Below are 72,089 nucleotides of genomic sequence, written 5' to 3' on the forward strand. Positions count from 1 at the left end.
TGAGCATGTTTTTTTTTTCTTGATTATTTTATTTTAGTCCTCAGCTTATTATTTTTTTCTAGCAATTAAGGAAGTCACTAAATATTTTTATATGAATTTATTAGACCCATAGTGCTTATCCTTGGACCTGAAAACTGGGATTTCTATGTGCTGAGCAAATATAGTAGCAGCCACAAGTATAAAGCATTGTATTTGTATGCAGTTTGTAACTACTGGGAACTGATTCTTTTGGATCCAGGCTGCTGCATGGGAACACAGACTGCAAATGACGGCCCACGACCTCTTCACAGTGGCGAGAGCAATGGAAACACTAAAAAAAGGACAATGGCTCCAGTCCTGTAATAAGGCTCCAAAGCACCCTGTGCTGGCACCACCCTGTTCCAGGCACCCTGCTAGTTAAAAGCAATGTTCATGGGGCAGCGGCAGTACTTGCCCACAGAACCCTGCACTCTGTGTGTTCGCACCGCTCACACACCGCTAGAAACAGCTTTGAATGGTTCATATAAATGTCCTGCTTTGCAACTGTGTAGCACATCAGCACGTGCAAACTTGGGATGCAGTCAGGAAGCAGACGGTCGAAATGCCGACCGCCGGCTTCCCGACTGTGCAATCCCGGCAGGGGTCTAATGATAGGGGCTGCCAGGGGGGACTTCGTGTTAGACACACCCCCTGGAGGGTTAGGCTAGGGTAAGAGGGATTAGGGTCAGGCACCCCCGGGGGGAGGTTAGGGTTAGGCACCCCCGGGGGGAGGTTAGGGTTAGGCACCCCCTTCCCTCCCGGTTTAGGCACTTATGGGAAGGGTTAGGCTCCCCTAAGGGAGGGTTAGAAGAGGGAGAGGGTTAGTTATACTTACCTTTTTTACCTGTCGGGATCTTCACTGCTGCCGGTCTTCCGGCATCGGGATTGATCCCGTAAACTTAGTGGACTGGCGGATGACAATAGACTAATGTAGTAGTATAAAGTTAACAATAACATACTTCTAGTATTTCAAAGTTCACGTTTGGGTTGTACACGTTAGCAATTTGCCCTCGCTTTTCTCAGGTCTGGGTTACACATTTACAGGTCACCACAGAACAGCAATTTTTTTTCTTTATATAAAAATTCAACACTGATAGAAATAAATTACAATGCAGTAGGGCCCAATGTACAAATTTCTATGCTGCTTTTTGTGTTTTTTTTTTTTTTGTAGAAGCAGTACACAATATATTATTCTTATTTAATAACAACATGCAAACAGCAATGGCGTTATCAGATATTCATTTTCATTAGTGGGACTACAATAAACTGCTACAAATTGTTATCTGATTGGCTGCTAACCCACCAACGTTATTGCTAAAGCATACAGAGAATAGTATATTTTCACTGGCCATATTAGAATACATACACACTAAAGAATATGGTACATTGTTTTAATCTTTAACACTATGGAAAAAGGTTACATGTCATTTTTCACTATAGACCAACATTTAATCATCCTTTGCAGCTTTTTTTATTTACAGATATATTTATCTAAATTAAATATCTATTTGTTAATAATTTCTGCGAGACAAATTTGAAACCACAGTGTTCAGTCCAAAAAGTTTCTAAACAGGTTATGGTGGTCTTAGTCTCCTCCAGGAACTGCACACACATTATATATATATATATATATGTATGTATATATATATATATATATATATATATATATAAAACAGAAGCTTACATTAACAGGCGGATGCCCCTATCTTCTCACTTCAACACTCAAAACAGTGCAAGACACGGGACCGTGCTGTATGGGTACGTGTGGTACAAGGAATGTACTCCATAACATCATTCAGTGTCCAGTGAACAGAATAAGCCTGGTTGAGAATCCGAAGGACATCACTCAGTTTGGTCTCATAAACTCCACTCAGATTCCATTTTGCCCGAATGTAGCGACTCCTTGCTCACAGACAGTATTTCCCGAAGCTCTTTGTTTTCTAACTGATGACATTCAAGAAAGCAAAGTGTTACAAAATATAAATATGAGATATGACATATAATATACTATATTTAGAGTACACCATCACAATTAAAAGGTTATTTCTGTTGCTAATGTTACATAAGCGCTCTTTTTTTTTTTTTGTCACTATTGATAGAGACAATGAAATCTAAATATATATCACCTTACTATTAAAGCAAATAATAATCTAAAAATGGTTGAGGACAATCATGGTTGCCAGCAGCTTTCTTAAGAAAAAATAACCAAAAAATATTAAAAACACCAGGCGCTAAATATATATATATATATATAAATAATATGTAGAGTAGATGACTCCAGTAGTATATTAACTACAGCTCACAACAATGGAGATAATTGCTTAACCCCAGTAGTAAAAACCATGACCAGAAAAAAAACAGTAAGTGTTGACAATACAATTGAATTTATATTTAATCGTCTGTATTCAGACAAATATGGCGTTTGGATCTCCAACACGGCATCTTATTGGCTCTCACCTGTTTTGCATAGCGAATAAGATAAATCCAAACTTGTGCTAATTTGGCAAACAGAACAGAGTCAAAACTGAATCGCTCATCTCTAATCATAAGCCAACTTTCCTGCTGTGCTATCAAATAGAAGTAAATGCGGATGACTGCTGCATTACCCAAATGATAGGGGGGGGTCACACTTTATGGGAGATGTATGCAACAAAATAAACATTTACATCAGCTTCTATTTGATACATAAGTATTCTGTTTAGCTATGATTCCAACAATGAGCTGATTACATTCCTTACCTCTAACTGGGCAAGCCTCTCTTGTATACTATAGGCCTGATCTTCATCTACTTGGATGGCTTTTTTCATCACGTCCCCCATGGAACATATTCTGTCAATATGACTCTCGATCTCCTTTAACAGAAAGAAAAGTTAGCACATTATCGAATACTCTAAACAATTTATAGTGTTCTTTAACTAACATAAAATCTTCTTTATCTGAATATTTGCATTTATTAAAACAAATAGGTGCTGATATACTGTGTGTTTGGCTAAAGTATCAAACATTGACTCAAATATAACACTGCCCCTAAAGCTGGGTACAGACATGGCGATATACTGACCGATCAATTGATCGGCCAATATATCTGCTGCCCGTCGGCCAGTGTGTACCAGCGATATGTCTGTGAACGACGTCGTTCAGACATATCGCATTGGCTGTGCTGCACAGCCGATGTACAGATATGTCTGCAGACCGCCCGTACACATGCAGCCAAGGGGAGGGGGTGGACACGCCCCCGAACCACACCCATATCCCGCAGAAAACGCCGCCTCCTATACACTGAACACAGACAACCATCTGCAGATATATCGATATATCCTTTTAGTGTGTACCCAGCATTAGTGAGGAAAATGAGAGATATGGTAAGAACTTACCCTTGTTATCTCGCTTTCTTCGAAGTCTATAGTGTCCACAGGGTTGACCATGGGGTATAGGTTGGGAACCAAATCCGGGCACCATGCAGTTAAAGCTTTCAGCTCTCAGGATGCACTGGGTCCACTCTCCCTATAACCCCGCTACCAAGCCAGAGGCACCTCAGTTTGTTAGTAGCCAAAGGTGGGAGGTGGAAAGAAGGAGAGAGAAGACTGGAACACTCAAGAACCATAATCACAGAGAAGGAGACAGGAAACCAGTGACCAGTAACATAGCCCATACGAAGCCAGGTGCGTCAGGGTGGGTGCCCTGTGGACTTCGAAGAAAGAGAGATAACAAGAATAAGTTCTTACCATATCTCTCTCATTTTCTTCTTCAGGGTCCATATTGAGTCCACAGGGTTGACCTTGGGGATGTCCCAAAGCAGTCCAATTAAGGGTGGGGACACTCCTGCGCTGCGAGGAGAATCCGGCACCCAAAGGAAGCATCCTGAAAGGCAAAAGGTATCCAATGCACAGAACCATAGAAAGGTCTGGACAAAAGACCACGTGGCCACCTTGCAAGGCTGAACAGCCGAGGCGCCACAGCGAGCCGCCCACAGCCCGAGTAGAAGCAGCATCAATAGAAGAACAAATAGGCCCCTGAGATAGTCATATGAAGCCATCTAGCCAAGGATTGTTTATTGTCCGGCCAGCCTTTCCTGTGAAGTCCATAGAGCACATATAAGGAGACCGATTTCCGGAAGGAACTGGTACGGTCCATGTAAAACCTGAGAGACCGGACCACAGTCAATGAGACCCCACCAGCCGAGAGAACTGGTGACTGAAATGTCGGTACAAGGAGTTCCTGAATAATATGGAACTTAAAAAACACTTTAGGAAGAAACACAGGGTGTGTGCGACTCACAGCCCTGTCTTGGTGAAATATCCAGAAGAGGGAGCCACGTGAGAACGCTCCCAATTCCAACACTCTCCTGGCATATGCAAACGCCATAAGAAAGAGTCTAAGCGATAAACCATGTAAGGGCTATCAAAACCAGTGGTTCAAATGGAGGCCCCAGGAGGACACAAAGAACCACTGCCAAAACCCAAGGAGCCCCTAGGGGGGATAAAAGGGAGGTACAATCCCGAGACACCCTGAAGGAAGGTCTGGATACCCGGGAGCGGAGCAACTCTATGTGCGAACCATACTGACAATGCAGTGACCTGTACTTTCAGGGAGGCCAGGCGGAGGGTTAGACCCAATCCAGCTGGAAGGATTGCCAGAACTCTGGAAATCCAAACCATCTGGAGGATCGTAGCTACAGGTGCGATAACATAACAAAAATGTATGCCACACTGTTAGATCCCCGCAGAAGCTGGCTTACTCGCTCCAAACATCCAGATGATGACAGAGCCAGAGAATCCTTTGGACCACAGTAGGGACATAGTCAAAGACATACGATCCAGATCCAGGGAAAGGATCCTGAGACAACAGGTCCTGACATAGAGGCAGTAGGAACGGAGTGTTCTATGAAGAGACTCCGAAAAACTAGGTACCGGTGACGTCTGAGTCAATCTGGAGCCACCAGCAGGACAGTACCTCCGTCTCGATTGAACTTCCGAAGAACTCGAGGAAGAAGGGAGACCGGAGGAAACAGATAAGCAAATTGGAAGGTCCACCTCACTGACAATGTGTCACCGAAGGTTGCTCCGGTATCTCTAGTTCTGGACCCAAACACCGGCAGTGTTTGATAGAGCCAGGAGGCCATGAGAACCCCCTCTGGGAGGCCCCATCTGCTCACTAGGAGTTGAAGCCTCTCATGGTGAAGAGACCAGTCCCCGGAATGCGCGTCATAAAGGGCTGAGGAAGTCCGCTTCCCAATGGAGAACTCCTGGAATGAACACTGCAGAGCTGGCCGGGAGGTGACCCTTGGTCCATGTCAGAATGTGTGACACTTCTGTCATTGCTGCCCAACTTCGAGTGTCTCCTAGATGTTAGCCACTGTTGTGACATTGTCAGACTGAACCTTTACAGGTTTACCCTGAAGCATGTTAGAGGCCAGAGTGATCCCCAGATCTGTAATGGCGTCACGGCTCCAGTAGGGTGTAGGAGCGGCAGCTTGGACGTCCAATGGACAGTCCGACGCTGACGCTCTGATGAGTTCTAAAAATAAAATAAAATTAAAACTCAAAAATAAAATAAAGCTTAGGGGCTGCTAATCAGCTCTCCTGCGCAAACGGTGAGACGACTCTGGCTGGGCACCAATTTAAACTGACGTGCCTCTGGCTTGGGGGCGGGGTAATAGGGAGAGTGGACCCAGTGCATCCTGGGAGCGGAAAGCTTTGACTGCGTGGTGCCCAGATTTGGTTCCCAAACTATACCCCAAGGTCAACCCTGTTGACCCCTTATGGACCCTGAAGTGTGATGTAGGTTGTCCATAGCTCTACAATAGGTGCTATATGGAAAAGCCTCCATAGGCCTCTTGTTAACTGTCAATGGACTTTGGGCCTGATTCAGAGATGGACGGAATTGCAAAGCAGCACACAAGGCGCTGTGCAATTCCATCAATCTCAAATGCAGCAGCAGGAGGTGTCTGTATTACCTTTTTGCTGCATCTGCGATCCCGCAGCCTGGGATCACCTTTGCGACCGATGGTTGCTCCTTTGGCCAGGCTGCGGTAGTTGGAGCTTACCGCAGCCTTGGCAGGTCCTGGTTTCGTCCCTCCTGGAAAACGTGGGCGTCACACGCGTTTTTGGAATCGATTGCCAACCATGCCCTGCTCTGCCCTCCAAATGCCACAGCATGTAAATTTTGCTGCGGCTTGGGGGGTCTGCAAGTGAGATCGCAAGACCTATCCTGCACATGTGCAGAACGGGTTCTGCGTATGCAAAGACCCTAAACCATCGGAGATGTACACTAACCATCGGGTTAGCGTACATCTCTGAATCAGGCTCTTTGTCTGCCGGCACCAAGTCACAGCATGAACCAGCTTTTAAAACAAGGCAACAGTGCAGAAGGGAAGCCACAAACTTTGATACACCCAGGTAAGCTTAAGAAGAGTTTCTCATTGTTCCGACCATGTAACACTGGACCTGTTTCAGCACAGATTGCAATTGCAACTACGTATGCAGATCGAGTGATTGTTAGCCATCACGCATGCTCCACACTCCAGGTGCGCGGTGATCACACTGCGATTACACACGAATATAGGAATCCATTGCAGAGTGAAGGCCGTGTGCGTTTGGAGGTGGTGACGGGGTAGTGGTTGCAGAAACGCAGGCGTGCCTATCTGTTGCATGAGCTTGCATAAAATTAGTCACTGCGATTGCATATGCAGCTTGAGAGCCTTCTGCGTGCCACGAGACTTGCAGTTTCTGCGACAAGGAAGAACTGCTGTAATTGTGTGTGACGGGCCGATGTGCTTTAATGTTACCGATGTATACGCAGGACTGAGCGGTATTATGGATGTGAGAAAGCAGTAGTGGGTGTCTCTATGCTGGCTGAGCGCTGGCAGGCATTAGCATATTTTCGCAGCTGCATTGTGTATCTGTGATTACAGAGCTACGATCACAATTGTGATCCGTGCTGAACCAGGCCCACTGTACTTTCTTTCAGTTGATTGCAACTGATAAGACTTTTTATAGAAAACTTACAGCAGAATAATTTTCATGAGTTTCCAGAACTGGCTCTGCGGGGGCAGGTTTTTTGGTGGCTATTACATTCAGCATTTGTCTCCTGTATTTGCTCATGATCAGCTCCAGTGCATATTGATGTTCTTCCAAAGACAGCCACAACTCTGGAGCAGATATGTTGGGGAGAAATAAAATTTGTATAATTTTTAAATATGGTACATTTAACAAACACAAATTAAAAATAAAATAACATTTTACTTTTTTTTTTTTAGTTTCACTATGTCCCAAGCCTGCAGTCATTACTTCTTTACATAATTGGTTGAAAACTATTTTTAACCAACTCGTTAAGAATGTAGCTAGATTGTGTCAGATCAAACTGAAATACAGCCAGATAAGAGTCAATCTGGTGGAAGAAGAAAACTAAAGGACATGAATCAGCTCAAATGAGGTTATTAACTAACCTGGAAGTAGACAACAAAGCAGGAAAATGAACATTGGCAGGTCTCTGCAATCACCCCTACCTGTACCCACATTACCCCCAAGTAATCAGATTTGTGAGCAAACAGTCAGATTGCCCTGCATATGTCAAGTTTTACTTTCTCTAGGTCTGTCAAAATCATTAGTTTACTCATTCTATACAGAAAATTAATGTATAGCGCTATTTGTGGTTTATAAATGAAAATGGAATAGTCAGAAATCAAATAAAGTAACAATTTATCATAACTAGAACAGTTATATGTAAGAATATACAATACTGTGCAAAAGTTTTAGGCAGGTGTTGAAAAAATGCTGCAAAGTAAGAATGCTTTCAAAAATAGAGGCACAAAGGGAGAAATCTAAATCAAAATTTGGCGTGACAGTACCGCGTGGGTCCGGCGGGAATGGAGCTGGCATGCGCTGAGGAGTCTATAAAAAGGGCCCTGCACCGGACCGTTAGTGAAGTCCTGAGGGATCCTTCTCAGAGAGGAGACCTGCGCTGGGAGCCTTACCAGTTCCTGTGAGCAGCGGTGGCTGTCAGCGTTGTGGTCCCAGCAGCAGGAGCGGAGCGGTGTCACTAGGGGATTCTCTGCACCCCAGAGTTTAATAGCCCCCATACACCAGCGACGGATTGGCGCAATGCTGTGAACACCAGATACCGGTTCGGAAGTTCGGAGAAATCAAACGAGTTGAATTTCACAGATTTGCAGATCACAATCAAAATATGATCGTGATTTGCAAATCTATGAAATTTAAACATGTATAGTTTCACCGATCCGCCAATCGATCGGAGAGCATTGATGGCCACCGGTCAGCATTTCCGATCCCATCGCATGATCTGCCAATCCGTCACTTAGTGTATGGGGGGCCTTAAGTCAAGGGATCCGGCAAAGGCGGGCATAGAGGCGGAGCCCTGCTTACTTCATAGCCTTCAGTGAAGGAGGCAGTCCTGAGGCGGAGGAGAGGTAGATCAAAGCAGGCTTCCCACCTCTAGAGGCTAGCAGTAAGGTGGACCTTAGCCCCTACAAGGCAGAGCGGGAGCGGCAATTTGTGTCATAGACCTTCCCCAGTGAGCGGGTCAGCAGGAGACAGGCTAGCAGAGGAAACTGCACTAAGGGAGAGAAGGGACACCCAGTGCAAGCGATGAGGAGAGGTCTGTAATACACCTGAGACACAGCTTCATACTCTATTCCTACACACAATGGCTGACAGCCTCGATAGGTTATAGCGACAGGTAATTCTCCTCAGTTACACTGCATATTACCAGTTATCACCCTTAAACATAGCTGCAGAGCTGCTTAAAAATAGTTACCTCCAGGAACTCGCCACTGAGAGACTCTACAGGTCTTACAAGTCCCACATCTACAAACTACTACTGACAACTCAGGAAAAACTATTATTGATCAGTTCAGGAAAGACTATTAACAGCTGAGAGCTTGATATTACAAAAATTGATGGCCATTTTGTGAATGATGCTTAGCCTGCAACGTAGGAGCTGCTAGTAACAGAGAGACAATACCCTCTTTAAGGAATTACTAAATATCCATTTTAAATAACCCAGGCAACTATCTGCAGCATATTTTCTACCAGCAGTTCAATAACCTTGACATCGAAGGTAATTTCTTTAAGTGCACCAACTCTACGGAAAGCGCTGGACCTTATTATTGACAATTTACATGCATGCAGTAAATATATTTAGGTAAATAGGGAAACTGAGTTAAGAAAAAATGTAAAGTGTAAATTGTACTGTGGACTTGTGATATATTGTTGCTTTATCCTTGCTTATTTTGAAAGTTGGATAGTTAAAACCAAACTTAATTGAACAGTTGCATATCATCTTTCTTAAATATGTATGTTTATAAACCAATTAGTATCCGCAGTTTCTCAAGTTAGCTGTTCGTTTGGATTCAAGCAGTCATTCCAGTGTAATAAAATATACATTTTGTTGGAAGCGTGGTTTACTTGTGAATGCAAAACTGGTAACATTATAGATTGTTGTGACATTGTCAATTCTTATTTATCTTTTGCAATAAATTTTAACTTTAATTTGCAACCTGAAGTGGTGACTTCAGATACCTATCTGATCCACCAAGAACCAAGTGACTCAATCAAATCTGGTAAAATTGGGAAACCCCACACGGCACCTTACAATACCTGTCGGGGTATCACAACTGAGTGGTCAAATTATTATGACCACTGGATTAGAATTTTGTTGGGCCACCTTTTCCCCACAATACAGCTTGATTTGTACTACAGTAAATTCTTTTGTTGGGAATATTAAGCCAAATATGATGAACTGCATCTCCATACCGTTGCCTCCGCCAGCCTGAAGAGTCAGGACAATGCAAGGATCCATTCTTTTGTGCTGTCGTCTCCATAGCCTTATCTTAGCCTTAAGCCCAGATGGCATTGTGTAATTAAAAACGTGATCAGACCACATTACACATTTCCAATAATTTACTATCCAATTCCTGTTTTTCTGAGCAAACTTGAGGCGTTTCACCCTGTTTGCAGCAGATAGCAATTGCATACGGACAGGCCTTCTGCTTCTGTAGCCCATATGAGGTAATGTGCAGCACACTGTTTGATGAGCGGCCATCTGAATTCAGGTTATCCATAATTTGATGCACAGTTGCCCATCTGTGGGACTGAAAAAGTCTCCCCACTCTTTGTTCCACTCGAGCATCCAATAGCTGGTTTCGACCACAGGCCTTGCCCTCAGACCGAGTTTTTTCTCTGCTGGTCCACTCTGTGTTCACTACAACAACTGCTGCCGTTGAACACCTCATCAGTGCAGCCGTTTTACTTTATTTGCCCATTATTTCATGAGTGATACACTTCATTAGTCTCTGCATACATTTGCCTTTCCTTTGATATACAGATTCTGGCATCCTAAGTCAGCATTATCTGCAGAAAAGCTACTTTGCATAAAATCTTGTGGTGACTATAATTTGGCCACTCAATGAGTGTGTTTATATTACAAAGGTGGTTCAATAAATAAGGAAACAAGACCTCTCAATGTGTACATTTATTTAATCTGTACATATACATATAATCAATAGTATGGCCTTGGTACAGATCATTTTACCACAAAGTCCCCAAACTACTCTAAGCATTTGCTCCAATGGTACACCAAGGCAATTACACCGGCATAGAAGAAATCAGTGTCAAGCGCTTGAAGCCAGGATATGACAGCTTGCAGAACTTCATTGTCAATTGCAAATAAACTATCACCCAGTGCTTCTTTAATGGTCCAAAGAGATGGAAATCACTCGGTACCAGGTCAGAGCTGTAGGGAGTATGGTCCAGTACCTCACAATGGCAGTGGCGTAACAACTCATACGTCCGTTTGGTTGAGTGTGGCCTGGTGTTATTGTACAGCAATATGATGCCCATTTGCAGCAACCCAGGTAATTTTCGATAAACTTCCCTTCTCAACTGGCTCAATGTGTCACAGCAATCACAGTATCTCCCTTGGTGAGGAAATCAACATGAAGTACACCTTTGCGGCCCCAAAACACAGTCGCCATGACCTTCTTTGGTGATGGAGTTGTTTTGAAAGTCTTTGAAGGTGGGGATGATGCGTGTTTCCATGTCATGGATGCTTGCTTCGTCTCTGGTGTTACATGATGCACCCATGTTTCATCAACTGTAACAAAATATATAAGCAACCAGCCCATCCATCCTTTAGTTTTGTATATTACATTGGATCTGCTGGCACTCTCACTAGATGTACTGAGAGTACCGTGGAAAACAAGGTGAATACTTCTTTATGGAACAGTGTAAGTCCCTCCGTTCCTTTAGGCTTATGTTAACCCAGTAAAATTCCCTGCATGAGTAGTGGTATCACCAATAATGCGACTATTGACACTAAAATCAACAGTCAATGACGGAGTGTTAGGTGTGAGGTAAAGAAGTTAATAAAGGCATACAGAATAAGGATGAGATGGTATGGGATGTAGTTAGATCATCGACGGCCGGGATGCTGGACGTCGACGGTGGAAGCCCGACTCGGGACTAAAGATAGGCATCAACATCCCGACGTCTATCTTTAGCCTCACGCCAAAATCCGACAGCCGATGTCCCGAACGAAGGTAAGCGAGGCTTCTTAGGTCTTGGGCAGGGGTGGGTGTTAGGTTTAGGTACTAAGGGGGGAGGTTAGGGTTAGGCACCACTAAGGGAGGGTTAGGGGGGGAGGTAGTGGTAGCATACTTACCACCCCTGTCGGGATCTTCAGACATCGGGATACCGCTGTCGGGATTTGATACAGATTCCACATGGCAGCTGTATTGTGACTGCACAGCATGGAATACAACGTTCATCAATGCAAATAAATATGGAGAGAGTTTGTAGTTTTGAGAAGGCAGTAAAACTTTGATGTGTTTCTCTGACATGGTGTCCGTTTTCTCAGAGAGTTAGAAGCAGTAAACATATTTTTACACATTTTTTTGAATGATCCTTCTAGTGATTTCTGCCTATTTAAATTTTATTTAAATGCCATAAGAAGCACTAGCCATTCGCTTTCTGTATACACTAATTTTTAGGGGTACAGATCTCCTTTTCTGGGTTAGCTGCAACTTGTGTGTCTACTTCAGGCCACCGTAAAATCAAGATACTAGGCCAGAGGTTCCCAAACTCGGCCCTCAAGGCACCCCAACAGTTCATGTTTTAGAGATATCCATGGTTGAGCACAGGTGGTTAACTCAAATTGAGGTACTAATTAAGTCACCTACGGTCAAGCAAGGATATCCTTAAAACCTGGACTGTTACTGTTAGGGACCGCATTTGGGAATCTCTGCAGTATGCCATTTTCCATTTCATACACATTTGTGACCAATGCTTGTGCAGGACATTTTTTCCACACTTATACTATTTACGTCAGTAATGTAATATTTTCTAGCATTATTTCTAAAGGTGCATACACACAACATTGTAATCGTACAATCGTTCACCTTCCTGTTCAGTGCAGGCATAGAAAAATAAATTAAAAAATGTGCAGCGGCTGTGCCATAGCGTACATCTCTGAATAACGCCAATGCTCCATAACAACATTAAAGTTATATTCATTAGGGACTTCTGAATATATAAAGATTTTTAATAGGGACTATAACTTTATTTGCTCCTCTTTTGTTTGCAACAGAAACTTCTAGGGGTAAATACAATAGCCTGTGAGTTGCAGGCACCCATTCACAATTAGATATAAAATGTCAATACTTTAATAGGGACAAATCAGGTTATTTTTAAGTTTAAATTAGTGCTGCTTTAAATCGAACAGCTAAATTGCAGAAAATGTGTAGGTGCCTGTAACATTTACCCCCTAAGGTGTTAATATTGTGTTGTGGATACCAAAATAAAACATAACATTGAAAAGAGGGGCATAAGTACACCCTGATAATGGTGACTTGTGTCCATCCAGGCTGGAGCGGCCTGGCCGCAGGGATGCACACAACCCAATAAACAGAATAAAGTATACTTTGTAACTGAATACACTGAGGCAGCCAAGAAAATCAGTAACTCAATACGGAAACATTGGCATATTTTACGAATGGATCAACAACTACAGGAAATTTTACCGGAGAAACCGGATGTAGTATTCAGAAAGGCTCCAGATATAAAGAAAAAATTAGTGACCAATCATTTCAAAGACAACATAACACTAACACAAAGAAGTATTTTAATAAATGAAAGTAGAAAAGGTTTTTTCTGGTGTGGAAAATGCATTAATTGCAGAAATACAGGTAAAAATACTACAAAACCAGCCATAAAGTTTCAGTCCAATCAAACAGGACAAACTTTTCATAGAAAACAAGAATTGACGTGTGACTCCAAAAATGTGATCTATCTTTTAGAATGTGGTTGTCACTTACTTTCAGTGGTTGCACAGTTCTGCCCACATATTGTAAGAGTAGGAGAACACATTAGAAACATCAAAAGAGGATTTGAACAACATAGTGTGTCCAATCATTACAAAGAGGTGCATAATAATGACCCTAGATGGAAATTTCTAGCAATAGAACAACTAGTACCGAATTGGAGAGGAGGGAATTTTAATGCATGGGTAGATAAAAATGAGAGCAAATGGATCTTTAATTTGAAAACTCTACAACCTAGGGGGTTGAACATAGATCCATAAGGCCTTACTTAAACATATTTACAGGCACATGGATGCGTGTACATGTGATTGCACGCATGTATGTTCAGACATGTGCATGTTATGTGCATGTATGGCTGTATACATGTAATTACAGGCGTACCTATGCGGTTTTCATAAATATGGTTACTGACCCTATATGATGGTATATGAATATTCTTCAGTTAATTTGTTTATTATGGGGTATATATATGATTTTATCTTTGGTACATACTAAAAGAGACAAGACATAGCAAATACAGATGTGACGATTTAATGCAATGCACTGGATCCTTAATGGGTTAACAAGTTATTACCTATGACTATAATGAATTCCAATGTAATTAAGTGATATAGATATAATTTGATAGCAATGTAAAGGATGTGATCATTAATGAGTCAATGAGTTTAGGATCTTGATATGTGTCACTTATACCCCTTTCCAGACGTACGGAGATTCCCGGGATTTTGACCTGCCTCGGCCAAAATTCCCGGGTCTCATGTATGTGTGAAAGGTACCTACCCGGGAACACGTTCCCGGGTAGCTGCCCCTGCAATCGACCAGGGTTTTTCCCGGGACTTAAGTCCCGGGAAATTACCCTGCTTCTGTTTGAATGGTGCTACCTGGGAATTTACTACTCCCGGGCAGCACCAAGCAGCTTTGACATGTAGCTGACAGCACAGAGCGTCCTATAGGACGCTCAGCGCTGCTGCTTTGAGCTGACAGCGCAGAGCGTCCTGTAGGACGCTCAGCGCTGCTGCTTTGTTTGAGCTGACAGCGCAGAGCGTCCTATAGGACGCTCAGCACTGCTGCTCACCACCCCCAGCACCGGCCGGCTGTGCCACAGCGGGCCGCCCGCACTCCCGCTGGACCATCAGGGAATTAAAATAAATGTTAAAAAATTATAATTAAAAAATAAAACTGCATTACGATTGGCCGGCTTTTGGCTGGGAGAAGCAGACGGCAAAGAAGAGGCAGGTAAGAAGAAAAACCCTGCTCTTGTCTGAAAGGGGTCTACCTGGGAATTTCCCGGTTAGACACTGTAGTGTGAAAGGGGGGTCTCGACCAAATACCCGGGAATTTGCACAGGAGAAATTCCCGGGTCTGAGCAGGAAATTTCCCGGGTTGTATGTCTGAAAGGGGTATTAGTGTTAAGATTATTTCCAATACAGCTATTCAACACAATGCTATAATGACCACAACAAAATGGCCGCCTACCTATGAGGGACAAATACTACATCATATGCAGGATTTAAGCAAGAAAAAAACGGAACTAGTAAACAAGGTTTGCAATGAATCTTATTGTCCTCAGAAGGGATTTCGACGCATGCGCACAGGTCCAGCTATGCAGCATAAGGTAGAGGACGCTTTGTAGCATCAACAGTACACGTGAGGCAAAAGTCCACGCAAGCGCATTATCCCCGGACAAAGGGAACAGTGAACTGACTCCGAGGCGCAGGCGCGAAAGACGGAACCCGGAATTAACAGCGAGCGGCGCTTACAGACTGAAGGAGCAATTAACAAGGTATTTAAAGGATACACGAACTACAGTCTGGTAACACCCTTGAAAAAGTCCCGTTAAGAGGATGAAACGCGTTGGGAACATTGGACATTCATACATAGCATTCTGTTTTTTTTGTTCTTGAATTGATGTATTTTTATTCATTTTGATATAATAAATTAATTTTATTTAGCCAGCATATTGTTATTTAGCACATAATACGCATGCATACACAGAGGTCCACATACCCCCATTCACTCAACAGCTGATTTGGACAGAGACCACCAGCAGAGAAGGAGACCGTGGGTAAGTTTATTCTTATCACCTCTCTGCACACATAGGGCCTGATTCAGAGCCGTTCGCTATTTGCGGTCGTTCGTTCCAAAACAAGGGGTGGCTATTCAAATGATCCGTTCGCAAATTGCAGTCTGTTCCCACCTCTAAGTCTGAACGAGCGCGCAAAACATACGCTCGTTTATTTGTTAAAAACGCCCCCTGGCCGCTCGCACCATACGTCATGTCCGCTATTTATTAGATTAATCGAGTACATCGTACAGCGTATGAACTGCTCGCTATTCTTGTGGTTGGTTTTTTCAACCGCTATTTTGCGAGCAGTTCTGAGTTAAAGAAAACCAAGTGACGTGGTCAATGACGCTGCTGTATTAAATATGCACTCCCTTAAAACGCCCATTTTGACCTTTAAGCACGCCTGCGTTCGAATTCCACTCCCCCGTTTTCAAGCACCTTCCCCTGTTACCACCCACATACGCCTCATTCTGTCACTCAAAATAGCAGGCACTCGCTATATAGCGCACAAACGATTTTCGGCTGCACTGACTGGTTCGCGCATGCGTACTAAAATCCGTACGCATGCGCAGATGTGCGAACATCGCTCGGAACGAGCGTACTGCCGCTAGCGAGCGGCTCTGAATGAGGGCCATAGTGTCTAAAAGAAAGTGATACTGTCCTCATCCTTGTTACTGAAGGTGCTGATTTTTGGAGTGGATCTGTGGAGGACTGAATAAGGTGGACCCTGTGAGCAATACTTTGAAAGAACAGTGTGGAATCACATTCTTGGGTTATTGTTAAGGATATTTATTAGCTACAGTGACTGCCGGTATTTTCATTTCACGAGACTTTATTGTGCATTGGATTGATGCGGTATTTAAAATAGAAAGAGAGTCAATGGATTCATTTGGTGTACGAGACTGAGTTTCATTGCAGGACATTTTTTTTTTTTTTTTTTAAATCATTTATTAGAATTGTTAAGAGATAAATAACAAAACAGATCGGTGTCATAATTGATACATTATCCAATAACAATATATAAAGTCATATATAGAAAATACACCGGTGACAACTTAATAGAAAAAATTCTTCCACTGATTTGTAATTGAAAAAATGTTATCTTTAGTATTCGTAGGAACATTGGTAAGATGTGGTAAGAAGTATAAGTTCAGTCAAGGAGTATTTGGGGTGAAGGAAAAGTATAGAAATTAATAAGGAAGAATGGGGAGTTTGTAAGCGAGCCGGGACTGCACGATGTAAAATGATAAATGAAAACATCGGGAGCAGAAACAGGGGATGCGATTCATGAAAGACCTGGAAGAGGAATGGCTTGAGAAGAGTACCAGGGAGACCATATTGAATGAAATTTATGCACTGAGTTATTCAATAGACTGATAGTATACTCCATTTTAGATACAAACCCAATTCTATTTAAAAGTTCTGATTCAGTTGGAGTACTATTTTTTTTCCAGTTACGTGCCAGTTGGTATTTGGCTGCACAGGAGATGTGGAGAATTAGTTTGTTAGCGTCTTTGGAAATCTGATCAACTGGGACACAGAGTAGAATGTTAGCGGAGGAAAGAGAGAAAGGTAGGGTAACAGCCGATGATATGAATGAGCAAACCATATTCCAGAATGGGATTATCTTTGGGAAAGACCACCAAATATGAAAAAATGTGCCAACATGACCACATTGCCTCCAACACAGGTTAGAGGTGTTGGGATACATATGGTGTAGGCGTTCTGGGACTAAATACCATCCGGTGAGAACTTTATATGAGTTTTTTTTGATTGCCACACTAATGGAGCATTTAGAAATGGTGAGATGTATTGTTTCCCAGGTGTCATCGCCCAGAGGGTATCCTAAATCTGCTTCCCATGCGAGTTTGTGTGTCGAGGGTAGAGGGGATTCCGGTGCCAATATAGAATGGTAAAGGAAAGATATAGTACCCTTGTCAGTAGAACGGTGAATGCAGTGTCTTTCTATAGAAGGATTTCGAGGTGAGGTAGTAGAAAATAAAGAGGTGATAAAGTGGCGAATTTGCAGGTATTGGTAGTATAACGAGTTGGGGATGCCGTGTTTTTCCTGAATATCATGAAACGATTGAGGGGCGAATTGACCTATAATGTGACGTAGGCGGGTAACACCCGCCCTGGACCAGGCAGATGCCATAGTAGGTGAGAGGCCTGGTGGGAAGGAAGAGTTGTTCCATATGGGGGTTTGAGGAGACGGGTAGGTGGAAAGAGAGAGTTTTTTATTTAGATTATCCTATATGAAGAGTGTCAGAGCTACCGTTGTTATGGAGAGGGCGGTACGCGATCTGTATTTGCAAGGTATCAAAGGCAAATGTGAGAGTGAATCAAAACCCACTAAATCATTCTCGAGGTCAACCCATCGTTTAGTAAGACTAGGAGCATGCCAGGCTACCATCTGACTCAACTGAGATGCTTTATAGTAGCGTAGTAGAAGAGGCAAACCTAGACCTCCATCTGAGGATCGTCTGGCTAAGATATCCTGGCGTATACGGGGTCTTTTATAGTTCCATATAAATTTACAATATGAAGATTGGAGTTGGTTGAGTGTTTGGGTTGGTATCGCCACAGGTAGAGTCTGAAACAAATAGAGCAAGTTTGGTAGAACATTCATCTTTATTGCATTAATACGCCCGATCCATGAAATAAAATAAGTTTTCCATTGTAGAATATCCTTTTCAATTGTTTTAAACAAGGGAGGGTAGTTCGCTTTATATAGGCGATCATATGTTTTAGTAATGTTAATCCCAAGATATTGCAAAGAGTCTGTTCTCCAATGGAAATTAAAATTCAATTGCAGTAATCGTTTCAGTTCACCCGGGAGATGAATAGGGAGAGCTTCAGATTTAGTTTGATTGACTTTGTAGCCCGACAGATCTCCATATAGGGACAGTTCACGAAATAAGTTAGGTAGAGAAGTAAGTGGTTTAGTCAAAGTAAGAAGAATATCATCAGCAAATAAAGAGAGAGTTTCCAATAGAGATTTTGAGTTTCCAATAGTTACACATGAAATGTCAGGGTTAGCTCGTATTCTCCTAGCCAGTGGTTCTATAATCAATGCAAAAATAAGGGGCGATAACGGGTAGCCTTGGCGGGTACCATTGGTTATAGAAAAAGGATCCGAAAGTATCCCCCAGTGAGAACAGATGCAGTTGGGTTAAAATAAAGGGATTTAATAGCTTGTAGAAATTTACCCCCGAGGCCAAAAATTGCAGGACTTTTTTTATTTATTTATTTTTTTCCATTATCAATTCCAATCTACATTTGTATCTATTTACTTATATTTATTCATTTATATCTTCATATATTCATATTTATTGGGCAAATAATTTATTTATTTATATATATGTATTTAACCATCAAAAAATATGAGATATGGTAAGAACTTACCCTTGTTATCTCTATTTCTACGAAGTCCATAGGGTTCCACAGTATACCTTGGGGGTATAGGTGATGACGTCAGGCACGGACACCACAGAGTTAAATTTTCAGCCTCCCAGGATGCACCAGGGTCCCTCTCCTATACCCCACCCCCAAGCCAAGGCAATTCAGTTTCGTAACAAGCCATAGGCCGGAGGAGGAGAACAAAGAGAGAGAAGAAAGTCTGGAACACACAAGAATCACATTCTCACCACAAGGAGACGGAGAAACCGTGATCAGATCATAGCCCATCTGCAGTACAGGTGCGACAGGGCGGGAGTCCTGTGGAACCCTATGGACTTCGTAGAAATAGAGATAACAAGGGTAAGTTCTTACCATATCTCATTTTCTACTTCAGGGTCCATAGGGTATCCACAGGATACCTTGGGGATGTCCCAAAGCAGTATCCTTTAAGGGTGGGGACGCTCCTGTGCTGTAAGGAGAATCCGACGCCCGAAGGAAGCATCCTGAGAGGCGAAGGTATCAAAAGCATAATACCTTACAAAAATATGGACAGATGACCACGTGGCTGCCAATCACCGCTGAACCGCTGAGGCGCCACGTCGAGCTGCCCACGAAGGACCCACAGACCTAGTGGAAGAGCTTTAATGGAGGATGGAACAGGAAGACCTGTGAATCCATCCTGCCAAAGTTAGCGTAGTGGCAAGGCCAACCCTTTTTATGGAAACCAGAAAGGACAAATCCGAGAGTCTGATTTCTTAAATGGACTGGTACGGTCAACTTAAATATGTAGAGCCCGTACCACATCCAAGGAGGCCACACCAGCAGACAGGACTGGGGAAGTAAAGGCCGGTACTATAATTTCCTCATTGATGATGAAACTAGATACCACTGTAGGTAAAAAACCAGGTCAAGTGCGAAGCACTGCCCTGTTCCTAGGAAAGATGAGAAAAAGGGAGGTCTACATGACAGAGCCCCCCATTCTGCGATCCTACTGGCCAAATCAATGGCCAGAAGGAATACAGTCCTAGCCGTAAGTCATTTGAAATCCACTGAGCCCAGTGGATCAAATGGCGGTCCTCGGAGAGCCCTAAGGACCACAGCCAAATCCGAAGGAGCCACCGGTGGAACAAAGGGATGCTGAATATAACGTACACCTTGCACAAAGGTGCGGACCTCAGGAAGAGTAGCAATCCTACGATGAAACCATACTAACAGGGCAGAGCCCACCTGTAGGAAAGCCAACACTCTGGATATCCGGAATACCCGAGGAGCATAGCCTCTAGGGCGACACAACTGAAAGTATGCCATACCTGATGGTACATTCTTGCAGATAAAAGCTTCCGAGCTCTTAGCATGAACAGAGCCCCTGTTAACTATAGAGCTGGAAAACCCCTAGACCTTAAGAGGGTAGTCTCAACCGCCACACCATCAAGGACAGACAACCCAGGTCTGGGTATCAGCCAGGATCCTGAGACAACAGGTCCGGGCATAGAGGCAACAGCTTCGGAGTGCTAACTGAGAGGCTCCAAAGATCTGAGTAATATGCCGTTTGGCCCACGCTGGAGCTATCAGCAGGAGCATGCCTTCTTCCTGCTATTACTGGAGGAAGAAGGGATAATGGAGGGACGAGGTACACAACTTGGAAGGTCCACTGGACCTACATACGTCTACCAGAAGAGTCTCATCTCTGAAAGGCTCCACTTGTTCACGAGAAGATTGAACACCTCCGGATGAAGCAGACATTTCCCTGAATGCACATCTTAACGGCTAAGAAAGACTGCTTTCCATCTGAGGATTCCTGAATGAACACTGCCAATGATGGCAGGGATATAGCCTTCCACCCAAGCCAGAATTCAAGACACCACTGTTAGTGTCGCCTGACTTCGGAAACCTCCTAGGTGGTTTACATAAGCCATCATGATGGCGTTGTCAGACTGTACCTGCACGGTATTTCCGTGGAGGGCCTGTCCTGCATGCTGGAGAACCTTGAATACCGCTCAGTTCTCAGATATTTATGGGAAGCGCATAATCTGCTGGTGTCCACCTGCCCTGGAACAAGTGTGGACCCGTCACTGCTTCCCAGCCACGGATACTGGCGTCCGTCGTCAGAAGGACCCTGTCCGCAATCCCAAAGGGGGTGCCCCTTGTTTAGGTGAGCTTTCCGCAGCCACCAGGCCAGAGAGAGACAAACCTCCGGGGAAAGCACTATTGACTTTATCCTATGGGGCAACCCATCCCATCCGAAGAGGATCAATTTTTTTTTTTTTCTTCTAGAGGTTCAGAGTGAAACTGGGTACTCTCCACCATGTCGAACAGTGACACCCTGGAACCCAGGAACCACATTGCCGAGTGAATAGACACTCGGCGACTCTGCAGGCAACTGCGTACCTTTGCCTGTAATGCAGAGATCTTTTCCTCAATCACAAAGATCCTCAGATGTTGGGATATGGAGCATCCTCTGTGAGGAATCAGAGAGGACCATTTCCAGTTTATTAGTCAGCCATAACGTAGCAACACAGATATTGTCCGTTGCAGATGGCACTGAAGTATCTCTGGAGACCCTGGTAACAACAGAAGGTCACCCGGATAGGGTAACAAGCGGACCCCCTGCATCCGCAGGTGGGTTGCCATAACTGCCATGACCCTGGTAAACCGTGAGGTGTGGAGGCCAGACCAAGGGGCAATGCCAGAAACTGGAAATACTCATCGACCACTGCAAACCTGAGGAAAACACTGGTGTGCTAAGAAAATAGGGATATTCAGGTAGTCACCCTAATATATCCAACGACACCACAAAAGTCCCAGACTCCGTTGAATGATGGCATACAGGGTCCCCCTCCTGAACAGAGAAACCCTTAAAAATTTGTTGAAGGATTCGAGGTTGAGGATGTCCTGGTAAGGACCCATTGGGTTTCTGTACCAGAAAGGGGATGGAGTAATATCCCGTTCCCCTTTGGGGCAACGGAATAGGTACTATAACTCCTGCCTGGAGCATAGAGTGTAACACCCTCAAAAATTACAGGGCCTTGTCTTGAATTGACAGAAGACCTGTAACGAAAAACCGGCTGGGAGGCCTTTACCGGGTGGAGAGGACATACCTTCAAGAAAATACTTCTCTTACCCCAGTGTCCGTGGTGGTCAGACACCAGCACTGGGGCGAACTGGAGAAGCCGGCCTCCAACTCTGGGGTCCCCCGAGAGGAGGCCCATGCCGTGAGGCTGAAGGCTTATAGTCCAACCTGGGAGTAGGACGTCTTGTACTCCAAGCCTGTTCTAATGGCTGAGCAGATTTCCTGGCTACTGACTGTCTTGGAAAGCTGTATTTTATATTTACCCTGGCCTCACAGGGCCGAAAAGACGAAGCCCCAGACCCTGATGGGGCTGTAGCCAATGGCAGACACGCAGACGTAGCTGCTGGGCCACAATTGTGTCCAGATGAGGGCCAAACAGGACCTGTCCCGTAAAAGGCAAAGCATTCAAAATGGAATCTGCGTCCGCTTTCCAAGAGCGCAACCACAGGGAGCGGCGAGCCGCTACTGCTGCCGAGCCGCTACTGCTGCCGAGGAGTTTCTGGAAAGGAGCAGGCTATATGTAAGACTGTCTCATTATGAACGTGGCTAAGTCTCTGAGAATTTGCCACTATTCACCTGCTCTGCTGGAGAGTCAGTGTGCAGAGATCCAGTTTCCTACCCAGCGCTCCATTGCTCTGGCCCCCCAGCAAACATCCATAGCCGGCCTGGACGCCCCTCCAGCAAGGGAATAATTGGATTTTAGATACATCTGCACCTTGCAATCTGTAACCTCCTTCAAGGAGGACCTGGAGGGCATGGGCAACGTAACACTCCTCACTAGGCGTGTAACATGAGAATCTACCCGTAAAGGTAACTCCCATTCGGAAAAGTAATTATCCGCAAAGGGGTATGCAAAAGGTCAACCATTTTTGAGGCTGGAACCGCTCACCCGGATTTTCCACGCCTCCTCTAAATGATCCACCTGACCAGATAGAGGAATTACAGTGGCAACACCCTTATCCTTAAAGAAGGCATATTTGGATTTAGCCACGGGGGATATGTAATAACCAAAGCTGCACGGACTGCCCGTATAAGGCCAGGTATATAAACTTTAGACCAAGACTACGCTTCCTCTGCACTAAGGGGCTCGTGTCTGAAAAAGTCAATAATGTCACAGTCATCAGAAATCATGATCCTTAGCCGTCTGAGACCCGAAAGGCCGTTTAGAAGGCCGAAATGGTGACTCCTCCTGTAAAACGTCCATCAGGTGCTATACCATTTGGACAATAAATTCACCCACACAGGCTCCTGCGAGACCTGGGGGGGCAAAAAACAGGATACACTGGGGTGCCATCAACTGCCTAGGGAACCCTGCATGTGAAGAGACCACCACTCGCTGCGATAACCCCTATGGGGAAACACAGGGAGCGTTGCCCACAAGGGCTGTAAGCATCTTAGCCAGCCAAGGGCGGTCCCTTTTTGTGCAGGTACAGTGACAGAAATGGGGCGTGATATATAATACAACATGCCCTCCATAAACCCTCAGCGTCTACATATCCCTCCGCTAATTGCACATTATATCAGTACATTATAGCTGGAAGAGGATATCCTCGTTCACTTTCCGATGAGGAGTGTGAACGGAGCGTATGTGACATCCCACACAGAAAAACCATGTTTACTGTGAGGTAATAAACACCCTGCAAAACCGCACCGCAAGGGCTGTAGCAGAAGAAGAACAGGGATAGGAAAATGGTTGACAGTCAGAAATGAAAGTACAGGCAAACAGCGCTAGCATTTAAGTCACATACAATGCAAAGATAACATCCTGCATTACAAGCACTGCGATCAACTACACAGACCAGAGCCTGGTAGGAAACAGTGCTGCATACACTGACCTTAATTGAAGGAGAGGTATGCGGGGGACCCGGACCGCAATGGCTCCTGTATCAGCTTCCAGCAGCGTTTGCCATCCCCAGCACATGCAGAGAGAAAATGGCCATCGAGGAGCAGAGAGGAGGCTGGCCCGGGGGAGGAGCGCTGGCAGAGCCCACTCAGGCCGCTGTTGAATGGCAATGTGCAGGGGGGGAGACGCCGGCTGTGACACAGGGAAGGCGTTCTCCTCTGGCCTGCTATTAACCCCTGGGACGCCGCGCTGTACCGCACATGCTGCGGGCTGCGGTCCGCTGTCCCTGGTGGTCTAGTGGAAGGCGCAGAATCAGTACCTGGCCCCACGCGCAGCCGCTTCCCAGGGAGCTCCCTGCCTCAGGACCAAAAAGGACTGTGCTACCGGCGGGTGCCCACCGCGGGACCCCGCCGCTTACCTTGTCCCCCGTACATCCAGCCACAGTCCAGGTAGCCAGGGTCACCGCTAGCTGTGACTCCAGCTACCTACCAGCATCCCCGGATCGGTACCGGCGTTCTGGTACCAGCGGGGTGTAGGAGCGACAGCATGGACGTCAGTACTGACTGTCCATGCTGTAAGGCTCATCTTGTGCAGCCACAGCTGCACTCTGAAGAAATCTTCTGTGGCTATTACAGCCCCCTGTGAATGTGATCCGACCTCTGGCCGGACACCCATGAAACTGAATTGCCTTGGCTTGGGGGTGGGGTATAGGAGAGGGACCCTGGTGCATCCTGGGAGGCTGAAAATTTAACTCTGTGGTGTCCGTGCCCGACGTCATCACCTATACCCCCAAGGTATCCTATGGATACCCTATGGACCCTGAAGTAGAAATTAACACACAAAGTCCGGAAGAGCGCCGCATGTATGTATATGTATTATGCACACAACTCTGCATACAAATACTGTATATGCAAATGGTTCCGTTAACTTCTACGGCCAACTTACATTGAACTCTGCAGAGTAGAAAAGACCTCCCTCAGCCTTTATGTGTGGGAACTTAGCAGAGGTACAACTGAAGGACTGTGTAATAACAATGAGCTGGGGTAAAGCACCATTACCTTTATTTTCTTGCTGAAGGTCTCTAATCTGAGTATTTTCTTGACATAACAGCACATGTGGTTTGTACTTTGATGTATCCTTCAACTCTGAGAAATCTTCTTGGTACTTAAAAAAAATAAAATAAATCATAGTAAATAAAACACAATATTTATAACAAGCAAATAACAATGCAACGTGAAACACACTACTTAAGGTGCGTACACACTGGGCGATATTACTGTGCGATTGCAAGTTTACGACATCGTAATCGTGCAATCGCTCAGTAATCGTGCACTATAATGTCCGATACGACCATCGATGCGCGCTCCCGCTGGTCATTTCCGACATTGTCCATCGCCTGAACATGCATGGCAAATCTGCCGATAACAGATTGCCATGTTCAGGAATGATGGAGGGTGCCTACACTGAACGACATATCGTTCAGTGTAGGCACTACAGGGGATCAAGAACGACTGTACGATTACGATGTCATAATCGTACTGTCTTTCCTAATCGCCCAGTGTGCACGCACCTTTACTCAAAAAGTTATGACAAAAAAGTAAAAAATTTAATTATGGCATATCCTCATTATGGAGTATGCAATCATTTAGGACAGGGATGGACAAATGCCAGTTACCGATGGGAAACTATAAAATGCACCATAAAAATCATTGCACGTCCTCTGCTTTATTCTCTTCCTGTTTCACATTTCTCAGCCACACACTTAGGGGTAAATTCACGAAAGGCTGATTTCAACCGATTTTAACAGATTTCAAATCTGCATTTCTGGGGCTAAATCACACATTTACTAAAAGATAATTTTTTAAAAAAAATGTAAGGGTTAGTAAATGTGTGATTTAGACCGATTAAAATTGCTGGAAATCAACCTTTAGTAAATGTAACCCTTAGAGAGCTGTCCAAGCCTGCCATAGTGTGTTATGCAAGTACCATTAGAACTGGTCCCTGGCATTATTACTGCCAAGGCTTTCTATAGTGCAGTAATATTACAGTTCACAGAGTCACACTACTATAGCTACTATACACTACTACACCCTAGTGTGTAAGTGTGTGTGCATGTGGTAGGGAACTTAGATTGCAAGCTCCACTGGGGCAGGGAATGATGTGAATGGACCAATATTATCTGTAAAGCGCTACGGAATATGTGTGTGCTATATAAATAACTGGTAATAATAATATAGCCGCTGGAAATTCCAGTGACATCACCAGGGGATTCTGTGTAGAAGTGTGTCTCCTGCAGCTGTATCATCACACAGTGTTATAGATCACTACGCAAGTCTCTTATATTCTCCTTGGTCAAAGAAAATCGAGATATAATTTTTTAAAACATTTCTAAAATGTGCCCAGCTGGTGCAATGGTGGCACAATATTTCAGTACACATACTTGGTGGTAAATGACTGTATATGGGGATACTGTTTGATTGAATCGTGCGGGAGTAGGCTATATATTAGGTGTTTGGTTACATAACTAGTACAAGGTGTATCAATACAACAGAGTAAAAAATGCAATATTGAATGCACAATAACAGTAAGGTGCAGCTGAGGTGCAAAAGAAAGTACACACCCAATTGGTACTCAATAAGGACAAAACAAAAAATGAAAAAACTATTGCACCTCTATAGCGCTCCCTAAAGGACAAATTCACATATGAATAGAGCACCCTGTGAAAATATCATACAAAATGAAAAAATATAATCACCTAAAGAGACATATGAAAGTCCCCAATGTTGGAGCTAATATAGTATCCTTTCACTCCTTTGAGACTTGATACATAGATCCAGTGGGGAACATGCATATACAGGAGAGGAAAAAATATATAGTGTAGTAGTCCTTTAAATGTTAAAAGGTTTAATAGTGGTAACACTTACAAACATAGAAGAAATAAAGGCATATCAATGTATCTCCCAAGGCATATAGCAGGTCTGTGAGTCTAAGAAGCCAGATGGTATACAGACTAGGTCTCCGGATCCCCCGTCTGGAAAGGCAAGAGACAACCACGGTCCTCCAGTTCTTTGGGACAACAGGAAAAACGATCTCCAAGTGAGCAGCTTAACGCGTTTCTGACCTAATGGTCCTTCATCAGAAGCATAGCTCTTGAATGTAAAACAGACCTAATATATACCTACACTAATACAACACACCTGCTAACTAAACAACCGCTAATCGGTAAGTTCCGCTCTCTGCGCATGCGCACAGCTGCCGCCGGTCACGTGATCCATCACGTTCCGCCTGCGTCACGCTGCCGCTGCGTTCCAAAGTCCGGAAGTTCATCTCACTTCATGACGCGGATCCAGAGGGTTAGTATATCCGCGTTCCACAGCGGGTTTCCATGGTAACAGACGGGGAAAGTCTATGTCCATGTTCCACAGCAAGTCTCTATGGAAACCAAACGCGAACATAATATTTGCTTCTCAGGCCAATAAACATTACGTTTTAGATGTTAAAGGTCCTCAAATCGAAATCCAAATAAGCGGCACATACAACAAAAAAATATATATATTAAAATATTAAAAGATAAAATCCATAAAACATATCCAAAAACATAGCGATCCATAAAAATACATAAATATATACACCACATCTACATATATGTGAAAGTGCTATCATGCAGGAAAGTGTCTAATGTGCATAAAGTGCAGAAAAAACTGATAACATTACCCCAGGAAACATTTAATCTCAAATTCTCCATTTAAGCCCTTGGGTACAAGGGTACCTAATTTATGTATCCACTTCATTTCACTTTGAGACAAACGTTTCTCTATATCTCTCGTTCTCCACCTAGGTAAAATCTGTTGAATGCCTATAAAATTTATTAGGCCACATTCCTTAGAATTATGGAATTTTTTTAAATGGGCAGAGACGAAGTGTGTTTGTAGGCCTTTGCGTATGTTATACACGTGTTCAGCCAATCTGGTTTTTAAACACCTACTTGTTTTTCCAAGATGTCCAAAAATATATACGTAAATTGACTATTAAACATTTTTTCCTCAGCAGAGAAAACGAAAAATAGGTCACTACTAATGATGAATCGCTTAATAGATCTAAATTTAAGCCTCCCTCAACATTTTATCCAGTTTCCTGTAAAGGAAGCTGTATTGATGGTTTTAATAAAGTGGTATGTGATGAAATTGATAAAGTGATACGTAATGATAATAAGAGAAGGAAATTAAATTTGAGTAAGAACGAATTTCAAGCGGTTAGATCCTTGAAAGAGGACAAGAATGTGATTATAAAACCAGCGGATAAGGGAGGTGGGGTTGTAATTTTGAAAAAAGAAAAATATATGGAAGAAATATATAGACAATTAAATGAAGGTATTACATACAAGAAACCTAAATCAGATCCTACGGATAAGATCTGTAAACAGTTGTTAGATCTGACAACAAAAGCTTTCGAGAAGAGTGCTATAACACAAGTTGAAGTTAATTTTTTAAATATTAAGAATCCTTCTATTCTGACTATTTATGTATTGCCGAAGGTTCATAAAAACCCTGTAGATCCCCCAGGACCCCCGATAATCTCAGGTTGTAATAACTTTACTAGCAATTTATCTGCACTAGATTTTTATCTTCAGCCACTGGTTCAGACTACAAAAGCATATCTTAAAGATACCAGTGATGTACTTAATAAAATTTCGGAATATATTTGGCAAGAAGGGGATTTTCTTTGTAGTGCTGATGTTAGTACGCTGTATACAATTATTGAGAAAGATAAAGGCATGGCAGCAGTTTCCTACTTTTTAGATTCCAGTAACTATAATGAGGTTTTAAAAAACTTCATTTTAGAAAGTATCGATTTTATTCCATCAAACCATTATTTTTATTTTGATGGTATTTTTTATCTACAAATGGTTGGCACAGCGATGGGCACCAGGTTCGCCCCAAGTTACGCGAATATGTTCATGGCCTATCGGGAAGATTTGACAATATGGCCCAATGGGACTATGGTGGCGAACCTGGTGCCCTGGAAGCGTTTTATTGATGATGTCTTTTTTTATTTGGAGAGGAGAGGAAGAGGCCCTTTTAAATTTAAATTTTTGTAATGTTTTAAATATTAACCCCTTTTCTATTAATCTGACATTTTCCTGTAGTCATGAGGAGATCTCGTTTTTAGATTTATCTATTTATATCAAATATGATCATGTGAATACCATGACATTTAGAAAACCAACAGATTCTAATGGATTTATCGATAGGTCTAGCCAACATCATTCCAATTGGCTTGACAATATTCAGTTTGGTCAGTATGCACGCATTAAAAAAAATTGTACTGAAAAGGAGGTCTGTGAACGACAAATGGAAGATCTATCACAGCGTTTTTTATCTAAGGGATACTCCAATGGAGTGATAAAGAAGGCTCAAGATAAAATAAATCTAATAGATAGACAGGACCTTCTCAAACCCAAAGTTGGAAAACCCAGTAGGGATGATAAGTTCCAATGGGCCTTTATCAGTCGTTTTAATGTGGCTTTTAAAGATATAGAAAAGATTTTTAATAATCACTGGAATCTTCTTAAACAGGATACAATTATTCGTGATGTATTACCGGCAAAACCAGTTTTTATCTACAGAAAAGCACCGGAACTTAGAGATAAACTTGTCAAAAGCAGTATTGATGAGGATAAAAGGAACAGTGTGAGAACTAAAGGGTTCCACCGTTGTGGGAGTTGCTTAATGTGTAGGAGTGTGAGATCAGAAAACCGTAAAATTAAAGAATTAAAAACAAAAAATTTTATTTTTCCTATTGGGGATTTTATCACATGCCACTCGAGAAATGTTATTTATGTACTTGTGTGCATGTGGTCTCCTGTATGTGGGAAAAACAAGTAGGTGTTTAAAAACTAGATTGGCTGAACACGTGTATTTCATACGCAAAGGCCTACAAACACACTCCGTCTCTGCCCATTTTAAAAAATTCCATAATTCTAAGGAATGTGGCCTAATAAATTTTATAGGTATTCAACAGATTTTACCTAGGTGGAGAACGAGAGATAGAGAAACGTTTGTCTCAAAGTGAAATTAAGTGGATACATAAATTAGGTACCCTTGTACCCAAGGGCTTAAATGGAGAATTTGAGATTAAATGTTTCCTGGGGTAATGTTCTCAGTTTTTTCTGCACATTAGACACTTTCCTGCATGATAAGCACTTTCACATATATGTAGATGTGGTGTATATATTTATATATTTTTATGGATCGCTATGTTTTGGATATGTTTTATGGATTTTATCTTTTAATATATATTGTTGTTGTATGTGCCGCTTATTTGGATTTTGATTTGAGGACCTTTAACATCTAAAACGTAATGTTTATTGGCCTGAGAAGCAAATATCATGTTCGCGTTTGGTTTCCATGGAGACCTGCTGTGGAACATGGACATAGACTTTCCCCGTCTGTTACCATGGAAACCCACTGTGGAACGCGGATATACTAACCCTCTGGATCCGCGTCATGGAGTGAGATGAACTTCCGGACTTTGGAACGCAGCGGCAGCGTGACGGATCACGTGACCGGCGGCAGCTGTGCGCATGCGCAGAGAGCGGGACTTACCGATTAGCGGTTGTTTAGTTAGCAGGTGTGTTGTATTCGTGTAGGTATATATTAGGTCTGTTTTACATTCAAGAGCTATGCTTCTGATGAAGGACCATTAGGTCAGAAACGCGTTAAGCTGCTCACTTGGAGATCGTTTTTCCTGTTGTCCCAAAGAACTGGAGGACCGTGGTTGTCTCTTGCCTTTCCAAACGGGGGATCCGGAGACCTAGTCTGTATACCATCTGGCTTCTTAGACTCACAGATCTGCTATATGCCTTGGGAGATACATTGATATGCCTTTATTTCTTCTATGTTTGTAAGTGTTACCACTATTAAACCTTTTAACATTTAAAGGACTACTACACTATATATTTTTTTCTCTCCTGTATATGCATGTTCCCCACTGGATCTATGTATCAAGTCTCAAAGGAGTGAAAGGATACTATATTAGCTCCAACATTGGGGACTTTCATATGTCTCTTTAGGTGATTATATTTTTTCATTTTGTATGGTATTTTCACAGGGTGCTCTATTCATATGTGAATTTGTCCTTTAGGGAGCGCTATAGAGGTGCAATAGTTTTTTCATTTTTTGTTTAGTACAAAGTGTATGGCACATGGCTGACAAAATAATGTGTGGGCAAACGGCTGATATTTTATATATGGACATGGCTGGTAAAACTCATCTATAAGTACATGGTATAATAAGTGTGGTCGCACAAAAATAAGATATGATGTACACAGAGCGGAAAATTTTGCATGGGGGCACAGCTGGTACTGTACCTTATGAGAGGGAATATGGCTGGTAAATAAACTAGCCAGAGATAATATTATACAGCTGACCACTGCTAAGTATAATTTGCTATACTATTATGCATTGCAATGGATGCATTTTAAAAAGCCAAACCAAATATTTTGCATTACCCTCCTCCTTTAAAAAAATAGCTCATTTGGAGTAATCTGACCAGGCTTTACATTTCATATACTCATACACATCCCAGATGCTCACACACATTCAGGTAATCTAACCTCCCACATTTTGGCAGCAGCCAAGTGTTTAACCACTTAACTGGCTAATATTTTGAAAAAAAAAATTTCCCCAATATTTGATTTTTTTTTTTATTAGCAAATCCTGTAAATAAGACCTATTTAAATCTTATTCAATATAATGTTTTTAACAAAAATATAAAATCACGTTTAAATAGGTATTAATTACATAATGTAATAATAAAAAAATTAAAAAAAAAGACCCACTATTTTGAGGATGCTTTTGAAAAAACAAAAACGAAAAAAAAACACTTCATAGTTAAAACAAAAACCTCTAGACCCTCCCGCACCCCTGCCGGACCACCCTGCCACGGATGCCGCTGTACCCCCACACCACCGCCATGAACGCCACCGGACCACCACACCTACGCAGACGGTTCCCCAGGTATTCTAGATACGGGAAAAATGGGATTTTGGTACCCACCAGTAAATCCTTTTCTCTGATTCCACAGGGGACACTGGAGGTGCTTACGCTGGGGTATAGAGGCGTGGATAACTGGAGCCGGCACTTTAAATAATTTAGAAGTGTGAAGCTCCTCCCCCTCTATGCCCCATCAGCCCCCAGTTTAGAAAATGGAGACCGAGAGGAGAGAGAACAAGCGGAGTAAAAGGGAGAGAACACACAATCAAAACATACAACATATGTAACAAACCAAACAGGCAGGCTAAGAGCGCAGAGGTGGGCGTCCAGTGTCCCCTGTAGAATCAGAGAAAAGGATTTGCCGGTAGGTACCAAAACCCCATTTTCTCTTTCATCCACTAGGGGACACTGGAGGTGCTTACGCTGGGAACGTCCCAAAGTTTTCCCCACGGGCGGGAGCGCTCTGCGGCACCTGCAGAACAAGACGGCCAAAACGGGATGCCGAAGTAGCAAAACGTATCAAATTTGTAAAACTTGACAAACGTGTGAACTGAAGACCAAGTGGCCGCACGGCACAATTGTGACGTGGAGGCTCCTCAACCGGCCGCCCATGACGCACCCACTGAACGTGTGGAATGAGCAGAAATGGACGAAGGAGGCCGGCAGTCGGCACCATCATAAGCCTGATGAATAGTCTGCCGAATCCAACGTGTGAGAGTCTGCTTAGACGCTGGCCAACCCCTCCGAACCGCATCATAGAGGACAAAAAGCGACTCAGACTTACGGAGGGAAGCAGTCCTGTCAACATAGATGCGGAGAGCTCTAACCACATCCAAGGTAGAACCACCAGAGTCCTCCACCAAAGACGGTACTACAATAGGCTGATTAATATGAAAAGGCGACACTACCTTGGGAAGGAAGGCAGCTACCGTCCGGAGTTCCGCCCTATCAGCATGAAACACAAGGTAAGGTGGCTTACAGGACAGAACACTCAATTCCGAAACTCTACGAGCCGAAGCTAGAGCCAGGAGGAGGACCGTTTTCCAAGACATACTTAATATCAACCTCTTCCAAAGGTTCAAATATGGGCAACTGAAGAAACAAAAGCACTAATTTCAAGTCCCAGGGAGCTATCGGAGGTACAAAAGGAGGCTGCACACGCTAGACCCCCTGAAGAAACGTCTGCACCTCAGGAATGAGAGCCAATTTCCGTTGAAAGAAAATGGAAAGGGCAGAAACCTGCACCTTTAAAGTTCTAAGACGAAGGCCAGAATCCAGACTAGTCTGAAGAAAAAGCAGAAACCGGGACAACTGAAATGTCCTAGATGGAAGATCCCGACTGGAACACCACGAGATATAAGAACGCCAGATACGATGATAATGCGCAACCGAAACTGGTTTCCTGGCGCGTAGCATGGTGGGAATGACAGAGTCTGGGATTCCTCTGCGTCTTAGGATATCGGTTTCAAGAGCCGCTCTGTTAAACGCAGCTGCGCTAGGTTGGGGTGTACGAAAGGACCCTGCTGTAGCAGATCCGGGCACAGAGGAAGGGGCCACGGATCGTCTGCCAGTAGGGACCGAAGGTCCGCGAACCAACTTCTCCGAGGCCAGTTCGGAGCCACGAGAATGACAGAGGCTGACTCGTGTTTTATTCTTTTTAGTAGTCGAGGAAGAAATGGAATTGGAGGAAAGAGGTAAACTAAGTCGACGTTCCACGGAACTGTCAGAGCGTCTACTGCCACCGCCTGCAGATCTCGAGTTCTTGACACGTATACCGGGAGCTGACAATTCAATCGTGATGCCATGAGGTCCACCTGAGGACATCCCCATCGACGTATCAGCGCGTTGAACACGTCTGGATGAAGCTTCCATTCCCCGGGATGGATATCCTGGCGGCTTAGGTAATCTGCTTCCTAGTCGTCCACACCCTGGATGAATACCGCCGACGGGATTACTGACTGGCTCTCGGCCCACCTGAGGACCTGAGTTACTTCTCGCAAGGCCATGCGACTCAGAGTCCCTCCTTGGCGGTTGATGTACGCGACGGCCGTCGCGTTGTCGGACTGCACTATTACTGGACGATTCCTTAGAAACTCTGTTGCTTCTATCAGAGCATTGTAAAGTGCTCTGAGTTCCAACACACTTATGGGCCACTTTTGTTCTAGAGGGGACCATCGACCCTGAAAGTGATAATCGAGGACCACTGCTCCCCATCTTTGAAGGCTGGCATCCGTTGTTACGATGATCCAGTCCCACACCCCGAATCTCCGGCCTGCTAAAAGATTGTTGGATTGTGTCCACCAGAGAAGGGCCACTCTGGAAGTTGGGCTCAGACGGATCTGTCGATATAGAAGCAGATGAGACCCTGACCCCCGTGTCAATAGGTCCAGCTGAAACACCCTGGAGTGGAACCGGCCGAACTGTAGTGCCTCGAAAGCAGCTACCATCTTCCCCAGGAGACGCAGACAAAGAAGGAGGGACACCTGGATATCCCGGGCTTTGTCTAGTGGAAGATCCTCTGTGATGCCGTATCTAAGATCATGCCCAGAAACAGGAGCCTCTGGGACGGATTGAGATTTGATTTCTTGAAGTTGATTATCCAACCATGTTGGGTTAGTGTCGGATATGTCAGTAGGGCATGACTTGTAAGAAGAGATACCGATTGCGCCTTGAGTAACAGGTCGTCCAAATAAGGGATTATGTTCACTCCCGATGACCGAAGGAGAGCAATCATGACTGACATGAGTTTGGTGAAGATGCGGGGAGCCGAGGATAACCCGAATGGCAATGCCCGAAACTGATAATGATCCTTCAATATGGCGAAACGCAGAAAGGCTTGGTGTGGTTCCCAGATGGGAACGTGGAGATAGGCATCCTTGATATCCAGGGATAATAGGAACTCTCCTGTTTCCAAGCTCGCAATAACGGACTGCAGAGACTCCATTTTGAATCGATACATCTTCAAATACAGGTTCAATGACTTGAGGTTCAAGATGGGCCTGACCGATCCATCCGGTTTGGGTACTACAAACAGGTTTGAGTAGAACCCCATACCTCGATGTTCTGGAACCGGAACAAGCACAGATGATACTACTAGAGACTGAATAGCCTCCTGTAGAACTCTGGCCTTGTCTGCAGGTATTGGCAGACTAGTGAAGAATCTGTCGAAATGCTCCTGTCTCGAGCATTTCAGATATCAGGGACTCAACCTACACACACACACACACAAGTTTTAGGCAGCTGTGGAAAAATGCTGCAAGTAAGAATGCTTTCAAAAATAGAAGTAATGTTTTGTTTTTTTTATCAATTGACAAAATGCAAAGTGAATGTACAGAAGAGAAATCTAAATCAAATCAATAATTGGTGTGACCATGCTTTGCCTACAAAACAGCATCAATTGTTCTAGGTATATATTTATTACTAGTTATTTATATAGCGCACACATATTCCGCAGCGCTTGGTACACTTGCACACAGTTTTTGAAGGAACTCGGCAGGGAGGTTGTAGGTTTGCTCAAATTCTTCTGTCTCTATGTAATCCCAGACAAACTTGATGATGTTGAGATCAGGGTTGTGTGGGGGCCATATCATCACTTCCAGGACTCCTTGTTCTTCTTTAGGTTGAAGATAGTTCTTAAATGACATGGGCTGAATGTTTGGGGTCATTGTCCAGCTGCAGAATATAATGGAGAGAATCAGACACCTTCCTGATGGTATTGCATGATGGATAAGTACCCGCCTGTAATCAGCATTGAGGACACCATTAATTCTTACCAAATGCCCAACTCAATTTGCTTAAATGTAGCCCCAAGCTTGCAAGGAACCTCCACCATGCTTCACTGTTGCCTGCAGACACTCAATACTGTATCACCCTCCAGTCCTTCGGTGCACAAACTGCCTTCTGTTACAGTCAAATATTTAAAATTTTGACTCTTCAGTCCAGAGCACCTGTTGCCATTTTATGCACCCCAGTTCCTAAGTTTTCATGCCTAGTTGAGTCGCTTGGCCTTGTTTCCACGTCGAAGGTATTGCTTTTTGGCTACAATTCTTCCATAAAGACCACTTCTGGCCAGACTTTTCCAAACAGTAGTTGGGTGTACCTGGGTCCCACTGGTTCCTGCCAGTCCTGAGCTGATGGCACTGCTGGACATTTACCGATTTTAAGGGAAGCATAATGTGTCTTTCATCTGATGCACTAAGTTTCCTTGGCCGACCACTGCGTCTACGGTCCTCAATGCTGCCCTTTTTCTTTGTGCTTCTTCAAAAGAGCTTGAACAGCGCATCTTGAAACCCTAGTCTGCTTTGAAATCTTTGCCTGGGAGAGACCTTGCTGATGCAGTATAACTACCTTGTGTCTTTTTGCCATGGAGTATGACCTGCGACATGAAACTGTCTTCCACAACCTCACCTTGGTAGCAGAGTTTGGCTGTGCCTCGCCCAGTTTTAAGCCTCCTACACAGCTGTTTCTGTTAATGACGGTTTCAACCTACATATGAAAATAATGATCATTATCACCTGTTTGGTAGGATTGTTTAATCATACACCAGACTATAATCCTACAAAATCCCTGACTTTGTGCAAGTGTACCTAGAAGAATTGATGCTGTCTTGAAGGCAAATGGTGGTCACACCATATATTGATTTGATTTAGATTTCTCTTCTGTTCATTCATTTTGAATTTTGTTAATTGATAAAAATAAAACTATTAACACTTCTATTTTAGAAAGCATTCTACTTTGCAACATTTTTCCAGACCTGCCTAAAACTTTTGCACAGTATTGTAAATTATAGTTAGAGCCCGCCACTCCACCAACCTGGATGGCCATCCTGCCGCAATTTGTGTTGCAGCAATATATATTAATATTTTTTTTCTCTTTCTCCCCCTCCCTCTCTCAGCCGCTAAAAGTCTTCCACTGACAGCTAAGAGTGATTGCTGCTTACACAGACTTCGTTACTACTACTCCTGTCCCACCTGTCTATTCACGGCCGCCAGCAATCGAAAGTGTGTTGGTGGTTAGCTGCTGGCTTGCAATCTGCCAGAGCGGTGATAGCATGACGGTCACTGGGAAGTTTGTGTTTGCATACGGCCTGAGTCCTGCTAACCATCAAGGAGTACTTCACCTTGGAACCACAGCCTCCGATTGTACTAAAGAATAACTTACCTTGTGGTGGCATCAATTGCTAGTAGAAGCAGCACCCTATAAAAGGTCTATTATATAACTGGCTACTCTCCTACATGGACACAGAGTGGTAAGAGATGGTATATATCAATCTCTATGAAAGGACTTCTTTATTTCAGCAGCATACTTGGATATTTTTTAGACTGTCAACTGGATATAATATTTGTATTTATTTCCATTCTACATTGTATCACCTAGTGATTTCAATTGAGTCTATGGACTTTTATCTTATAACTCAGTACTGTGACCTGTGTATGCAATAGAATATTTGATTTTTCACTGTGGCTATTTGATTGGATTTTAGATGTATATGTATCATTTTTGATTCAGATTAGGTGATTATATATATGCTTAATTGGATAATTTTTTAATAAAAGGAAATACTGGACTCATCTACTGTATCAGTTTGAGCGCTCCATATTGTTTGCTTTTATCTAAGTTTGTGGGTGCAGAAACCACTTGTGAGCTGCCATCAGATACAGCTGGTAGTTGGGAGTATTATCAGCGCACCTTTGCGTTTGTTAATTTGAGTGTATTCACATCCAAATTGGAGGAAGGGTTTAAGAATCTTCCTCAAGGCTGTCTTGAGGAAGAGCTAATCGCGCGAAATGCGTTGGTTAACTGTATGCAGCTACTCACCTCACCAAGACTTTTACACCAAGCTTGAGAGTGTCCAGCAAGGGTGCTATTCGGAAACCCCTGCTGCTGACTTTACCCAAATATTAAGTATAATCTTAAACTTTCAGTAATATTTGAATTACTTTGTATTTCATCTGTTTATTTAATAAATTCATTTTCTGCATTTATCTCCCAGTGGAGTGTATTTTATATTCAGCACCCAGGGTCATTATATACTGTTTTCACTGCACTTACTTTGGGGCTAAGGGTACCCCTAATAGTGACCACAGGCAGCAGATCTAGATTGCGCTCAGAACCTACCCACTTTTGTGCTCCTAAACATTATTCAGCTTCTCTAGACCTCAGAGAGAAGGAATTGGATCTGGAGCAAGAGGAGACACACTTGCAGGCTGGAATGGTCAAAATACCTGAAAGTGTCTCATCCTCACACAGAATGTATCTCAGGCTCTCGCCCTTTGCAGACAGATTGCTTCAGACAAATTCAGACAGTGCAATTGGCTTCAGTTTGCCAATAAAACAACTTCCTCTCCAAAAATGCGTACTGCTCAAAGATTGCAGTCGCAAGTTAGATGAAACATTATACATAGCCCTGGGAGAAGGCAAGATAGAACATGCAGGCCCTTTACAGAAAGGCTGGACCAATTACAGAATTCCCATAAGGGAAACAAGACTGTTCGTTCAGACCTGTGTTAAATGTAAAAGCTTTGAATCAGTATCTGAAACCTTAAAGGTTCCACATAAAAGGCTTACAACAAGTACCATTTCTACTTCAGAAGAATGGTTATTGTGTGAAAATAGATCTAAGAAGCTTTCTATTCTGGATCTATCCTCCCAAACCACGGGAAGCTACTAAGGCTTGGATGGAAAAGTCACCTATATCAGTGGACAGTAATAGTATCTGGCCTCTCCAAAGCCCCTTATACATTTACAAGGGTAATGAAGGCCGTGCCGTCCCATATCTGCCAAAAACAAGTCCAGTGTATTGCTTACCTGCACAATGTGCTTTTGGACACACATAGATCCACTAACTCTCATACAACACAGAGACATGACGCTGTCCCTTCTAACAGACCTAGGTTTCCACCATAAACCAAATCTGCAATGTTTCCAACTCGCCAGATACCCTATATGGAGTTTATACTGGATACCTAGCGTTCCCGCTAGGCTGTTTCAGTGGGGTGCCGTGCCCTGCCCCATTTCTGGAGGGCAGAAAGCATCCTGCCCTCCAGCACGGCGCCCCGCTTAGACAGCCTGCGGGTTCTGTCTCCACCCGCGGGTCGCAGTGTCCCGCGGGTGGTCAAAACAGCGGCGCAGCGGTCAATGCCAGTGAATGCATGCCATCCACCGTGACCGCAGCGCTTGGGGACTGCCCGGCATGTCCGTAAGTGCCGGGCACGCCCGCAGGAGTGACGTAAAGGGGACGCGTCATAAAGACACTCCCCCTTTTATTTGGTCACGCCCACTTTTCGGGCAAGCGCAGAAGTGTCCTCTATCTAGTTCTGGTACCCTGCCTGCTGCCGGACCTAGAGTAAACACTAGATACCTCTTCTGTTTCATTGAGGGTTCCTGTGGACAAGTGGAATGCAATTCATGTCAGTGGATAGCCATTCAAATGTCAGTTCACAATACTATACAGAAACAATATCCAAATTTTGGGGATCTGGCTATTGTATTCGGGAAGATGACAGCACTATCATCAGGGTTCTGTTACGATTCTTGCACGGTTGTGTAAGACCTCTAGTGCCAACGAGAGTATCTTCCACCAATAACAGCCACCCGTTGTTCCCTTAGTGATTTATACTCACACCGGTACTTAGGTGGCCGCCTGGATTTAAGCCTCCAGCACTAGAGGCTTACACAACCAACGAGAAACCGCAGGACTGCTGACTACAAACAAGGCAGAACTGAGGAGTGGCAGTCCTTCCACTACTGGAACTAGCTGGAGTGAGGCTGCAGGCAGATGATTACTAGTACAGATGTAAAAGACAAGATACACAAGCAGCGACAGATGGTGATTATCTCAGATATGCCTTGGGACTATGGTGCAGCAAGGTCGCCAGGCAAGGGAGCGGCTAGACAATGAATACAAGCTGCGGAGCAGGAGTGATCTGGACAGTGATACTGCAGGATTTACAGACAAAGACTAGACAGGCAAGATAACCGATGCGGCAGGGCCTGCGTTACAGTCAACAACAGGACAGGCAAGAAATGCACTATAATGTGGCTGGGCAAATGGCTGAAGTAACGGACTAGGTTCAAGGTGCGACAGAAACAACACGGTCCACCAAAGAAAAAACCTTACACATAAATATCTTAAGACTCAGAGCAGAAAACTAGCTCTACAGACATTGTGTAGATCTGGGGATACCAAAATTACAGAGCTAGACGATCTTACAGCAGCATTGGAAATTTGGCACTGGGCAATGGAAATAATCCTCAAGGCACCATACATACCAGACCACACAAATTAATTAGCAGACACTTTCTAGAGAGCACCCCACATTAGCCAAAAGTAGTTCTTCAGATGTCGGTATTTAAAAAAAAATAAAAAATAGTACAAACATTTGGGGTTCCAGGCATAGACCTGTTTGCTGCCCCTTCTACAGCTCAGACTCCTCTGTTTGTGTCCAGAATATGGACCAAGGGTGTCTGGATGATTGACGCAAAGTCCATCCAATGGACAGAACTCCCTCTTCTATATGCATTCCCTCCCCCCTATTACTAAGCGTTCTAATCAAATCAAAACAGACCAAGTTCCCAATATTATTATTTTGTACCCAATATGGTCAGCGAAAGTCTGGTTTCCCCTAATATTACACCTCAGAATAGGGCTCAAACTGTCTCTGGGATACTCCAGAGAATGCTTTCAAGGAACCATAGACCTGTTGGACAAGCTAGGTCTATGTGGATGGCCTCATTAATAGGCTGCTTACAGACTTCTCTTTAAGTATTACCACCACAGTTTTAAAAAAATGCATCCCTGAGACCCCATACCAGTGCCAGATATAAAGCTATTACAAATTAACGAGTGGTGTTCTAAATCATAGAAATCACACCGGGAAGGAGAGCACCACCAACAGTATATTATCAATATGGACATGAACCCAGAACAACAACTTTTACAGTTGGTCAATAGATAAACCAATATCAATACTATTCCTGTGCAGGGTCCTATTTCCCATTCCCCTTTCTTTATAGGAATTGCAAAGCCGCAAGGAAATGGCTGTGCAATTCCGTGTCATTAAAATTCAAATGCAACAGAAGGCGTCTTTAGGAGATGGATGCCTCCTATTAACATTTGAGAGATCTGAGTGCTGCATGTGAGGACGCACGCAGTCTTGGATCATCATCGGTTGCAATTCGCGATGGTTTCAGGCACCACGAAGCCTGCGTAAGCTGCTGGTCATAGGCTCCGGACACCCGGGTCCAGGAAGCCTGCGTCTGATGAAGCAGACCCTGGACCAGTCATGCCTTCAAAAAGGGGGCGACATGCCCCCATTTTAAAGAACCGTGCTGGATGCTACTCCCGCTCCGCCACCAAACACCACAGAATGTCAATCCTGCCGCGGCTCACAGGGGGCTGCGAGTAATATCGCAAGACCCTTTCTGCACATGCACAGAATGGGTTTGCCCCTGCGATCATGGGGAATCTGCGTTCAGCACTGCACTTGCGTGCAATGTTGAATCAGCCCCTATGTCCACAATGGCCTTTGAGCGCATTCATTGGACTGCACAAAACAATATGCCTCGGAATATGTTTATACAAGGGGTGGGCAATCGGGTCTGTGATGACTTGGTTCTAGCAAGAGCTTTAATAATTCATGAATCTAAATGGGTCACAGGTCCTTAGGTCCACACCACTAGCAGTTGAAAAACAGCCTGCATAAAACACGAAAGAGGACCTCTTGTTCAGGACCGTCAGAGGCAGCTTGGAAACCATCAGATCAGTGTAGCATAGGTGAGCAAAGTTTTCTTGTAAAATTTATGTTTCCATATTCCATCCAAAATTAAATTCTTAGTTTTTTTAAATCATCTTTTAAATGGGATACGTTCAAAATCCCAACAGCGGAGATTCTGGCGTTCAAAACACTGGCGCAGGCATCACGGCAGCCGTGATCCCATAAGTAGCGGAGACAGGGGGTGGGTTAGGCATTTGGCACTAAGGGGAGGGTTGGGTGCTGGGAGGTGGCGGTTAGTTTTATGCACTAGGGGGGGGGGGGTTGGGGATACTTAGCTAGAGCCACCGGGATTGTAACCTGGTCGGGGTGCAGGCGTCAGGATTATGACCACCGGGATCCGAGCTCTGGCATTCCGTACCCATCCCCTTTTAAACATGGCAGACAGCACAGTGGATACAAAGAGTTTAAAAACAGAAAGGTAATCAGGAATATAGTAAAGTGATTTAACACCACCTACCTTTTCTGGTAAAGCTGCCCCAACCTCCTTCATGGCTTCAACACGCTTATGTAGAGAGCTGGATTGTTCAATTAAAGATTCTGCAGCATTGTCATGATCTTTTAGTCTCTCTAATAGAGTCTTGGCATCCTGTAGGATCTTCTCTATTGTACATGTCATGGCTGCATAGAAATTGCCAATTAAATAACTACAAAAAAAAACAAAAAACAGTAGTTTCTTGATTAGACCAAGTTTCACTTGAACATAAAGATTTTTTATTTATTTATTTTTTTACACACAATGTAGGCGAATTCCCTGTACATTTATTTATTTTTTATTACCAGTTATTTATATAGCGCACACATATTCCACAGCGCTTTTACAGAGAATATTCGGCCATTCACATCAGTCCCTGCCCCAGTGGAGCTTACAATCTATATTCCCTACCACATGCACACGCACATACACACAATAGGGGTAATTTTGTTAGGAGCCAATTAACCTACCAGTATATTTTTGGAGTGTGGGAGGAAACCGGAGAACCCGGAGGAAACCCACGCAAGCACAGGGAGAATATACAAACTCCACACAGTTAGGGCCGTAGTGGGTATCGAACCAACGACCTCAGTGCTGTGAGGCAGTAATGCTACCATTACACCATCTGTGCTGTACATGGTCCATTTTAAGAGCAGCCCTGCTGAAGAGACTGCCTACATTTCATGTAAATGTCATAATGATAAATAATGCCAATGCTCATATAACCACTCCTCCTCCACATTAAATGGAGCTCTAAATTACCTGCAATGTTATTGTACACAAAAAGAGATACTGACTGGGGTGGTCTTTCCCAGGAACTCTAAGGCTGGGTACAGAAGGTAATAAACAAAATCTAATTCAGGCGCTAAAATTATAATCAAAAATGTAATGGATATGATGAACTATTACAAAAAAAGCTGCTCTGGAAGTGACACTGCAGTCACCACTTGAAACGACTAAATAGTTATTTATAATTAATATTATACATAAGAGCGCTTATGGGTACAGAAGGCATTGCTTTTTTATTTATTGTTTTGCAAATATGCACTAAATTCAGGCACTTGTGGCAAATGGGCTGATTGCAACTGTAATAAACACATATACAACTATGGAACTGGCATCAACAAAAGATAATTAACTTTTTAAGACAAATATTTTCATTAGCGGGGTGAGGGGGGGGCGGTTGCAGGGTTAGCAGCAGCAGTGTAGGTTGTGGGTGCAGGATTAGGTGTAGTGTGAGCGGGGAGGGGGGTGAAGGGTTACCAGTGGTGATGTAGTGTAGTAGGTATTGTGTGGGGGGTGCAGGGTTAGTGACAGTAGTGTAGGTAGTGTGTGGAGGGTTAGAAGTAGGATCTGTTCTGTGCATGGCCAGTCCATGGAAGCTGTCTGCAAGGCTGGAAAAGAGGCAGTGGAAAAGAACCGAGCTGCAGAAGGTGAGGTAATTAAGGACTAATTAAGCTAATTGGAAATTTCCAATTGTTTAGTCATGGGGGAGGGAGGTATCCAAAGGGTTCCAGACCAAGTGCTGACATTTTTTTCTTAAAATATTAGATTTAGGAAAAATTTTAAGTACTCTAGGGACACTCAAAAAAAAAAAAAAAAAACCTCTCGCCCTTACAGGAAAACCTTTGCAGGTGGGAGATTTTTGGTAAGTTCACACCTAATTGGATATGCCCCTATGTATGATTAGGTATACCAACAGTCCAGCGCTGCAGTGTTTCTTGGCATTTTCTGCCAGAGACAGTTTTTTCTTTTTACTAACATTTCAGCTACTAGTGTTATCTTAAGAGACTGACAGCTGATTGACCCACTTTTAAGATAGAAAAATAAATACCAGTATAATTCACCTGAGTGATACTTCGGTACTTCCGTATCTTTGCGGCCCCCTGGTTACGCTACGTAAGTAGCGTAACCAGGAAATACTATTCAGCCCCTTGCGGGCTTGCTGCACTCGCCAGGCTGCGGGCACGGTGGCTCGCCACATGGATTTATTCCCCCTACATGCCCACTTGGATGGTAGGGAATGATGTTGGACATCAGCATAAAGATGAGCCAGTGTCCAACTATTCGGCCCCTTGCGAGCTCGCTGCGGGCACGGTGGCTCGCCACATGGATTTATTCCCCCTCCATGCCTACTTGGATGGTAGGGAATGACGTTGGATGGTAGGGAATGACGTTGGATATTAGAGTAAAGATGATCCAGTGTCCAACGTCATTGCCTACCATCCGTCATTCCTTACCATCCAAGTGGGCATGGAGGGGGAATAAATCCATGTGGCAAGCGAAGCGAGCCACCGTGCCCGCAGCGTACCGAGCCCGCAAGGAGCAGATTAGTATTTCCTGGTTACAAGGGGGCCCCAAAGATACGGAAGTACCGATATTTCTATATGTTATGCATATTCTGAGAAGACCACACGCTTTAAGTGATTTGATGACCATAGGGGCCTCTGATGGTCGAATGGGAAGTTCGTAGATCTGCTGAGAGAAGCTTGTGGCTCCCAGCAGCTTTGGGACTGTAAGTAGCAGCATGCCCTGCCAGCTGGTTGACCTGTACAAGACAGAAGCAAAGCCACATGTTCTTTAAGCCTGGACATGAGCAATGGCCTGCGTGTTACGAAATACTGTACAGTTGAAGTGCATGCATGTTGTCGCTAGTAAGGAATATAACACAAACAGCAGCCACAGAAAATATAAATGTACAGCCAGCTAGTAACCGTACAGCGACAGCATACCGCTACCCACTACTACACCCAGCACCCATTTCTTGCCCTTACCTGTGCTGAATGCTACAATCCGCTGCCCGCTTCCGTCTGCCAAGCGCCGGAAGTCAGAAGCACCTGCTCTGATTGGTTGTATGCGGTTGACGTCATACTCTTGTATTATAACAATTACAGGCATCATTCAAAACGGGTATCGGTGAGAACCGAACCTCGTGCTCCCCTCCCAGTGTCTGGGCCCGGGGGCAGCAGAGAGTTAGGAGATTCGCTGCACAGTGTCCTGTGTGCCAGCAGCGAAAGGCTGACATTCTCCCTATCAGTCCGGCACCAGCAGCTTCGTGCGGGGAGCCGGCTGTGATCTCCCTCTCTCCGGTGACATCTTGTCATTGACACCCCCTTTTCCGAACCGGGGACGCGGCGCACATTACACCGCTCCTCAGCGGCAGAGGTCGCTGCAGGGGGCCGTTCCGGTGTCCCGGAATCTGGGCCGATTTTCACCCAAACCCCATAAAAACGGCCATGTCATGTTCGGGCAATTGCCAGTTTAATTCAAAGGGAATTTTACCATAAAAAGCAGATAAGAAACTAAACTGGGAAACAAGCTGATTTAGGATCAGTTATGAAATACTTAGTAAGCTGAAGCGTTATGTACAACGCGTTGGTAGTCCCGAAGCGTGGCGAGCGGACAACTTTCTTTAGCTGGCATTAATGGGCATGAACTGCACTTCCGCCCGCACTCACGTCACCTCCAGGTCCCTAGCATGAAGGGGAGATAAGCTCTACGGTATGGCCACCTTTACGCTCTAGGTTTTGCCGTCATTTTTTTTTTCTTTGCAAATCAATTTGCCCTCTAGTGGTCAGTACTAGTGATGAGGAGAAGAGTTCGTGCTTGTTCCTCCGAGCCTGTATCTTTGTAGACTAGCTGGCCTGTGTAATATTGGAGACAAAGTACCAACCATTCAGCTTCTTCCATTTTTTCAATGCACAGCCTGTACAATGACAGGAGCTGATTGGTTGGTACTTTATATCTTTCCAAGGCTTGAGACATCCCCCTCATAGTTGCTAAAAACTATCTTTGATTCCAATGGGTACAGTCCCAGGTTTTGGAGGTATGCTGCTAGAAATTTTCATCAAAATCTCTTTTTTTTTTTTCAATAATATTTTTATTAGTTTCAAAGCATACAAAATAAAATACACAGTAATACCTGACATTTTTATAATACAAATAAGGATTGAGTGATAAACATTGAAAGGTATAATCTCAAATAAGTATTGCATTAAAACAAATCATAAAAAATAGTTTAAATGAACAGTACAAAGTACTAGAGAAAAAAAAATAAAAATTAACTACTGTATATAAAAGAGTACACTTCAGAACTCCACCTTTTCTCAATTTTCCACCTAGGTAATTTAAATCCCTGCACCCAGAAATTACTGGGGCAGAGTGAAAAATGTAACTATCATAAATCCTAGATTAACCCTAAGCATGTGAAAAATGAATAAAAGGCTTCTCTCACAGTGTTAAGACAATAATAGTTATGATAACCGTATGAACGTTGGATAATCGAACATAGTGTTGTTTCTTGTCTTAGCCAATGAGCTAATATAAACCACCAGGGATAAAAGTGCTGACCCAGGGTAATATATATAGCACAAACCATGAGTAGTAGTAAGGGCAGGGAAGCAATTGCCAAGTGTTTGTGTACCGAGAATACTATTCACATAAACATAGGAAGATTTCCCCATAATATTAGAGAATTATTGTTGAGAAATATGGTAACATATTGCTTAAACCAGAATATTGGGTCTTAAGTTACCGCTTATGTAATGGCACCTAAAAGGCCACTAAAAATATACAATGTGAGGTATGTGTGGGGACCAATCGAGTAGAACTGGTATCTGCTATATGCCACCCAATGTGCTGAAGCATAGGTAGCGTACTGCGGGAATGCTCCCATACCCATATACAAATCCCAAATGTCATGGAAATGATGATCACGATCTGCATCAGAACTGTACATTGCTGTAAGACAACTGTAAGATGGTGGGGCAGGAGTAAATAATGTATCCTCAAATATGTGCATGGGCATAGATACAACAGGCAGAGTTTCAGGGCTAATATGAGTATCATCACCAGTCTCCAAATCTCTCTGTATCTGTATTGGAGTAAGTGGACAAGGGGCTTCGACTTTCAAATGTGCCAGGTCATGCCCCAAATCAGGGGTTTGGATTGTCAAGTGAACAGGGTTATGGTCTAAGAGTGACAGGATGCAGTCAAATTTGGCATCAATATAGGGTAGCAAGATCTCTGCCAACTTTATGGTTAACTGGTTTGCAAAAGCTTCAGTGAAGGACACTGATGACATGCCTGTCGCTCCTGATAAAAAGGAAGGGACAGGGAGTAGGGGAGAACATGTCTCCTGTTGCGGAGTTTCAGATATGAACATATTACAAAACATAGTGTGACACTAGAAAACAGACAGAAAATAAATGCAGATTGCAGAATATTAAATAGTGACAGCTGCAATTTCATGACCCACCACTAAATGTCAGTAAAGTACCAGTAGAAAACACATACACATCGAGAATACTGGTAATAAATAAGTCGGTAACAGTCAAATAAAATAGAGTGATAACAGAATACCACTGCTTGGATAAGTGACAGTCCCCACCAACCTCAGCAAGATAGTACAGGGAACGTCCATTGAATGTCCAATAAATGAGGGTGGTGTACTTGAGCAGCTTTTTGATAACACAGGAAGTTTATATGGCAGCATGCAAATATATCACCCAACACCTTCAATAATCAGCTCCAGAAGAGTAGCAATACACTCAAAGCAGCAGGGGCTCACTGCATAGCCAGGCACCAGCAGGATAAGTGTTGTTCAGGCTCCAAAAAGCAGCAGTAATTGCACAACGAGTCCCAGACAGCAAGCTCCAGCAGCCACAGGCATCCAGGAGAGTCACCACACGTGCAGCTCACAGCACAGGAAAGCAGATGGCAGCAGGGAAGGGAATCAGATAACAGGGCTGTGTCAGCAAAGCATTCAGAACAACCCCAAAAGCAGCCACCACCTCAATCAGGTAAACAGCAGCCAGATGGGAGGTATAGAGGGAGGAACTGCTGCTGACAGGTTCATGCCAGGGGGGCCCTGGCAGTCATGAAGGCCATCCGCGCTGATGGCTGGACTCCGGTGGAAATATTGTTCTCCAAGAGAATAGCCTCACCAAAATATTCCCCACACCAAGGACAACTTATAGTGATAAGATGGAGCCCCGTTTTCAGTGTAGATGAGGAGGATGTAGGCAGATTCTGCAATGACTCTCAGGAGACTAGCTAAAATGCGGCCATACTAGATGCCCCACCCACCGGAAGTCCATCAAAATCTCTATATGATTTGGGAGAGGTTGGCTATGATATCCCGACACTTGGGATGCTGGCTGTCAATATACTGACAGCCTACCCTTCAACAAGACCCGTTCCATTAGGTACAAAATGCTCTGCTCCTGAACTTCCCATCTAATTTATGATTGCAGTCACCTCTGTTGAACTAGGTAATTGATAAGACAGGTGTTTCACCACAGGTGTCTGCAATCATAAATTAAGAGGGAAGTCTAGGAGCAGAGCATTTTGTACCTTATGGAATGGGTCATGTTGGAGGGTCTGTGACAGTGGCATCTCGATGCTTACAATTCTGACAGGCGAACGATAAGTACTGCTCCCCTGCCCTATTTACCCCCTAACCCTCCTTTCCTGCGCCCTGATATTAACCCTCCCCAACCCACACCCTAACCCTCCCTCCTTAATGCCTAACTCCCCCCCCCAGTCAGAGCCGGCCCTAGTCATAGGCATTCTAAGCAAATGCCTAGGGTGACTAAAATGCCTAAGGGCATTCAGTTCTGCAGCTCTCCCTGCCCCCCACTGCCGCGATCAGAGCTCAGCTCCAATCGGGCTGTGCAGCGGTCAGGTGACTGTGGGGTCATGGTGACAGGAGATCATTCTGGCTACTGGAGGAGACAAGGCAGATGGCCGTGGGAGGGCATGCTGCACATGCCCAGCCATGGCTACTCCTCCCATGGGCCTTTGCGGAGCAGAGCCGTGGGTTACCATTCATGGCTCCGCCTCCATATTAGCCACCGCCCAGCACTCATCGGAGAAGAGGCCAGGCATCTGCAGCATGCCAGCAGATGAGCAGCATCAAGAAAGAAGGCAGCAGGGATCAAGTGTCTCAGGTAAGTTCACTATCACTAGCTCAGGCTGGGGGACAGTCACAGGAGGAGAGAGGGGGGCAGCTGGGCCGGGGCGGGCACACACTCACTGGGCACTGTACTGGGCAGAGAGGGGTTCTGGCCTGTGCTGCTGAGTCTAACTCGGAGGGCCTGGAGCTGTAGAGGGCCTGCAGACTGGGCTTAAACATAATATTACAGTTCATATAAATAATGTATATATATATCATATTACATATATAGCTATATCATATATATATATATATATATACTTCCCATCGGTGTGGCACTCCTGGACGACATCACTCACTCAGACAGCGGCATAATACGGCAACGTTTCAGTGCCTATTTATTAGTGTGGCACTTTCATCAGGATGACAATATACAACAATGTGTCCTACCTTAATATAGGCAAGCACCAGGTGAACGCCATTGCTAATTGCGGGACCTCGCACCCGAACAGCGGCGCATATGGGATGACGTCATCAAGCCCCGACTCACACGTGGGTATAGACGTCATGTACGTGCACACCATCTCTTCAGATGGTATGTATATATAGCACCGCAATATGACTTTATTAAACTCGTACTATAAGAATAACCCACATAACCTATCTACATATTCACCTAATCCATATGGCAGATGCCTGCCTCATATTACGTATCCAGGTAACCAACGTGCATAAGCTACTATAGCATGGGAAAACAAATTAATAAATAAAGAACTGTCAACTGACATGGTGTCAAGGGACCTTGGCTAACCAATAATAGTATATACTAGTCCTTTACAGACAGGAATTCATGCCCAAATGCTCATTAAGTCCCCTAGGGTGCATGGTACCGAGTCTATAGATCCACTCAGTCTCTCTGCGTAACAACATCAGTGGTCGATTACCCCCTCTAATAGATTGCGGGATGTGGTCTATCATACGATACCTAAGGGAGGCTAATTGGTGCGATAATTTACCAAAATGCCTAGCTACCAGCTGTTCACTGTCCCCACTTATGATAGCTGCACGTATTGCAGACCGATGAGCTGCCATTCTCTCCTTAAAGGCTCGTTCGGTCTTACCCACGTATGACAGACCACATGGGCATATTATCTGGTAAATCACATACTTAGAATTACAAGTGAGACGATGTCTAATTGTAAAGGCTTTTCCAGTATGGGGATGATAGAAAACTTCACCAGAGATAAGGTATCGACACGTTGTGCATGAGCATTTAATACATCCCTTTTTGCTGCTGAGAAAATTAAATTTGGGGTTCCCCATTGAGCTAATGTCCGTTTTTACCAGAATGTCTCTAAGATTACGACTCCGAGTGTAACATGGCATTAATCTAGTATCTGTCAATTGTAGTTCCCTGTCAGATTGAACAATAGGCCATAATTTTTTTGTAGTACGTCTAATAGCCTGACTAGCCACATTGTACTCAGTAACTAAAGGTATACAAGGTTTCTCTTGTTTTTTCGAATGCTTCTTCATCAACAAGGTTTTTCTATCAAGTTTACTTACTTTATCTTTGGCTTGTTGCAACAAATACATACTATAACCTCTTGCTAGGAATTTATCAATAAGTGTATCCATCTGTTGTTCAACTAATGCTGGATCAGAAGTAATTCTCTTGATGCGCAGCATTTGGGAATACGGTAATCCCATTTTCAGGGATGTAGGGTGGAAACTTGACATATGTAACAGATTGTTACGATCTGTATGTTTATAGTAAATAGAAGTTTCTATTTTACCCTCATTCAACCAAATCTGTACATCAAGGAATGTAATGGTCTCATTACTGATATTGTATGTAAATTTTACAGGATGATCGCATGCATTATGCTCCTCAATTACATTGCATAATTCTTCATTCGTGCCACGCCAAATAATAAGCAGGTCATCTATATACCTACAGTACATCACAATCTTAGGAGCAACTCTAGGATTGCCAAAAAAAATATCATGTTCAACCTCAAACATAAAAATGTTAGCGTACGATGGGGCCACACTGGACCCCATCGCACAACCAATAAGCTGCAAAAAGAACCGACCATCGAACATGAAAATTTTTTTGGTAAGAATCATTCGCAATAATTCTATACATAGATTTAAATCTGGCCCCTGGTACAGATGGTGACCTGTAAGGAATCGTTTCACTGCTGCCATTTCCATTTCGTGGGGTATAATGGTATAAAGACTATTAACGTCAATGCTACACAAATGGATCTCTCCTTCCAGTATAGGTAAGTCTTGCAATTTAGTAAGCAGCGAAGTAGTGTCTAACAGGAACGTAGGATGTTGTTGGATGCAAGGTTGAAATAATGAGTCCAAGTATATTGATATTGGCTGAAATAAGGAATTCACTGCCGCTATTATAGGGCGGCCAGGGGGGTTCACCATTGATTTATGAATTTTAGGAGTAGTATATAATATAGGTACCACCGGGAAGTTCGGAACCAATACATCTGCCAATTTCTTAGATATTATTCCCTCTTGCACAGCCATTTCTAGGATTCGTTGAAGTTAATTTTTAAATAGCACAGTGGGATCTTTGTCAAGAAGTTGGTAGGTCTTTGTATCTGACAATTGTCTATGTATTTCATTCCTATATATGTCAAGGTCCTGAATAACAAGGGCCCCTCCCTTGTCTGCCGGGCGGAATATTAAACTTTTATTCTCAGCCAAATTTTTCTCTAGCGTTCTGCCAAGGCTCCCTCCCATATGACTTATAGACTATAACATCAGGTGGATTTTGTCTATTTTTCTATTTTTTTCACTTCATATATTTTTTTCACTTCATATGTTTTTATTGGAATTTTTTTATTGTCGTTACCCGTGTAAGGCAGTTGCTGAATATTTGTCTCAGTAAAGAACCATACGGGATGTCCTTGCACTATACAGACCTTTGAACTTGCTCTATATATTGCACTTTATTCTTGGCACATGATTATAAATACTGGACTGGCTGTTTTATATATAAGGCTGTTTGACATTGCTAATTAGCAAAATGGAGATTGATGATATGGACTTGGCAAGTGGAACTAATTTTACTACATACCCCCTGGGAGATGTATTTAGTTATTCAGAGTCTGAGGCAGAACAAATACGGTACTCCGAAATACTAACAGAACAGCTTGAGAGTACATCCAACGAGGACTCATACAGAGAATTGCTTAAACTTAAAAGAAGGGAAACTGATTATTATTTTCATTGTATCTCCCTTAATGATTACCACCGCGCTAAAAAAATCCCGAGGGGGCTGCGGATTAAAAATGGCCCTACTATTGGCAGGCATGACCCATTATTTTGTAAAAAATGGGTTGCTATTGCCAATAAATGTTCAATGGACTTTATGCTACTTATAATCGAACAATCTACGAAAGAGATGAATAGCATAAAAGAGAAAATAATAACATTTGAAACGACATACAAACCTATGTTAGATTCTGATACCACTGTTAATTGGTACGAAAAATTGACTAACCAGATTCAGCTTTATAAGCGTGACTTAATTAAATTCAAAAAAGACAAACGACTTAAAGTCGACCAGGATTATGATAATAATACTGTGTACCAATGGACCCATGGTGGTCAAAATCGGATCAATAGAAGGCCGTTTTTCCGCAGGGGCTGGGGGAGAGAACATGAATATGAGTCCCCTAATGAATTTGCTACATCAGCCAGTGACTCTGATACCAGAATCTAATAGAAACCCTAAAAATAGAATATTCCCTTTAGGGGTTACAACCCGGGCCAAAGATCCCGGAATAGGCATAGGCATTACACCAGACGCGGCAGGCAATGGGAGAGGAAGGGGCCGAGGCACAAAGCCACCCCGACAACGCAGGACATAGTCATTAATCTATCTTCTTATGAACTATCTACAATAGAAAGAGATGTCCTGAATCGTGGGCTATCGTTTGTACCATCTACTCCGTTTGATCAGTTTAAATGGCAGGTGGAGCAACACCGTTTGACACGACAACTTAAATTAAAAGAATTTTATAGCAAACAAATACCTGTCTATCCAACGCAATCTCATCTACCTCCAGCATTGAGAGGCATAATGCCCAAGTCTAATTTTGAACCACAGTCCTCGAATGCTTCTATATGTACCTTCAGAAGAATGTTGGAACAAGAGTCAGCCTGTGTAATTAAAGAATTACCATTACAGAGACATAATCTTAATAAGGATGAACGCTATGCCCTTAAAAATTTGGCTGAGAATAAAAGTTTAATATTCCGCCCGGCAGACAAGGGAGGGGCCCTTGTTATTCAGGACCTTGACATATATAGGAATGAAATACATAGACAATTGTCAGATACAAAGACCTACCAACTTCTTGACAAAGATCCCACTGTGCTATTTAAAAATTAACTTCAACGAATCCTAGAAATGGCTGTGCAAGAGGGAATAATATCTAAGAAATTGGCAGATGTATTGGTTCCGAACTTCCCGGTGGTACCTATATTATATACTACTCCTAAAATTCATAAATCAATGGTGAACCCCCCTGGCCGCCCTATAATAGCGGCAGTGAATTCCTTATTTCAGCCAATATCAATATACTTGGACTCATTATTTCAACCTTGCATCCAACAACATCCTACGTTCCTGTTAGACACTACTTCGCTGCTTACTAAATTGCAAGACTTACCTATACTGGAAGGAGAGATCCATTTGTGTAGCATTGACGTTAATAGTCTTTATACCATTATACCCCACGAAATGGGAATGGCAGCAGTGAAACGATTCCTTACAGGTCACCATCTGTACCAGGGGCCAGATTTAAATCTATGTATAGAATTATTGCGAATGATTCTTACCAAAAAAATTTTCATGTTCGATGGTCGGTTCTTTTTGCAGCTTATTGGTTGTGCAATGGGGTCCAGTGTGGCCCCATCGTACGCTAACATTTTTATGTTTGAGGTTGAACATGATATTTTTTTTGGCAATCCTAGAGTTGCTCCTAAGATTGTGATGTACTGTAGGTATATAGATGACCTGCTTATTATTTGGCGTGGCACGAATGAAGAATTATGCAATGTAATTGAGGAGCATAATGCATGCGATCATCCTGTAAAATTTACATACAATATCAGTAATGAGACCATTACATTCCTTGATGTACAGATTTGGTTGAATGAGGGTAAAATAGAAACTTCTATTTACTATAAACCTACAGATCGTAACAATCTGTTACATATGTCAAGTTTCCACCCTACATCCCTGAAAATGGGATTACCGTATTCCCAAATGCTGCGCATCAAGAGAATTACTTCTGATCCAGCATTAGTTGAACAACAGATGGATACACTTATTGATAAATTCCTAGCAAGAGGTTATAGTATGTATTTGTTGCAACAAGCCAAAGATAAAGTAAGCAAACTTGATAGAAAAACCTTGTTGATGAAGAAGCATTCGAAAAAACAAGAGAAACCTTGTATACCTTTAGTTACTGAGTACAATGTGGCTAGTCAGGCTATTAGACGTACTACAAAAAAATTATGGCCTATTGTTCAATCTGACAGGGAACTACAATTGACAGATACTAGATTAATGCCATGTTACACTCGGAGTCGTAATCTTAGAGACATTCTGGTAAAAACGGACATTAGCTCAATGGGGAACCCCAAATTTAATTTTCTCAGCAGCAAAAAGGGATGTATTAAATGCTCATGCACAACGTGTCGATACCTTATCTCTGGTGAAGTTTTCTATCATCCCCATACTGGAAAAGCCTTTACAATTAGACATCGTCTCACTTGTAATTCTAAGTATGTGATTTACCAGATAATATGCCCATGTGGTCTGTCATACGTGGGTAAGACCGAACGAGCCTTTAAGGAGAGAATGGCAGCTCATCGGTCTGCAATACGTGCAGCTATCATAAGTGGGGACAGTGAACAGCCGGTAGCTAGGCATTTTGGTAAATTATCGCACCAATTAGCCTCCCTTAGGTATCGTATGATAGACCACATCCCGCAATCTATTAGAGGGGGTAATCGACCACTGATGTTGTTACGCAGAGAGACTGAGTGGATCTATAGACTCGGTACCATGCACCCTAGGAGACTTAATGAGCATTTGGGCATGAATTCCTGTCTGTAAAGGACTAGTATATACTATTATTGGTTAGCCAAGGTCCCTTGACACCATGTTAGTTGACAGTTCTTTATTTATTAATTTGTTTTCCCATGCTATAGTAGCTTATGCACGTTGGTTACCTGGATACGTAATATGAGGCAGGCATCTGCCATATGGATTAGGTGAATATGTAGATAGGTTATGTGGGTTATTCTTATAGTACGAGTTTAATAAAGTCATATTGCGGTGCTATATATACATACCATCTGAAGAGTAGGTTTTTTTTGCTTTAACACGATATAGGTCCACGTGAGTTACGTGTGACGAGCAGTATATTATTAGGAGCTGCTTGCTATGCCTATACCTGCTTTATGGGTAGTGTATTAAAATTGGTAGAATTTATGATGTTGTTCCTAGGTCGTGAATATACATACCATATACATGTTTTACAATATATGTGTGATAATATATGCCTTAAATATTATATATGTAGTAATATAGCATACTATGATTGGTTGCTGTTGTAGCTATTAATATTTATGTGTAGTGCTTTGCACGTTACTATATGTTAGTGCCGTGTGATATATTAAATATTTGTTATAGGTGATATGTTCAGCAAACCATATGGTTTTATATGTTGTATAATTATATTTACAGCCGTCTGCTTTTGTTTATGATGTTTCCATGGTGATGGTGTGCACGTACATGACGTCTATACCCACGTGTGAGTCGGGGCTTGATGACGTCATCCCATATGCGCCGCTGTTCGGGTGCGAGGTCCCGCAATTAGCAATGGCGTTCACCTGGTGCTTGCCTATATTAAGGTAGGACACATTGTTGTATATTGTCATCCTGATGAAAGTGCCACACTAATAAATAGGCACTGAAACGTTGCCGTATTATGCCGCTGTCTGAGTGAGTGATGTCGTCCAGGAGTGCCACACCGATGGGAAGTATATAGCATCTTTGATGCATTTGTGTGGGCACCCGGCCTATTATTTTATATATGGAGGAAGGGAGAGCCGGGACTGTCTGTGTTAATATATATATATATATATATATAAATAGCTGTATGGACAGGCACTCCACTATAATAGATACACAGTGAGCCCCGAAACGTTGGTTATTTATTAAAATGGATTGTTTGAAGGTGTGCATCATTTCATTCACAGAACATGCCTACAACTGTGAAGTTGTGTTTTTTTTTTATATTGTGAATCAAACAACATTTAGGACAATATAACAGAAACTTCAGCAAGCATAACTATTCACCCCCCTAAAGTCAGTACTTCGTCGAGCCACCTTTTGCGGCAATTACAGCTGCAAGTCGCTTTGGAAAAGTCTCCATGAGCTTGTCACATCTTGCCCCTGGGAATTTGGCCCATTCTTCAAGGCAAAACTGCTCCAGCTCCTTCACGTTCCGCTTGTGAACAGCAATCTTCAAGTCTGACCACAGATTCTCAATTGGATTGAGATCTGGGCTTTGACTAGGCCATTCCAACACATTTAAATGTTTCCCCTTAAACCACTTGAGTGTTGCTTTAGCAGTATGCTTCGGGTCATTGTCCTGCTGGAAGGTGAACCTCCGTCCCAGTCTCAAATCACAGGCAGACTGAAATAGGTTTTGCTCAAGAATATACCTGTACTTAGCACCATCCATCTTTCCCTCGACTCGAATCCGTTTCACAGTCCCTGCTGCTGAAAAACATCCCCACAGCATGATGCTGCCACCACCATGTTTCACTGTGGGGATGGTGTTCTTGAGGTGATGAGATGTGTTGGGTATGCACCAGACATAGCCGAAAAGTTAAATTTTAGTCTCATCTGACCAGAGCACCTTCCTCCATACATTTGGAGAGTCGCCCACATGCCTTTTGGCAAATTCAAATCATGTCTTCTTATTTTTATCACTAAGTAATGGCTTTTTCTGGCCACTCTTCCATAAAATCCAGCTCTATGGAGTGTACGGCTTATTGTGGTCACATGCACAGATACACCAGTCTCTGCTGTGGAACTCTGCAGCTCCTTCAGGGTTACCTTTGGTCTCTGTGCTGCCTCTCTGATTAATGCCCTCCTTGCCCGGTTTGTGAGTTTTGGTGGGCGTCCCTCTCTTGGCAGGTTTGTTGTGGTACCATGTTCTTTCCATTTGATGATGATGGATTTGATGGTGCTTCGGGGATCATCAAAAATTTGGATATTTTTTTATAACCCAACCCAGAATTGTACTTCTCAACAACTTTGTCCCTGACTTGTTTGGAAAGCTCCTTGGTCTTCATGGTGTGATGCCTCTTGCTTAGTTGTGTTGCAGCCTCTGGGGCCATTCAGAAAATGTGTGTTATACCGATAGATCATGTGACACTTAGATGTCACACAGGTGGACTTCATTTCACTAATTATGTGACTTTTGAAGGTAATTGGTTGCACCAGAACTTTTGAGGGGCTTCATAGCAAAGGGGGCGATTACATATGCACATGCCCATTTTCAGAATTTTATTTATAAAGATTCTTTTTTATATTTAATTTTCTCATTTCACATCACCAAATTAGACTATTTTGTGCAGATCCATCACATAAAATTCATATTTAAAAAACAAATAAATTACAGGTTGTAATGTAACAAAAAAGGTAAAAAGCCAAGGGGGTGAATACTTTTGCAAGGCACTGTATATCTATAGATATATCTATATAAATATATATATGATTATGTGTCTAAAACTCGCTAGATTGTGCCAAGACCTTACCATTCAAAGCCGCTGTGATTGCAGATCTATGCAAGGAAGATTGCCATGTTTATGCCCATAGACCATGTCCCTGAGAGCCCATGTGTGGGAAATCAACACGGGGCATTATTGCATTTTAATCCAAGTGGAGATTATATATATATATATATATATATATATATATATATTAGGGATGTGCAGGCTCGGATAGGTTCGAGTTTGCACGTGGAGTTCGGATTTTTCCCTCCAAAAAAACGGAACTCAGAACGAGGCAAAACGTCATCTTACATGGACGAACATCATCATTCCTGGACAAAAGACCAGGAATGATGATGTTCGTCCATGTAAGATGACGTTTTGCCTCGTTCTGAGTTCCGTTTTTTTGGAGGGAAAAATCCGAACTCCACGTGCAAACTCGAACCTATCCGAGCCTGCACATCCCTAATATATATATATATTTATTATAGATGAGCGGGTTCGGATCTCAGAGATCCGGGGCGTTCGGTTCCCCCGCCGGTCCCGAATCTCAAATCGAGGCAAAACCTCAGAGACAAAATCTCGTGGTTCGCATGTTTTCGTCTCTGCTTTCACTCCGACTGTGTACAGTGAACAGGAAGGGTGGGTAGTGCTGTCTGCTGTGTCCCTCTGGGCTGGTGGTATCTGCTGTGTCCCTCTGGGCTGGTGCTGTGCCCATCTGGGCTGGTGCAGTCTGCTGTGTCCATCTGGCCAGGTGCTGTCTGCTGTGTCCATCTGGGCAGGTGCTTGTCTGCTGTGTCTATCTGGGCTGATGCTGTCTGCTGTGTCCATCTGGGCTGGTGCTGTCTGCTGTGTCCATCTGGGCTGGTGCTGCCTGCAGTGCTCATCTCGTCTGGTGCTGTCTGCTGTGTCCATCTGGGCAGGTGCTGTCTGCTGTGTCCATTTGGGCTGCTGTGCTGTGTCCATCTGGGCTGGTAGCATGCTGCTTGTGTCGTCAATCACTGCTGCCTCGGTCAGGAGTGCTCCAGGCCCCAAGTTGTGGGCAAAAAAATAAAAAATCTATATAATAAAAAGTGTATTTTTTTTTTTTTGTGTGCGTCAGCCGCACTTATTCAGACAGCAACCTAGTGCAGCCTGTGCCGACAGTCGAAGCTGCCTTGGTCAGGGGTGTTCCGGGCCCCAAGTTCTGGACAGAGAAAAAAAAAAAAATCGTAATGGCCACACTCAGCATCTCCTGTATGCCCCTTTCATTTTTTTAAAAACGACCATATGTTAGTGCCGCCCACTGCTGTCGCTTAGTTTAGTCAGCCAGCTAGCTGGAAGCAAAATTTTGGCCCTAGGCCTAACCTAGATGAAAAATACAATATTGTGAGCTGTGAGGTGGTCAAAAGTGACTGCAAGTGACTCTGAATAAATGTTATTAAGGTTAATAATACTGTAACAAAAACAGGCCCAAATTATGTGTTTTACTTGTTTTTATAAGTTTTTTTGAAAAACATCCAGATCCAAAACACGCAAGGGTGGTTTTCCAAAACCAGGTCCAGATCCAAAACACGAAGGAGATACAGATCCAAAACCGAATACAAAAACAAAACACAGGGGTTGTCGCACATCCTTAATATAGATATATATATCTATGTAGCCAGGGCCGGTTCTATGGTTACGCGTGGTACGCGGCCGCGTAAGGCGCCACATAGTGAAGGGCGCCGCGGCCCCGACCATGCAGATTTATCAGAGGCTTACCGCGGTGCAGACTGTGTCTCTGTGACACAGCTGCACCGCGCGTGTAGCGGTGACCGGACGGAGTTCTGTCAGACTCTCACTGGCTGCTGCTGCTGCTCCCACTGCGGGAGCCATCTTCTGGCTCCCGCAGTGGGTAATGGGAGAATGGTCGGGAGCGGCCCTGGAGAATGGTCGGGAGTAGCTGATAGCGGCGGCGGGAGCAGGACCGGGGGGTTCAGGTACGTGTTTTTTTTGGTTTTTTTTATATTATGTGTGTCTCTACTGGGGGGCTACAAGGGGTGATTACTACTGGGGGCACTTGAAGGGGGGATTACTACTGGGGGTACTTGAAGAGGGGATTACTACTGGAGGTACTTGAAGGGAGGATTACTACTGGGGGCACTTGAAAGGGAGATTACTACTGGGGGCACTAGAAGGGAGGATTACTACTGGGGGCACTTGAAGGGAGGATTACTACTGGGGGCACTTGAAGGGAGGATTACTACTGGGGGCACTAGAAGGGGGGGACTACTAGGGGCAGTTGAAGGGGGGATTACTATTGGGGGCACTAGAAGGGGCTAATACTGGGGGCACTAGAAGGGAGGCTACTACTGGGGGCACTAGAAGGGGGCTACTACTGGGGGCACTTGAAGGGGGCTACTACTGGGGGCACTTGAAGGGAGGATTACTACTGGGGGGGACTACTACTGGGGGCACTACATGGGGGGGAACCTCCACTGGGGGCACAACAATGGGGGGACTACTACAAGGGGGGACTACTAGGGGCACTACAAGAGGGGGGATTACTAGGGGCACTACAAGGGGGGACCACTACTGGGGGCACTGCATGGGGGGGACTACTACTGGGGGCACTGCATAGGGGGACTACTACTTGGGGCACTATATAAGCTTACTAATGGGGGCACAAGGGGCACTGCACAGGGGGACCACTACCGCGGGCACTGCATAGGGGGGGCGCCAAAAAACCTACTCGCTTACCAAAAAATTTGGGCTAGGGCCGGCCCTGTATGTAGCAAGGCTCTGGCACTCTCTTGTGTAATTCTCTTGTAAACATGCACCAGTGCCCTCCTTGGACCCTAGAGTCCTATGTAGTGCAGTAAGCAATTGGCGGCACTCAGCATCTATTTGTAAATTCAATACGTTTTAATCCGATGTTTCGGCCCACAGCCCGTCATCAAGGATCTATCTATTTTAATCTATCTAATCTGTTCTATCTATCTATCTATCTATCTATCTATCTATCTATCACTGCAGGGATCCGCCACTCATAAATAAAAAAGATTAATAAATCTGAAATTACGAATGACACTGCCTTGATTGAGCAGCTTTGTTACCCCTGTTTATATTAAACCCCTGGGGGTAAATTTACTAAAGTGAGAGATTTTAGAAGTGAGTTAACATTTACCTAGCACCTTCTAGGAGATAATAGCTAGAATCTGATTGGTTGCTATGGGCAACATTGCTTGTAAAACTCACTTCTAAAAACTCTCACTTTAGTAAATTTACCCCCTGGAGTACCGCCTCTCCCTCTTACCGATATATATATATATATCTATATATAAATAAAGATATATAGATATATCTATATCTATCTGCTGGTGGTGGGATTATCTGCTAGGGGCACCAACCAAAATGTTGCCTAGGGCACCAAATTGGCTAGGGCCGGCTCTGCCCCCAGTGGTGCCTACCCCCCCCCTGTCTGGAGCCTAACCTCCCGTAGCCTAACTCCCCCCGGGATGCCTAAACCCAATCCTCCACCCCCCCAGGCTAACACCTACCCGGCCCTGCTATACTTACGTTCGGGATGCCAGCTGTCGGCATCTCCAGCCTTGTCGGGATTCCGTCGTCTGTCTTCTCACGCTGTGTTGGGATTACAGCGTTGGGATCCCAGCAGTCGGCATTCTGGGTGTTGGTATATTAACCGCATTGCTTTTGGAGTATTAACTTCTGCTTGGATAGTAATTGCTTAACCCCTTCACTGCTGAGGGTTTACTCACCAATTTCTGACATTAGCGCTTGGCACATTACAAAATCAATATCACTGCTTTTTTATGTGGAAACCTAGTGTTCCCTCTAGCTCCAGCGGCAGGCAGGGCGCCAGAGCTAGAGAGGGCAATGTTGTGCGCGTCCGAAAAGGGGGCATGGTTATGGAAAGGGGGCGTGTCTATAAGACGCGTCCCCTTTTCGTCATACTTGGTGGCGTGCCCGGCGCTTACGGACATGCCGGGCAGCCCCCAAGCGCTGCAGAAAGGTAGAATAGATGCCGGGCGCATGCGCCCGGCGTCTATTCTCCGGCGGTGACCGGGACACCGCATGTTTCTCCACCAGCGGGACACTGCGTCCCGCGGGTGAGAATGGCTCCCGCAGGCTGTTAGGGCAGGGCGCTTTTTGCCCTCCTCCTGGAGGGCAGGGTGCTTTTTGCCCTCCAGGAGGGCAGGGCGCCGCGCCCCGCTAAAACAGCCTAGCGGGAACGCTAGAAACCACAAAATTATACCTTGTTTTTTTTTCAGAAGACTTTGTATTTTCCAAAAATACCATTAGTCTTTTTGCTCAATATAACCCGTCCCAGGGCCGTACTGGGACTAAAAATCATCCCTGGCATTTAAAGCATACAGGTCCACTTTGGCGACAGCGTCCGGCTCCTGAGATACTTCTCTTGGCTGCTGAAGCGGTTCCCAGCCTCCCCCTGTATGTACAAATTGATGTCATGCCTTACATCCATCCTATTAAGCAGAGTGCCAGGATGCAGAGCTACTCAACCAGGTCTCAGAATATCTCAGCCTCTAACTGCCAACAAGGGGTTTTTAGACTTACATATTCAAAATGATGTGGGTCCCGCAATGAACCTATTAACACTGATATTGACTGGTTATCTACTCCCTTCCCTATAATCCCCTCATGGGATCCTTCTGGATCTCTCAGCATCATTTGATACTGTGGACCATGGCAGTGGCGTCACAAGGGGGATGCGGTGGGTGCGGGCCGCACCGGGTGTCACCCTCCAAGGGGGTGACACCAAAATCCGACTCATCCCCACCCCCCGCTCAGCTGCTGCAGGGAGACGCCAGGCTGGAGAGGCGCTCTCCCTGCAGCAGCTGCCTGCTGAGACAGTTTTTGCTTCTGCCGGCTGCCGCTGCGCCTGTCACAGTGAGACAGCCAGCGGCAGCTATACAGTATGTGCGGCTGAGCTCCTCATGCAGTCCCCTCCATGTGGGGCGGGGGTGCAAGTGCTAGAGGCAGGGGGCTGATTACTGATCAGCCTGGCTGAAGCCGCTGGGGTGGATGGATGGCAGCTGAGCTTCTGCTCCTCGCTGCTGTCTGATAGATCGTCACGCTGGGAACAAGCAGGGACAGTCTACAAAACATTTTTCCAGTGTTCAAGTGTATTCAGACACTGTTGATTACACTTGAATACTGACAAGTAGTTTGTACACGGTCCCTGCTTCTTCCCAGCGTGACCCTCTGACCTCTCAGTCAGCAAGGATGAGAAGGAACTGGGAGACAGCAGCAGCCAGCACAGCGTATACAGTAGGTGTAATGGGATGTAAATAATTCAATGAGGGAGGAGGGGGGGCATTACCTGTCATTGTGTGTGTGTGTGTGTGTGTTTGTTATGTTAGACCTGTGCCTGCAGGGGCTGTGTTGTCCCTGTCCTTTATTTCCTACTCCATACCCCTAACCATAACCCCTAACCCTCCCTCCCCAATGCCTAAACCTAACCTCCCCCTCCCCGCACCCTAAACCTCCCCCCTAGTGCCTATCCCAAACCCCCCCAGTGCCTAACCCTCCCCCTCTCCATACCCCTAACCATAACCTCTAACCCTCCCTCCCCAGTGCCTAAACCTAACCTCCTCCTCCCTGCACCCTAACCCTCCCCTCCTAGTGCCTATCCCTCCCCTCCTTGTGCCTAACCCTAACCTCCCCCTCCCCGCACCCCCTAACACTCTCTCCTAGCGCCTAACCCTAACCCTCTCACCTCTAGTGCATAACCCTAACCCTCCCCTCCTAGTGTCTAACCCTAACCTCCCCCTCCCCACACCTTAATACTCTCCCCTAGTGCCTATCCCTAATCCTCTCCCCTAGTGCCTAACCCTAACCCTCTCGTCTAGTGCCTAACCCTTTCACCTCTAGTGCATAACCCTATCCCTCCCCACCTAGTGCCTAACCCTCCCCCCGGTGCCTAAACCCTAACCTCCACTCCCTAAACCTAATGCCAGGTACACACTAGAAGATATGTACATATCGGGCATATCAGCCAGTGTGTACCCGCTATGTCACTGAGGAGGGTTGCTCCCACGTTTCGTCAGCGACATTGCCCATCAGACCTAGGGGGATGATATACTTATTCAATGGGGGAGGGTGTATTTGTTTTTAACTTGGGGAGGTAATACTGTCTATGCTGGGGATGGTGATTAATGTATGTGCGTGGGTATAATTATTGTGTTTCTGTGTGTATAAGGGGTGTATTCATATTATGTGTTATATGTGGGTCAATGATGGTCTCTGCATTATCTGGCATTCACTGTGACTCTCTACATTATCTGGCGGTCACTGCAATCTACGGGGCACCACTATTGGGGGCATTGTGTAAGTGTGATTGCTGGACTGGTATTTGGGGAGAGTTCGTAGAGCTGCATATCAATTTTTTTTTTTTGGAGGGGGGGGTGTCACCATGAGTTATAGCACCGAGTGACACTAGCCCTAGTGACGCCTCTGGACCATGGGATTCTAATTGAGCGCCTGAAAAATTTCTGTGGACTGGATGGCACAGTCCTTAGATGGTTCAAATCATTTCTCACTGGCAGGTCACAGAGAGTTTCTTCTGGAGTAAACTCTTCATCACCAGTGTCACTTCCATGCGGTGTCCCACAGGGTTCTATACTATCTCCCATGCTTTTTGCAGTGTACATGTTACCATTGGGTGAAATAATCAGACGTCATGGCCTGGTCTACCACTGCTATGCAGATGATACACAACTGTACCTGTCCTTTGCTCCAGGTACAAAGGACCCAATAACAACCCTAAATGGCTGCCTAGCTGAGCTTCAGGAGTGGATGATTGCCAGTTGCCTGCGACTGAACCCTGATAAAACAGAGGTTCTTATGATAGGTCACAGGACAGGGCTACAGCATAGCCAACCGACAGGACTTACGCTTGGGGGTTCAGAATTACAAAACACTAAACATGTGCAGAATCTTGGTGTTGTCCTGGATAGTGGCTTGACACTTAAACATCAGGTATCAGCCACAATCAAATCCTCATTCTTTCATCTGAGGAACATAGCCAGAATCAAGCACTTAATTCCCTCAGAAGATCTGCCTAAAGTCATACATGCATTTATATCATCAAGCCTAGACTACTGCAACGCCCTCTACCTCGGTCTCCCAGCAAAAGAATTACACCGCTTGCACATGGTACAAAACGCAGCTGCCAGGCTATTAACCAACCAGCCCCGTTTCAGCCACATAACACCCATACTCTACTCCTTTCACTGGCTGCCTGTCACATGGCAAATTGCTTTCAAGATTGGATTAATAACTTACAAAGCCCTTCATGACCATGGCCCAGGGTACCTTAAGCAGCTTCTGATTCCTTACTGTCCCACTCGATTACTGCGATCCATTGACGAAGGACTATTAACAGTACCTAGAATCTCACGGAATTCGTCTGAGGGTCGAGCTTTCAGTTTTGTGGCTCCAACCTTTTGGAACTCACTTCCCCGCACAGTTCGAGAGGCCTCCACTCTAGAATCCTTCAAAAATAGACTAAAGACTCACCTATTCACCCAAGAATTTCACTAATGTCCCTTGTTTAAGCTTATTTTGTACTGTAAATGTAAAGCACTTTGAGTCCTTTAGGAGAAAAGCGCTATATAAATAAAATTATTATTATTATTATTATTATTAATAATTATTATTACATAATAATCCACTTCTCCTAATTTATCTTAGTTTGTTTCTTTTTACTTATGGGTATGGTGCTACCTCTCTCACCGCATGCAATCCAAAATACAATGTAGTAACAAGAGTGAGATTCATCGGTGCTATCAAGTGCTAGGCTTTACTGGTATTTATTATCATATTCATGTACAATATTTATTAAAATATATTTACATTTTTATAAAATATAAAAAAAAAAAGCCTAGCACTTTATAGCTCCCGGAGTGCACAGACGAATCTCACTCAATCTCAATCGTTTTACTACATTGTATTGTGGTTTTAGACATGTTAATTAGGAGGGGTGTTTATTACTTGACTCCTCCTACGTCATAGTCTATATTCTTACAATACAAATATAAAACATACAAGTGTACATCATTACCTGTCTTATACAAGGATCATCCTGCAGGGGATGCAAACTGCAAACCACATGCATACCTCCCAAATATCATTCAGCGGAACATTCCCTTTTCAGGGACTGTCCTGCTGTTCTACCCGTGTTTTCTGGGACTGTCCCGCTGTCCTACCCATGGGCCGCAGTGTTCTGCTGTGGGAGGGGGGGGGGGATTGAAGGGTGCACACACCGATGTTCTGCATCTCTCCCCCGCAGCCCTCGGCCAGTTCCGGAAGCTGATGCTGTGCGCATGCGCAGTGTTAGCTTCTCCCGGGGAAGTCTTTCACTTTTGTGAAAGACTGCTTCTAAATGCCGGGGGACAGCGGTTATCGCATCCATTGTCCCTGCGAGTTCCCCGTAGTACATAAAAAATGAAAATATTCCCGCGAGTTAGGTACATAATAATCGCGCCAATACCGTGATTATTAGTACATAGACCCCCACATCTCCTATACCATTTTTTGACATCTAACGTGAGCTATTAGTAATAGTGCATTGTGCACCAATCAGCCATAACACTAAAGCCACTGACAGGTGAAAAGAAAAACATTGATTATCTTGTTTCAAAGGCACCTGTTGAGGTAGTTAGATATATTAGGCAGCAAGTGAACAGTCAGTTCTTGAAGCTGATGTGTTGGAAGCAGGAAAAATGTGCAAACGTAAGGAACTGATTGACTTGGTCAGAGAATCTCCAAAATGACAGGTCTTGTGCAGAGGCAAGCAGAGGAGGGGGTCTGTGTACAGGCTCAGATTGGGTTCGTTCCTCTCTGGCAGTGCAGTCGACTCTGGCATTGTGAGTCACAGTGGATACCGTAAATAGATATAATAAAAATAATATCTCAATACATATGCATAAATGGATATCTAGAGGCGAAAATATTAAATAAGGAAGTATTAAACTATTGTAACATAGTATACTGCCTAATGCATATTGATTCCGATCACAATAATAATGTAATAGTGTGACATATTTTATAGGTACTATAGTTTAAGGAAAGAAACACACGTGATTCATACATGTATAAATTCCTTGAGGTACTGAAGAAAATACTTGCACACCCTTATTCTGACATCCGATTGAAGGCATCACATATAGTGTTGTATACCTGATTAATTATATAGTGATAATAGGTTAAATAGTAAGTTAATAACCTATTATTAGGTATTTACACATGTCCATAGTAAGATACATATATGTCTCACAGAAGCATGGAAAGCCAATATTGCATTTGTCCATAATTATAGCGGCAATGGAAAGAATAAATCTCCACCAATTGATGATAATAGGCTTAATTATAAAGTTAATAGTTAATTAGCCACAATGCATATTTCTCCCAATAACTGCCACATTGGTCATAAGAATTAACATATATCAGTTATTGTAATCACAAGAATTTATAATATAAACTCAATCATGAAACTAGTGCCTATGATACTGTTGTATATATCAGTCTCTCAATTGAAATGACCATTAAACATGTATATCCTGTGAAAAAAGGGGGGGGGCAAAAAACACAAATAAATGGTATCAAGTGTGATGAGAGAGTGGGGGGCTGGTGTCTATGGAAGGTAAAGTATAGTGGTGGGATGTTAAAGATCTATTTTGCGGGAGTTAAATGATCCCTGGTGCCATTTGGTATAGCAGAGATCAAGTGCACCCAGATCAGTCAGATCACCACCTAGAAAAAGTAAAGATGTTACCTGTGCAGGACTCTGCCTGTTTACATCAGTATTGTGTCGGATTCAAAATATTTGTGTCTGCTACCTGTCAGCTGTAATCAGCTGTATCTCACCAGTCCCTTGTGCGTGCTGGTACGCAGCTCACAGCCATCTCTATTGGCTATGTTAAGCTCCGTCTGATAGCGGTAAGGCTAGGAGAGTGTTTGCGGTCAGCTGATCGGGTCCATGGTAGGAGGTATTTGTGGTTGAAGCGTGTTTTGCCAAATTGGCTTGCTCACAACGAGACACCTAAACTCCACGGTATCACTTAAACCAATGAGAACTCACTTTGGGATAATTGACATAATGTTAAACCTATCATGGCACGCGTACATCAGGGCCAATCATCAGCCTGGGTCAATGATTGTAAAGGTTGTTTAGCCAATCATGTAGTAGACAGCGGACAATAATGAGCATGGATAATTGAAATAATGTGACAATAAAGCACATAACTAAATATTAGTGAGTTTAAGAATTTAAACTAGCAGAGTATTAATCCAATATATATTTAATAATACAGATGAGTACAATATATCATGAGGTAGAATAAGGGAGATTCAAAAAACACAAAAGGAAAGATAAGATTTGGTGTCCAGTGCACTTTCATGGGTCCACTGCGCCCATATTTTTAATTCTGAATTGTCAATAAAATATAACTTTTATTATGTTTATTATGTTTATTATGTTATATGTATGAGGTGTGTATGTTAGCGAGCATGTGAGGATCAATACCCATATCGGGAAAGAGCACTGGTGTACCCACCTAGCTATTAATATACCCGTGGGGCACTCTAGGACTATTGTATCCTAGGTAGAACATTGCAACATATGATCTAAATTATTTCAGATTGCCGTGATACATAAATATTTATGAAGTTTGTGATATATGAAACAGCTAACCTCGTCAATATCACATGACAGATTATTGTTATTAAACGTTTAACTGGCAGTAGCTATTTAGGAACAGAGTCACGATATACCATCTATTTAGTGAAATATTTATGGCAGCATAGAGAGTAGAGTGTCCTGATACCATTATAAGGCATAGAACACACACGATTTTGGATATAAAAGCTGGCTACTATTGAAACTTTGTCGTACTCTGAAGCCTCTGGAAAAGTACTCTGAAATAACGTACAAAAGTTATATTGAAGAATTTTGTTATACCGTAACATAGCCATATAAACCAAAGTATTTAGAAAGATCCAAATGACTGACAGCACCAGGAGGTGTTTTTAATCACCTTTCTTTATAACTTTTTTCACTTTCTAATCTCTATATTTTTATATTTCGCCAAGTACATCTATGTATCATATTTTAATAAACATAATAAAAGTTATATTTTATTGACAATTCAGAATTCAAAATATGGGCGCAGTGGACCCATGAAAGTGCACTGGACACCAAATCTTATCTTTCCTTTTGTGTTTTTTGAGTTTGATAATATTTAAATGAGATGGTCTAGTGGCAGCTCCAGGCAAATAAAAGAAAAACATTTTTTGGTCTTATATACCTATTTATTATAATGCTATCTGGAGTTCCATATAAAGGGAATATCTGATAAAATTTCTGAATACAAAATATACATGAATACTAAAATCAGTGCGGCATCAATAGTGTGTTTTTTCTTGCTAAATTAATGTAGACTGACACTAGTTCAGTGTTTCTTGATTCCAGCACGATGAAAATATTTATTAAGGGTTATAAACCTCAATATTAATGGTACAAATAGAATATATGTCAATTTTGTAACATTCGAGTGCAACCTGCAAAAGCTTTTCCTATATACGTCTTATTTTTATATTGACAATTTGGGTCTAATAATCTACTAACTGATTCTGATAAATCCGTACGAATAATATTTTAATATACTATCAATTATCAACTGTAAAGGATATTCCATAGACATAACATAAATAACGCAATTACCATTGGGAATTTAATATGGCAACCTTCAATCTCAGCCAGGAGCTGGCTAGCAGACAAGATAAATGGAGAACAGAAGTTTGCTCTATTTTTGCAGGTGATCCAGATAAAAGAGATGAAATGACTGGTATGAATTGGAAGAATGAACTCATTGAGCTAAAATATCTTCTTATGAAACAAACGAAAACGTTCTGGAATAAGACCATATTTGAAAATTATCAGCAGAGTAATATGACTCCAAGGGGCCTTAGGCCAAAATTTTTTCCAGCTTTCGAATTGAGTGAATCCCTAAAAAGGGAATGGGAGAAGAGCTTATTAAAATGTTCAAGAGAACTGATAGATATACTTATCAAACATGATGAGGAAACATTAGAACGGTACAATAGAGAAATCAAAGATACGGGAGAAAAATTAAAAGAATTTGAAGGATTAGAATCCTTTCAAAACACCTATCATAAATATAAAGTAGAAGTGGAGCAATTTGAAAAGAACATCATTGAAAAGAAACAACAAAAATTCCTACGGGATAAAAATTATTATATTAATAATAATATTTTCAAATGGAAAAGGACCCAAAAAGGAAGAAATTCAAATAAAACATGGAACTATTCCGCCTCTGAGGTTGAGACATCAGAAGGGGAAAATTCAGATAGCTCATATAGGAATTTAACACATACTGGCAAACGAGATCAGCCTTTTTTAGGGGCAGGACTGGAATGTCAGAAAAATCAGGAGGGGAGGCGGACAGCAAAAATCAAAGAAAAAGAGAAAGAGGGGACTGGGGATACAACACTCAGAGAACCAACAGAATGTTCAGGAGATGATAGATAATGATACTCTTCAAATCATTAATCTCTCAGGAAGAGTACTCAATGAACATCATATTAAGGTATTAGCTAAGGGAATGTCTTTTTCTCCCAGCAAAACCATGAATAGATTTGAAATAGAAAAAGATTTAAATCTCTTTGCAAGAAAAATTCTTCTTAAAAAAATTTTTTGTAATAAAGAGAAAATGAGAGAAGATCTCACCTCTGTTCTCAGAGAGGAGTCAATACTTAATGATGAAGAGGATGAAAGAGCTTTAGAAATCCTGGAAGACCTCTTAGGGGATAGGGAAGAGACATCAGTCTCAAGAACTAGAGATGATTCCCTGAGGAAAAAATTGACCTTCTTGCCCAGTCCACATATCTGCCCCCAAGTAAATTTATATACAGATCTTGTCTCAAAAGATTTGGACGAACTATATGGACAAAAAAAATCATAAAATTAAAAATAATCTCACGAAATTGGAATATCTAGCTTTAAGAGAAATTGAAAAATGGGATGACATTGAGATAAAACCCTCAGATAAATATAGTGGGAATATACTGCTATGGGATAAACAAGAATACTTAATAGAGATCAATATACAACTTAACAATACTGAATGCTATAAAGCTTTGATGTTCAATCCCACAGCAAATTTTCATAATGAATATAAGAAAATCATTCAAGGAAGCTATGACCAAGGTGTAATTACAAAAAATGAGAAAGAATATTTAGATGTCGAGCATCCAAAGGTACCAACTTGCTATGCCATCCCAAAAGTACACAAAAATCTCCAGCGACCCCCTGGGAGACCGATAGTATCGGAAATTAATGGCTTAACAGAAAGAGCAAGTACTTTTGTGGACAAACATTTACGAAAATTTGTTATGGAATTACCATCTTACACCAGAGACACCTTGGATGTATTAGGTAAAATCCATAATATTACAGTGACTGCTAATACGTGGCTCTGTACATGTGATGTGGAATCATTGTACACTAGTATTGGCCATGAACAAGGAATAAATGCGACTAAATACTTCCTGGATATGGAAGGTAGGAGTGAATTCAATGGTTTCATTTTGCAACTCCTTAATTTAATTTTGACAAGGAATTATTTCACTTTTAATGAAAGATTTTATCTCCAAACCCGAGGTACAGCGATGGGCACTACATGTGCACCAACGTATGCCAACCTGTACCTCGGGTGGTGGGAGAAAGAGATTGTATTCTCATTGGATCATGATCGGTATACTGAACACATAATGGCATGGTTCAGGTATATCGATGATATACTGATCATATGGGAAGTAGATAAAGAAGAACTAATGGAATTAATTGGAATCCTTAATGATAATAATATTAATGTCAAATTAACCAGTGAAATGAGTCAGGAGGTTATAACATTTTTGGATTTAAAACTTATGATCTCTGAGGATAGGAGAATTACAACAGACATGTTCCGCAAGGAGACGGCCACGAACAGCATTCTTCATGCCAATAGCTCCCATCTCCCTACAACTATAAAAGGAGTACCCAAAGGGGAATTCCTCAGAACAAGGAGGAATTGTTCAGAACTGAGTACCTTTGAAGGAAGATCGAGAGAATTGAGTGATAGATTGAGGAAGAGAGGATATGGTAATAAAATTATAAAATGGGGATACAGTCAGGCTAAGAAAAAAGATAAAGATCTTTTAATTTTCCCACCTAAGAGGAAAGAAAAAACTGAGATAGATGGGGGAGTTAGATTCATTGGCACATATTAACAAATGGAGAAAAATAAGAGAAATCCTACAAAGACATTGGAGAATACTCACCCTGGACAAGGATTTGGAAAAAATGCTGGGGAACAGGATCAATGTC

At 43.3% G+C, this 72,089-nt stretch overlaps 1 protein-coding gene across 1 annotated transcript; it reads right to left on the minus strand.

Annotated features, from left to right (window-relative positions):
• Window positions 1-1,204: 1,204 nt before the first annotated feature.
• On the minus strand, window positions 1,205-44,833 carry SIKE1 (suppressor of IKBKE 1). Its single transcript, XM_088446311.1, has 6 exons — window positions 44,748-44,833; window positions 41,959-42,145; window positions 24,790-24,895; window positions 7,026-7,168; window positions 2,757-2,870; window positions 1,205-1,962 (listed from the first exon to the last, which is right to left on the minus strand). The coding sequence occupies exons 2-6, from the start codon at window positions 42,115-42,117 to the stop codon at window positions 1,876-1,878; spliced, it is 609 nt and encodes a 202-aa protein (XP_088302437.1). The 5' UTR covers window positions 42,118-42,145; window positions 44,748-44,833; the 3' UTR covers window positions 1,205-1,875.
• Between the last annotated feature and the right edge of the window lie 27,256 nt (window positions 44,834-72,089).

This window comes from Taudactylus pleione, unplaced genomic scaffold (assembly GCF_031769625.1).
Source record: "Taudactylus pleione unplaced genomic scaffold, aTauple2 ptg000396l, whole genome shotgun sequence".
NCBI classification, from domain to species: domain Eukaryota; kingdom Metazoa; phylum Chordata; class Amphibia; order Anura; family Myobatrachidae; genus Taudactylus; species Taudactylus pleione.

Bases quoted from the DNA above. Each gene is read 5' to 3' on its own strand.
- SIKE1 (XM_088446311.1), bottom strand. From the start codon at position 42,117: ATGACATGTACAATAGAGAAGATCCTACAGGATGCCAAGACTCTATTA. The intron at 7,169-24,789 runs GTAATGGTGCTT...TATCTGCTCCAG, and splicing joins CCTTCAGCAAGAAAATAAAG to AGTTGTGGCTGTCTTTGGAA. The intron at 1,963-2,756 runs GTAAGGAATGTA...GAATGTCATCAG, and splicing joins AGAGGCTTGCCCAGTTAGAG to TTAGAAAACAAAGAGCTTCG.